This window comes from Sceloporus undulatus, chromosome 4 (genome assembly GCF_019175285.1).
Source record: "Sceloporus undulatus isolate JIND9_A2432 ecotype Alabama chromosome 4, SceUnd_v1.1, whole genome shotgun sequence".
NCBI lineage: Eukaryota > Metazoa > Chordata > Lepidosauria > Squamata > Phrynosomatidae > Sceloporus > Sceloporus undulatus.
This window is the reverse complement of record NC_056525.1, coordinates 232,417,502-232,489,590: the sequence shown is the minus strand read 5'-3', so window position 1 is coordinate 232,489,590 and position 72,089 is coordinate 232,417,502. Positions and strand designations below refer to the sequence as shown.

Sequence of the window (72,089 nt, the reverse complement as noted above, 5' to 3'; positions counted from 1 at the left end):
AGTAGTTGGGACATATACAAGTAGCAGAATTAAAATTATACCTTTAGATTACAATATCATACATGTACATCGTTACATGTGGTTCATGTCAACATTTGGTAAGATGTGATGTTTTAAAGAAAATCTAAAAAGAGTAATTTAAAAAAAAATTCTAAAAGGCAGATGTTAGAGGAGCAGTGGTGTCACCCACCTGAAGGTGTTACCTGATGTGGTCCATATCCCACAAAACTTCTACTGATGACCCTGCTCCTATTTACCCAAACCATTTCTTGCTGCAGTATCTCAGTGCTTCCTGGGCTTGTATTAATACACCAAAAGGCATCCACGAGGCCTCCTGTTTTCCTACCACCACTTTTTCCCCAGATATCTGCCAGTGTGCTGATGGCAATTAAGGCTAGGGTTGTATTTGAAGATGGAGTTACAGATCTGGGCTGTGTGCTAAAGAGAAAGCTGGATTAAGGTGGAAAGGAGCCAGGACCAATTCCCCAAATAGGGCCTGTTTGTCCAATGTCCACATTTGCAAGCTCCCCTGTTGTAGGGCAGGCTTTGCATGGGATCAGATTAAGCTGGGCAGCACTACTAGGCCAAGAGGAGTCTCCTTAAGACTTGAGTTTAACACTTTGAGGTTCAATAAAGGAATCAGTTCTGGGCCTCTCCCTGCCCTTGGCTCAGCTGGCATGACTGAAATCAGAGAGCATGACAATAAAACATTCACTCATTCTGCAGCTGAGCGGTAATGCAAGCAACACTTGAGGGCCTCTTGCCTTTTCTATCTTTTAATGCATCACAGGACATGAAAGGTAAATGGGTTGATGGAGGCACCTTGCAACTAAGGGTTCTAGTACATCTGTTCCAACTGCTCCATTGTTGTTGTTAACTACCCTCGAGTTAGCCCCAACTCATGGTGACCATGAAGATGAGACATCTCCCAACTCCCCACCTGTCCTCAACTGCTCTGCTCAGATCCTATAAATTCAGACCCGTGACCTCCCTAATTGAGGTGTTTATCCCATGAACAAATAAGCCGGCTTACCTTTTCCGGCTTGAATTCAGGATATGGGATGCTCCCGGATGTTATCAGACCTAAATCACCACCTATCTACATGGGAGACCACTGCCTGAATGCATCCCAGGTTGAAGCCTCGCTCAGCCAGAACTTTTTTGAACTTGGGGAGCTTCCAGCTTCAAAAATTGGTTGGCTGAGCGAGGCTTCAACCCGGGATGCATCCAGGTGGTGGCATACCACATTGATAGGTAGCAATTTAGGTATGATAACATCACGGGGTATCATGGATCCTGAATTCAAGCCAGAAGAGGTAAGCTGGTTTATTTGTTAATGGGATAAACTCCTGAGTCTATCCATTTGGTGTGTGGTATTCCTCTCTTATTTCTGCCCTATATATTCCCTAAGCATAGTTAATAATAATAATAATAATAATAATTTATTTATATACTGCTTTTCCAAAAGATCAAAGCGGTTTATATAGAATTAAAACCAATTACAAACATATAATAAAATAGATAAAAACCAATGTACAATATACAGATATAAAAACAATCATTAAATAGGGTTATTAAATCATTAAATAAATTATTGTCTTTTCTAGTGAGTCATGCCTTCTCATGATGCGGCCAAAGTACAACAGCCTCTGTTTCATCATCTTGGCTTCCAGAGGGAGTTCAGGCTTGTTCTGTTCTAGGACCCATTTGTTTATCTTTTTTGTTGTCCACAGTATCCCCAGCACTCCTCTCCAACAATACATCTCAAATAAATTGATGTTCTTCCTATCAGCTTCCTTCACTGTCCAGCTTTCACATCCATACATGGTGATGGGGAATAAACATTTCACAGATGAAAGCAGGAGCACATGTAGCCAAATAACATCAGAGTGTAGTCAAGATAGAAAAACTTAATGTTGAGGAATTAGGAGAGCTTGCAGCAGTTTGCTTCTGCCTGAGCCTACTGGGGAGGTCAAGAATACACTCCCTCTTATCATCTCCATCCCTCCTTCTCCACAAGTTAAGTATAAACTATTTTTAAAAACTTTTAATTCAGTTTACACCAAATGAAGTAAGCTGAGGACAAAGGGGGAAAGTAGGAGGAGAGAAAAAAATGGGGCATTTTAAAAACAGTTGGATAACAGAGGATTAATAGTACTGTCCCTGACAAATTGGGGCAGTTGAAGTTTATGCTTGTTGCTGTGTGTTGTTAATAGCCACAATGTCGACTGTGACATATAATGACCCAACGAATGAGAGACCTCCAAGTCACTCTATTATCAACAGGCCTTGCAGACTCAGGGTTGGGATTCCAAGATTGAGTTTATTCATCTGGTATTCAATCTTCCCCCTTTCTTTCTGCCTTCTACTTTACCAAACATTATTGTCTTTTCTAGTGAGTCATTTCATCTCATGATATTGTCAAAGTACAATAGTCTCAGTTTAATGATCATGGCTTCTAAGAAGAGTTCAGACTTGATCTAGTTGAGGACTCATTTATTCGTCATTTTTGCAATTCATGATATCCATAAAACTACATTTCCAGCACAACATTTCAGATGACTTGATTTTCTTTCTATCAGCTTTTTTGAACTACCCATGCATGGAAACTGGAAATGTGATGACGCGGACAATCCTGACTTTAGCATTCAATGAGCTATCTTGACATTTCAGGATCTTGTCTATTTTCTTCATAACTAGTTCCTTCATAGTTGCCTTTCTCCATAAAAGCATAAAGAAAACCATGCTGAATTAGTCAAAAGGCCTATCTAATCAGCGTATCTTCTCAAGTTGGCCAACCAATTTTTTTTTTTATTCTAACAGGTTTTAAAGAACAGTATGGATTTTAAAAAAAAGAAAAGAAAGATTTTAAGGCTGTTCTGTACTGTTTTAACTGTACTGTTTTTAAACTTTAAACTTGTTAACTTTTTAATTGCATGTTTTCAATTGTTTCAGTGTTGATAATTATTTAATTCTATTGCAATATTGGATTTTTGTATGTTTTGTATGTTTTACACAATTATTTTGATTTGTAAACTGCTTTGAGTCCTGGTTCGGGGGAACAGGTGGGTATCAATAAAGAAACCACTACACCAACACCATCAGAGGTATACTAGAAGGCCATAGGTAGACCATAAGGGCATCAAAATTAGCTTCCATTTATTTCAATTGGATGTACTTATTCCTGAATAAATGTGGCTAGGATTGCACCATAATCCCTCTTTAAAGCTATCTAGGCTAACCTAATATAACACATGGATCAAATTGACAGGAATATTATGCAACCTCATTCCAGTGAAGACTTAAGTCTGCCCCTAGAACAGATGCTTGGACATGATAGATCTCAAGGACTTTTTCCTGCACTATGGTTCCATAATATCAAAAACTTTTTATGGGATGAAATCAGTGCCAGCCATTCCACTTCCCTTCCGTGCCATTCCATCCCAACGAGGGTAGCCTTGCCTGCCATGATAAATAATCCAGGGCAAAAGAAAATAATATCTTGGATCCTAAAATGAAAAGAAAAGCACACTCCTTGGCTGTTAGTGGATATGACTTGGCTCAGCTATCAATCTATCATAAAATCAAGAACTCCAAACAAACAAGGAGAGAATTTCAGCTGAACAATGGTCATGTCATCATGGTCTTTGGATGAGCATAGGGTAAAGAATGAAATAGACTTTGGGTTGAGTGTCTGCAGCAGGGCTTCTAAAATGACACCATATTGAGCCATGCATTTTCAGTAAGCAAAAACATGTTGCCCACTCCTTAGTCCACATTTGGGAGAGGAGTTTATAACTCTTGGACTCATAGGTTTCTATCCCTTTTTTCCTCCAGTATGAAGAAAGCAAGTACTTCAAACTCTGTTGTAAGCCACCCGGATTCCCAGTGATTGGGCGGCATATAAATAAATCCTATTAGTACAATGCAAACCTTGGTCCTCTGGGCCTTCAGGATTTGAACTCCCTGAAGCCACAGCCATCGTGGCCCATGGCCATAGATTTTAGGGTCTTAGTAGACCACCAGCTTAACATGAGTCAACAATGTGATGTGGCAGTTTAAAAAGCTAACACAATTCTAGGCTATACCAACAGTAGTGTCCCAAACAATGAAGTATTACTGCCACTGCTTTGGTCATTTGAAATACTGTATCCAGTTGTGGGCATCACAATTCAAGAAGGATATTGACAAGGTAGAGGATGTCCAGAAAAGGGCAACCAAGACGATCAAAGGTGTGGAAACCAAGCCTTATAAGGAATGGCTTAGGTAGCTGGGTATTTTTAGGCTGGAAAAGAGAAGACTGAGACCCACCTTTAAATATCAGAAGGGGTGTCATGTTGAAGATGGAGCGAATTTATATTCTGCCACTCCAGAGACTAGAACATGAACCAATGGATTCAAATGCTAAGAAAAGAGATTCCACTTAAATGTTTAGAAGAACGTACTCACTGTAAGAGCTATTTAACATTGGAGCTGACTGCCTCAAAGGGTAGTGGACTCTTCTTTGGAGATCTTTAAACAAAAGTTGGATGGGCATTTTTTCAAGGATGCTTCAGCTGTGTATTCCTGTGTAGCAACGGTTTGGTCTAGATACCCAGTACAGTCCCTTCCAAATCTAAGGAGTTTATCACATGGGAGAGAAGTGCCCAAATCCTGTGGATAAATGGGGGTTAAAACCAGGAATATCCCGCAAAAGCTGGATTGTTTTCAGATGATGTCTCCTGATGTCGCTATTATCCTGGACTTAACCTGTTAATTAAAGTGTGTGATTTGTCCGTTTTTGGCCATTTTTTACTTTCAGGAAAATCCTGAAAGTAAAAAGAGGTGCATTTTGACCACTTTAATCATGGGTTAAGTCCAGGATAATGGCAATGTCGAGGGATGTCATCTGTAAACAATCTCACTTTTGCAAAATATTCCTGGATTTATTCCTCGTTTATTCATGGGATTTGGTCACTTTGCCTTCCATGTGATAAACTCCTAAGATTTTATCATTTTTGGAGCTGAGATCTCAAACACCTGGAGCACAAAGGTTTCTGCTGTACTAACCTATTTACAGAGCACAGAAATTGTCAAGGAGTCGTCCTGGAGTTTATGTGTGGCCCGTGAAGTTTGCCAGTGCCTTGAGACTCAAATTGCCATGTCTCTGGACAACTCCAGGAGTAGCAATTTGCTTTTTAAATATTTTTCAAAGGATCCCTCCAATATGTATTATTTTTGTTATTTTAAATACATTCTTCAAGACTTCTTCCCCCTTCTATATTTTTGTTTTTGACTTCTGGCAGTGCATGTAGCTTTTCGAGGCTCCCACTGTCAGAATGGTTGGACTTATTTATACCTGCATATGTCAGTAACAGTGTTCTGGCCCATATCTGCAAAATATTTTTTTACGCTTTGTAAGAAACATTCACATTTTCTATCTCTCCCACTATATCTGACCACTGGGCATGGTCATTGTGTGATGGTTTTCCTCCTCCTTCTATCACTACTCCTTGTTCTAATCTCCCCTGCCTTCTCCTCCTCCTCTTCATTCACCTGCATTTCCTCAAGCTTGTTGCTACTCCCCTCAGGGACACACATTATAAAATTTTGGCAACATAATTTACAGCATTTGTAATCTGAAATGGGGGATGATTTTGTTTGTGTTTTGTCCCATCACATCTCTTTTGACAAAGGACGCTGTTGACGGCCGTCCTCCATAACGTGACATATAAAAAAATCATCACTGTAATAATTTGAGACCTTCATTTCCACCATTCTAAAACAATCATATATTTGTTCCTGATTTATTCAATTCCTGCTCTTCCTCCTTACCCCCTTTGGCTTCCCCTGTATTGAATTTCAGATTGTAAGATCCTTGTGGCATGGACTTGGTCCCTTGTACCCTATAAAGGACCATTATTAGTGCTATACAGACAAATTTGGGGAGGAGGGTGATGGTGAGGATGATGTAGTCTATGAAACTGTTGTGGTATCAGCAGCAAAAACCATTTCTTTGCACAGTGAAGCAATAATTGATTTATTTAAAATTGGTTAGGAAAGTGGTATTAATTATTATGCTTTTGTTGTGTGACTTCAAGTTGCTTCTGACTTACGGCAACCCTAAGACAAACCTATCATGTGGTTTTCTAGGCCTGAGAGTATGTGACTTGGCTAGGGTTGCCATAAGTCTGGACCGCCAAACCGGGACAAATGTAGGACAAATGTAGGATAAACTTTTCAAATGTAGGGCACATTTTTAAAAAATGGAGGACACATGGAAAAAAATTGATGTTTTTTTTTTTAAATGTTAATATAAATACATGTTTCTTAGGCATGATCAAATTGGAGGACATTTGGGCATTATTCCTAGACAGATGACAGAAATGTACTTTCCTTTTCTGGCCAACCCCCCTCCCCCCCATTCCAAACAGCACATTTGGGCATTGAACATGGCTTTACTTAACATGGCAATCTCTTGCATATTTCAGAGGCTTATTCCATAACCAAACTCTTTGGGTTTCACACTGAACATGCTATGCATACTGAATATGTCAAGGTGGTTTAACAAGAAGTGGGTTTGCCCTTGGATTCAACTGTTCTTCTCAGAAGTGTGTACTTGGTCAAGGGACTTTGGGTTTTTCTTCACTGCGCATGAGTTTGTAAAAATCAGAGCAACTTACATTGGTCGAGCCTCAGAACCTGACTCATATCATCATCATCACTATCCTCTTCCTCCTCCTCCTCCTCTTCTTCCTCCTTGTCCTTCCTCCCTCCCTCCTTCCTTCCTCCCCCTTCCTCCTTCCTTCCTCCCTCCTTCCTCCTTCCTTCCTTCTTACCTCCTTCCTCCCCTTCCCTCCTTCCTCCTTCCTTCCCCCCTCCCTCCTTCCTTCCCCCCTCCTCCTCCCTTCCTTGTTCCCTCCTTCCTCCCCCTTCCTCCTTCCTTCCTTCCTTTTCCTCCCTTCCTCCCCTTTCCTCCTTCCTCCTTCTTTCCTCCCTCCTCCCTCCTTCCCGCCCGTCCTCCTCTGCCTCCCAGCCCAGGCCCAAGCGGAGGAGGAGGTGGGTGGCTGCCTTGGCGCGCTCCCCCCCACCCACGCACCAAGGCAGGCAGCCACCCACCTCTGCCTCAGCCTCCTCCTCTGCCTCCGCCTTCGGGCCCAAGGAAGTGCCCAGCATGGAGGCGCGCCAGGTGGAGGAGGCGGTGGTTGGCTGCCTGCTAGTGCCTGCTGCCTTGGCGCGGCCTGCAACAGAGGAGGAGGAGGAGGAGGAGGTGTGCGGCGTGGGTACGCCGGGACAATAAGGGCTATTTGACAGTGGAACACACTCCCTCAGAGTGTGATGGAGTCTCCTTCCTTGGAGGCCTTTAAGCAGAGTCTGGATGGCCATCTGTCGGCGATGCTTTGATTGAGATTTTCTGCATAGCAGGGGGTTAACTGGATGGCCCTTGTGGTCTCTTCCAACTCTATGATTCTATGATTCTAAGGTCACCCAGTGGGTTTCCATGGCCAAGCAATAAATCGAACCCTGATCTCCAGAGTTGTAGTCCAGCACTCAAACCACTACACCAAGCTGGCTTAGTTATGATGCTTACAATTAGTTTATTGATAAGGCAAGTGGTTGTGTTCTGTTATTGGTAAGTTGGAGTAATCACTGGGCTTCTTCTCCATACTTTGTTATTTATTGAAATAAGTGTTAATTTTTCTGGAACCATCAACCACCAAAAAGACCGTATAATGTTGTGGAGAACATTAAATGAAGATCATAATGAAACGACACCTTCTTTGTTAAAAGGCTTTCCTTTCCTTTCCTTTCCTTTCCTTTGGCTATTCTGGTGCAAATAAATTGCTACTTTCAGCTATCGCACTCCTGAATGTTTGGGATTCAAAGTCAATAAATGAAGGCACTCTAGTTTCTCCAGGCAAAACACTCTTTGACTATTCTGCAGAACCGCTGAGATAACTAGAAACTATTTTAAACAAAAGATGCTCCAATCTAAGCATTTGGCTGCCATTTTCATTTGAAAGAGGTTGTAATTGGAGGAGACATAATCTGGTGGCTAAAGGAAGGAAAAAGAAATGTGGATTTCTTTGGACTGTCAGCAGCTCATGAAGAATAACATTAGCTATGCAACTCTATGAAGCCCTGCTCCAGATCCACTGCACATATTGACTGTATTTCCCCTTTCAAAGGAGTGATGGCAATTTTAAAGACACACAGGTTAGCCCTACTGCCACCATAAGCACTTTTTTTTTGCATGTGGAAGCAAGGTAGTTCCAAAATATTTTGTAGTCTGAGGCAAAGAACAAGATGGTGCTTCTCCCATTCCATATACAAGAGCTGAATGAAGTGGCTTTTTCCAACACTGATGATGGAACAGGATCTTATAACATTCTTTAAGGCAACATGGCAAGTCATATGGTTGAGCTGGGTAGGCACAGAGTGGCATACTTCTCTCTCCTTCAACACTTCATGCCCACCTCCCAGCATCTGCTGCCTGAGATAATTGCTTCACTTTGCCTAATGATAGGGATGGACCTAGTGGGAATGGACTATATCCATGTACCAACATTGATCTATAGATATTTTCTGTGTGAAAGGGAATCCTGGCTTCCAATATCCACTTTTACATGGGATTCTGTTGGTGACATAAATTAGCATACATAACTTTATACGTGCAGCTGCATTTTTTTAGAATGTTGTGCAAAGGTTGTATCTTGATTACAGCACAACTGTTGCACAACAGAGAGCCAGTGTGACGTAGTGGTTTGAGTGCTGGTCTCAGGGAGACCAGGGTTTGAATCCCCACTCAGCCATGGAAACCCATTGGGTTACTTTGGACAAGTTATATTCTCTCAGCCTCAGAGGAAGACAAGAAACCCACCCCATGAATTAATTCTGCCAAGAAAACCCCATAGTCACCATAGCTTGAGAAATGAGTCACCATAGCATCAGAAATAGCTTGAAGGCACACAACAACAAACAACAGTTACAGAACCAGTTGCATTTTTCAAAGCATTGTGTAAATTGATTCCCTTACACTACTGAAGCCTATTGACACTGTGCAATGGAAGTGTGTATCACTTTGATATAAGCTACAAGACTGAAGAACAGTGTGATCTAATATACAGAAAGTATAGTGTGACCATAATAAATTATAATAATACTAAAATTTAATTTTTATCCTGCCTCTCCCACAGGATCGAGCTATGCTGGCACAAGCCCTTCTATTGTTTCTTGGTTCCTATGTCCATACATCAGCACACATGTAGAGCCCTTTTTCATGGCGACCAAACATATAAACTTGTGGAGGTACAATCACTGACTATACTGGGTACAGATCTAGTCCTGCTCCCATGACACATTTTCTTTGACCACTTAGGGGGAGTTCATCTGAACTCTGATAGTGTCATATTATACATATTATACATATTATACTGTATACATACAGTAGTGCTTTGCAATGAGGACACTTTTCCTGTTTGTTGGCAAATCAAATAACAAAAAACTGCTTCATAAATATTGGCTACTGTAATCTCTTCCGCATGTTAGAGAAAGTGGAAGATCTGTCTCCTCCTTCACAAGGCAAAGAGAATGGAGTGCACTGGGAGATCCATAGGCATAAAATGTCCCCAGTTTGTATGATGTGAGATTCCCTCTGCTATTTTCTGTGGGAAAGATTACATGAATTGGGCAACAAATGTATAGACCACACCACATATTGTGCAGAGTTGTATTGTGGAGAGCAGGATACTGTGTCTGCTACTCCAGCACTAGATTTTTTTTCCTTGATGGTGTTTCTAAGATTTGTCAAAACCCATTCAAATAAAAAACACCAACATGAACAAACATGAATACCTCCCCCACACAAGACATGCATATATACCTAATTATGTATGTATTTTTATTTCATTCTTATTCAGCCTTTCTCCCAGAAGGTGACCCAAGGTGACTCGTACAAATACCAGCCAGTGTTTCGTATCACCTGCCTAGTTTAGTATACTGGGGCCCATTTCGCACGGGTGTAAAGTACGTCCCCAGGACGTACTAGGGTTAGGAAAGGGCATCCTTTATGCACACCCCTAACCCTAGTACGTCCTGGGGATGTACAAAATGGCGGCGCCCGTTCTACACGGGTGCTGCCATCTTGAAGTCACGGACGTGTAGCGTCCGCACATCCCGCAACAGAAGTGATGTCGCTAGTGCACCATTGACCACTTGTGGCACCACTTCCAGGGTGCAAAAAGCAGCCGCTTTTTGCGGCTTCTTTTTGTTGCGTCCGGGAACTGCGCGGTTTGACTGCTGCAGTTCCCAGATGCAACAACCGGCAGCGCTGGCAGACCGCCGTTTTCAGGCGGTCTGTAACGCGCCTAAGTATACTTAACTAAACCCTCCTGGCTTGATCCCTACCAAACTGTTCCGAAACATAATTCACCTGTACTCCAGTCACCGGCAGAATGGATCTCCTTCTCCTCATGCAGTTGATGCCCATTACTTCTTCTTCTTCTTGGCTTTACTTTGCGAACAAAGATTCAGGAAGGACCCATCTGTGGTTTCTACAAGTGTGTTGATGACGTTGGATATATCCTTCGAGCCTGTGCAATGGATTTTTCTGATGGAGCGCAGTATGCACAGAACTGGCCTGACCCTTTAAACCAGAGGTTTGACTGCTGGGGCCTTGACAAGCATGGACGGTGGCAGCAAGGCTGGAAATTGCATTGACACAGACAACTAATTCTACTCAGGGTATCCCTGGCTGGTGATCCAATTCCCTATGGCTGAACAAATGGGGACTCCCTTGGTTGCACACTTACCTGAGCAAGGCCAATGGAGGATAGACTTCCAAGGGTTATACATTTATGAAGCAAACAAGAAACCAATGGACCCAAACTGTATAGGCCATAACAAGACCTTTCAATCGTGCCTTGAGGCAGATCAGTAGTCAGCAAAGCTATTGTAACGGTTGGTGTTAACAGTGAAACTGTTTTAAGAGTTTAGCCAAGTTTCGGCTAACCTGAAGTCAGCTCAAGTTAGCAGCCCGTTAGCTAAATATGCAGCTGTCCTAGATGTATTTGCATCTTGATAAACCTCAGCAGCTCTATTAGTTTAGCCCTGTGGAATTGCACCTGAAAAAAAAAAAGTGAAGTCACATATTGGCCCCAGGCCAACCAACCAACATGAATCTCCAGGAGCAATGAACATTTCCCTTCCGCACATTGCTGAGCTGGCCTACAGCAAAGCCACATGAAATGGGTGTGAAACTGACACTGGCATTAATTCAAACAATTATTCCCCCACCCCCACCCCAAAGCACGAAAGCAATAATTTCTGTCAGCCCCTCTGAGGATAAATTGTGTCATTTCTCTTGCTAGCTATTGCCATTTGAATCACATTTAAATTTCTTTTTCCTTCCCCCAGCTAATAATTATTTGAGGATTGAGGATTTCCCTAGGAAATTTCACTCACTTATCAAGCTTTCCACAAAATTACTCATGTCTGAGTATAAACTTCCAGATTCACCTCAAAAATTCACTTCAGGTGAAATTCATTAGTTAAGTCTGATTTCAGTTTTGCCCAAGGTATAGAGAATGTCTATCCTGCAAATCTTAATTTTCAGATTCATTGTGGTGATGAGATGATGCTGGCATGGAGGACAAGACCTGGCAGATTCCACCAAGCTGATCAGTCTTTCAGCACATCCCTCATAGAATCATAGAGTTGGAAGAGACTCAAGGGCCATCCAGTCCAACCCCCTGCCATACAGAAATACACAATCAAAGCACCCCTGACAGATGGCCATCCAGCCTTTGTTTAAAAACCCTAAAGAAGGAGACTCCACCACAGTCCAAGGCAACATATCCCACTGTTGAACAGCTCTTACAGTCAGGAAGTTTTTCCTAATGTTTAGGTGGAATCACATTTCCTGAAGTTTCAATCTGTTGCTCCATGTCCTAGTCTCTGGAGCAGCAGAAAACAAGCTTGCTCCATCCTAAATATGACACCCCTTCAAATATTTAAACATGGCTATCAGAAAACAAGCTTGCTCCATCCTCAATATGACACCCCTTCAAATATTTAAACATGGCTATTATGCCACCTCTTAACCTTCTTTTCTCCAGGCAAAACCCAGCTCCCTAAGCCTCTCCTCATAGGTCATGGTTTCCAGATCTTTCACCATTTTGATTGCCCTCTTCTGGACACCCTCCAGTTTGCCAGTATCTTTCTTGAACTGTGGTGCCCAGAACTGGACACAATAATCCAGGTGAGATCAGACCAAAGCAGAATAGAGTGGTACTAATACTTCCCTCGATTTAGACACTACACTCCTATTAATGCAGCCTAGGACCATATTAGCGTTTTCAAACTGCTGCACCACACTGATGACTCATGATTTGCTTGTGATCTACTAGATTCCTAGTTCCTTTTTGCTTGTAATACTGTCAAGCCAGGTGTCACCCATTCTATATCAGTGCCTTTCATTTTTTCTGCTTAAATCCAATATCTTACATTTTTCCCTCTTGAAATTTATTTTGTTAGTTCTGGCCCAGCTTTCTATTCTGTTAAGGTCATTTTGAACTTAAGGGCATAGCAGACTGCAGGTGCCTTCCAAGCATTTTCCCAGCTAAGGATGGAGAGCTTTCTCACCAGAACAGCAGTTCTGAGGGATGGAATTCTCTGTTGCTGGAGACTGGGGTAGTGATGCAACCAGCCCACTCCCACCAGCAAGAAGTATTGCATCAAACAGAAGCAAGGTCCATCCTCCTCCCTCCCGTGAGCAGCAGTGTTCAAATGAGTTATGATAAGATACTGTAGCGGTTCCTGTTTCTTGTTGATGCACCATCTCTTGTTGGTGGGAGGAGGCTAGATGTATCATCCTTCAGTGCCCTTCTTACCAGTGCCATAGAACTACATCACTTGGTGTGACTGGCTGGATTTTAAGGTGGCTGTTGGGGGTCAGATCAGGAGACATAGCAATGACATTGTGGCTACTTGTCTACTGAAGGATCTCAGCCAATATCTTCAAGGTATTCAAGGGATAGAGACTTTCACCAGTGTTGTGCTCCCGACAAGACCTCTAGTTCTGTGGTAAGAGACAGATGGAAGTGTTATAATGCAACCCAAGAAACAAAGTAAGTGGTTTCCCATGTGTTGTGGATAGGGAAATGCCAAACACACACATAGTGTCCTGCATAGGCCAAGGCATTTTGCTTCCTGAGAAGAAGGTGAGGATGGTGCCCCCCCACCACACCACATGTGGAGAACATGATGGGAAGGAGACAGTAACCTCCATAGAAATGTAGATCCTTGATTATTTTGTATTTATATAAGAAGACAAAAAATTAAAGTAGCCTTCTCTCTCCTGTGAGAGAAAATGAATATTCCTTTATAGTGTTCTCCTTGTATTTTAACATCCTGAAGTCTTGCACTGGAATTCATGTACAGAGAAAAACATGTGTGGGATGTTTGTGGAGTTTTTGTACAAAAACTTGTTTTCTATTTACAATGTTTGTTTCCTGCACAGGAAACGTTTTTTTATGCACAGAAAACCCATCTTCTGTACGCAAAACTCATCTTTTTCTGCAGCTCTTCCCAACTCCTACATAATAACAGAATAATTCATGTGATACTTAATGATTGTTGATGTGTGCATTCAAGTCATTTCTAACTTATGGTGGCCCTATCATGGGATTTTATTGGCAAGAATTTTTCAGAGAGTATTTATCTTTGCCTTCCTCTGGGGCTGAGAAAGTGGGACTTGCCCAAAGTCATCCAGTGGGTTTCCATGGCTGAGTGGAGATTTGAAACTTGATCTCCAACACTCAGACCACTACGCTACATAATCCTAGCTCTCTGGGACATTAAATCAAATAAAAATTGTGCAAAATTTTCATTGATCTATTTTTATTCTTGAAATTTTTCAACCCAGGAATGCATAATTACAAATATTCTTAGGAAAGGTCCTTCTTTGGTATGGTGCTTGGTTTATGGATTTCTTTCCCCAGAAAGGTTTGTGTGACATGTATATTAATGTCTTTTCAGCACCATGGAAATACCTGTTTTCAGTACCACGTATCAGTTAGCAGCTTAGCTGCTGCTTTCTGTACTAATTGATACATCAGACATTCTTAAAGGGTAGCCCTATGTTGAGTATATTGCAACAGTCAAGTTACAGAGTAACCAAGGATGACTGCTGCCAAGTCAGGCTGCCTAAGGAAAGATCTTAGGTGGTGCTCTAAATGGAATTATGAAAAAGTATTCCCCAACATTACTATTACTTGCAAGTACAGGTCCAGCACAAGTTCAAGGTATATTCCCAGATTAGTGCTCCACTGGCATATCTGGGTGGTCTGTTGGGTTATTTCTTGCAGTTTCATCCAAACCCTTATTTGCTGCACCTTCCTGTGAATTGCAAGTAATTGATTGCACCCAAAGTCTATCATTTCAAATCATGCTTCTATTCAGCTTGTTCACAACTTTCAAGAAGACCGGCTGCTTGCAGTTTTTGTATGTTTTTTTTCTTCCTTCCATCTCTTTGCCAAAGTTTGTTATACTACAGGCAACTCATCAAAGGAAATAGTTGGAGAGATGCTGTGGAGAAAACCACAAGGGTCACACTATAACATTTAAGCCTTTGGAACAGTCAATATTTTTTTAGATCCTAGCAATAGGAAATATTTTAATTCTTGCTTTTTGACTTCCCTGGATTTGTTTCTTCATAACACTCCACCCTTCTCCCATCTGCTAACAGTTGCCAGCAATCTACAGCAGCAATTGTAGCTAAGTCCAGCTCATAAGAAGAAGCTATTCATCAGTCCTCTAAGCCATGGTGGATGGGACAAGCTGGCTGCACAGCTGCCCCTACCTGAAGCACTGATGTCACTAAAGAATGCATGATTTTTCTCCTTGCAGACTGTGAGCAGTGGATAGATCAGTCCTTGGATGAGGCTGTGTGTACTTGGTAATGTCAAATGTCAAAATGTTGCAACAAGATAACCCCAAATTCCTCACCAAGACAAGCCAACATCTGTGATTGGTACTGTAAAGTATAACATAATACATGTTTTTGGCTCCAGACTCTAATGGCATAAGTGATAAGATTCCTTCATTTAGATAGCTGGAAAAAATATGGAGGGAAACTTGGAATTGTTCTAAAGGTTGGAGGGTTTGGGTTTTTTTGGGGGTGGGGGATTTATTATCTGTTTTTCTTCTATGGTGTTCCAAGTTACACAGTCATTGCCAGCTCCTATTCAAGCATTGAAGAGATACAAGCATACAGAACATAATGCAGCAACTGTATTTTATAGAAATTCATCAAGTTACAATAAGCATGGAAAGAATATTTCAAAACAAAAATTAAAAATTGCTAAAAGACATGTTTTCTGAGTGTTGAGAAAACCTGATGAGAAGAATCCTGTTGTTTAGGGCTTGCCATTCCAAGACTTATTCTGCATAAAATTTGCATGGGGTTGTTTCGTGCAGAGAGTATCATTTTCCATGGAGGAAAACCCATTTTCTGTGCAGAAAACATTAATACTGAATAGAAATCTTATTTCATCTACAGAAAATGCTATAATTGAGGAGTTGTTTTGAGCAAAATTGATACATGAGTGATTTGCAAAGAAAATAACTTTTCTGCACAGGAAACAGCAATTTCTCTGAAAAAAACTACTTCTAAGCAGGAATATTATTTTATATACATAAAATGCTATTTCCTGTGCAGAACAGGCTATTTTCTGTGCAAAACATCTACAAGTGAATTTTGCATGGTATATGTCCCAAATTGCAAATAGGCTTTGAAAGTTGTGTAGTTTTCAAAAACCTTATTGTAGGGGGAAGAAAATTGCTAGTTTCTTGCTGCTCCTTCTGAAAAAAAAAGTTAATAAAGACTCAAGTTTCTTTACAGTTGCTGCCTTGTGTGACTTCCTATCATGGAAGGCTGCATTAGAATCTCCCATTGATCAGCAACCAATGGCTTAAACATCAAGAGTGTGATGGATTGACTTTAGATTTTATTGCAGACTTTAAAGGAACAATATATGTTGGTGAAACTATTCAACATTTTTTTTCTTATTTTGGAGATAAGGTCCTGAACTTTGAAGTACCTTTGAAGTTGGAATAAAAGTCAAAGTGGATACCTCTGACATAATCCACCAACTGTTCCTGCAAGAGGGGTTACATTAGCCCCTCCTGTACACAAATTTACTATGGGGCTGCACCACTACCTCTTCCACATAAAACTGGTGGCTGCCACAAAGATTGTTCCCACTGCCAGAGTTGCCAACAAAATTCACCAGCAACTGTATTAGTACTCTGTGGTGAATAGCAACGTGTGCAACATGTGAGACTGAGTGACTGTTTCCCTTCTTGGAGGAGGAAATGGATCCTTTTGATGGCAGCATTAATTTTGGGGCCAAGTTTGTGTCAGTGATTGTGGTAGCCCCACTGATTTCAGCAGTAGCAGTGACAGGGACAAAATGCAGCCCTTGAGCCACGTGTTTCCATCTCAGTTTGACACCATGCCCTGAAATTTTGATTTATGTTGTCTGAATAATAGCGTTTGTGCCAACTACATTGGATCAGCAGAATTAATTTTGACTTATCACATTATCATTGATCCAAAGGGTTTCCTCTAGTTGGAATTAATAAAAAGCAAGAGTGAGAATTCTGCAGCCCACCAGATGTTGTTGAATTGCAATTCCCAGCATTCCTCACCATCAGCTGCACTGCCTAGGATTGTTGGATGTGGCAGCTCAACAAGCTCTGTAGGGCTGCCCAATTGCCATCTCTGAAAAAGATTTAGCATGGTAAGGTCATATTACTAGAGTAGAATGAGCATCCTTGTGGTGCCTCCGAAAAGGTCTTCGATCTGTTCTGAATGTTCTAGGAGCATGTTTGGAAACCACATGAATGCATAAAAGACATCCAACATAGAAAACATGTAAGATATAAAATAATATGTGTGAACGTATTCCATATGAGTGCTTGTGAAATGCTCGCTAACACTACATTTTCTTTCTACTATTTCCCCAACTCCTACCTAGGGCAGGTGAAGGAGGAAAAGATGAAGACTGACTTTGAGCTGCCTAGTGATGTGTCTTTTCTGAACAAAGAATGGATATTCTGAGGCTACAGGTGTCAATAACTCTGGTAGGAATGTTGTGATATTGGCTTACATGTCTGCTGGGTTCCCCATAAGCAAAGGGGTCAGGCAAGGCTGCATCCTATCACCTTACTCATCCACAGGGTCGCCATGAGTTGGAACCAACTCGAGGGCAGCTAAAAACAACAACAACAACAACAACAACAACAAACTGGACACATACTTCACAGCCTTATGGGCTAGAAACTTGATAAAGAAAGGTGGTCTAATACTCTTAGGAAGATGACTTCTTTACTCCAGACCAGTTTCTACAAGCATGTGTTGTGATAAAGCTACAACGGAATATATATAACCTTGTTGCAAGGTTGCAGCTGTGTCTTCAGCACCAAGTTTTCTTTCACGGAAACAATTTGCAGTGACTGAAATCTTTTTCTCAAAAATGAAAATTCTAGGTTGGCTTTGAGGGGAAGACAAATGGACAGAAGCCAGCAAGCATCCCATCAGCAATCTGCTCATTGATCTTTCTGGAAACAGCCACAGATGCATGGAAAGATGTTTCACTCTGTTGTAAAGTTTTCCGTGATTATATCTCCATGGAAAACATTCCCATATATTCCCAGGGGCACATAGGAAGGGGTTATATCACAAAGAATCCTAACGGTGCATGCGGATGTTGGTCCAGATCCAGCTCTCACTGTGCTTTGGGGCATGAAACCACTCCTGGTTGCCCAGATGGGGATTTACCTACTGGTTCCCCAGATGTTTTCATCAAATTTAGAAGTAACTACATTAGAATCACACATGTGAAGTATGGTATCTCTCAGTTTTAGTCTGCATTGGTTTTGAGATCCTTAGAGGGCTGCTTACTTTTGATCCCACAATTATCCCAAGCAGAAGAAGGACAGAAAAATTCTCTTCCACACACCCTGACTAGAACCTGAACAGGCCATCTTCACCGTATCCAGATGCTGGCTCTTAAGGTGGGCTGAAATAGCATTTACATAGTTTTACAGTAAGATTGTGTGTTCTTACAGCTGTAACTTCAGTACTGAATGACAGCCTAAGAGCCTTGTCACATGAGAAAGAAAGTTGAAACAAAGCAGGGCAGAAGCGGCTTTCTCCTTGCCTCTTTGCATGGTGTAGCACTATTATTTTTCTTTCTTGAGGGAGAGAGTTGTAAAAGTGTGCCTTTTGCCAAACAGATTCTCTAGCACAACAAAAGACAATCTTTTGGGAAGAGAATGGAAGTGCTTTGATGGCATGCAGAGCAAAAAGGAAAAAGCCACTTGTATCCTGTTCTGTTTCATCTTTCTTTTCTAATGTGATATGGTTCTACATTTCTAAATGAAGGAACCGACCCCAAACTAATGGGGTGAGTGTGGGGAGAATGTAAAATTGAAAGAAGAGAGGGGCCTGACTAAAGCCAAAACATGTAAGATGCACACTTGTTGTGTGCCTTCAAGTAATTTCCATCTTATGGTAACCTGAAGGAAAACCTGATATGAGGGTTTCTTGACAAGATTTGTTCAGATAGGATTTGCCAATTATTGCCTCCCTCTGAGACTGAAAGAGTGTGACTTATCCAGCGTCACCCAGTGGATTTCCATAATAGAGCAGGGATTTGAACCTTGGTCTCCAGAGTCATGTGTGTGTGTGTATGTGTGTGTGCACGCACACACACACATGCACACATACACCATTGCTTCTCTTCATTCCCCAGTTCAATAGATTATTATTTATTTTAACCAAAATGGCTATTTATCCTAATGCACTCATGGATGTACCTCCAGAAGAATTGAATAAATTTAAGCCTATGAAAATTTATGAAAACTCACTTGTTCTGGACTCCCTCTTACAAATGCAAAGGGTGCAAGTCTACTCTAACAGAGCAAAGAACTTTAGCTGAAGAATTTTGCTTTCACAGTTAATTAGAAAGTTTTAATCTACCACCAAAGCTCTGAATCAAGCAAAAGAACTGTTTATATCCAATGACATTCATTAATAGACTTACTTTTTTGTGTCTAGAATGTTTGCATTACATCATCAGCAGTTTTGGGAATGGCCAGTATAAATAACAGGATGGTCATTGTTGGTACCTTCTGCTCTGAACTCAAAACAAGCTGTGGGCCAAAAGAGACATGATTCCATCCATGCAGCCACCAATTATGTGAGTGGCTATTTAAAAGATTTAATAGTATTTGGAGGACTGTATCCCCCAAATCCCTGTCATATGAGCCTACCCTGTGTTTTGAGATGCTTTGTGAAGGGCCTTTGTCCCACCACCTTCACAGATATTTCCAGTGTGAGCATAGGAGAGGGTCTTTTTGATGACTGTTCCCAAGATGTGGAAGTCCTTTCTGGGATAGCAAGGGGAGTGCCAGTCAAACCCATCTTTCCTCAGACAGGTTAATATATTATTAATATTAACATTAATGTTTCAATAGGCCTTTGAGGACTAATTGCGCAAAGGGACTGGGCCTTGCAAGATCATGTTACTGTCTAGCTGTGTTTTATTTATTTGCTGTTTTAATACATGTTTTTAATTGGCTTTATATTGTGACTATTGTTGTTATGTGCCTTCAAGTTGTTTCTGACTTATGGTGACCCTAAGGTGAACTTATCATGGGGTTTTCTTAGCAAGATTTATTCAGAGGAGGTTTGTCATTGCCATCCTCTAGTTTAATGATATTAAATGTTTCTTTTAACTGTTGCAAACTGCCTTGAGTCTCAGGCTGGGGAAAAAGTGGGATATGAATAGCGAGCTAGTGTGGCATAATAGTTTGAGTATTGGACTGCAACTCTGGAGACCAGGGTTCGATTCCTAGCTTTGAAAATGAAACCCACTGGATGACCTTGGGCAAGTCACAGTCTCTCAGCCTCAAGGGAAGGCAATGGCAAACCTCTTCTGAACAATTATTGCGTAGAAAACCCGATGGCAGGTTTATTTTAGGGTCTACATAAGTTGGAAACTATTTGAAGGCACACAATAGCAACAATGGAGGAAGAGGAGGAGGAGGAGGAGGAGGGGATCCAGATCCAGACTGATGGGGGAGACTCAGAGTATGAAGAGATTTTTTTTGCACTCATCTCCATCCCCAACATGACCAATAGTGTCTGGAATATTCTGAGAGCTGTTGTCCAAGAAAGTGACCACATATTTAGTATTCACATTGGAAATGCTTCTGTTGACTTATGTTGGTGAATGGTTTTAAAAAGGAAATCATAAGTGCATTTCCTTGAGCTCAGACGAAGGAGGGGCAGCTCCCTCTGAGGTCCTAGTTGGGACTTGGATCAAGACCCTACATGACCAAGCATAGTGAAGAGTTTTGCACGTGAGATTTTGCTATGGCTTCCCTGTTACCACCCCAGGATTCACGGTGGCTCTGGAATATAGTCACACAGCCATCCTGTTGCTGGTGGAAAGTGTGAAGGAACTGGAGAAGCAGCTGGCTGGATTTCCAAATTCAGAAGCGAACTGAGGACACTTCCCACCTATGCTTTTTTCTTTTAATTGTATCTTGTTTTATTGCTGTAATCCGCTTGGATTCCTCAAGATTAAGCGGAATATTAATATTAATAATTATAATCATTATTATTATTATGATTATTAGGATCTTAATAATAATAATAGAGTTCTCAGTGAAAAGGATTACAGTCATAGGAATTTATCACACTGGGGAAATCCTGTGCAGAAACGGGGGTTTAAATTGGAAAAAACCCACAAAAGTGGGTTGATTTTCACACAACATTCTTGTTAAAGTGGTGTTAACTCAAACAAAAAATAGACAGAAAGCAGACAAAAGCAGCTCCTGTTTACTTTCAGAAAATCCTGAAGGAAAAACAGAGTGGCTTTTGTCTACTTTCTGTTCGGATTAACACTCCTTTAACAATGATGTGTGTGAAAATTAACCCACTTTTGTGGTTTTTTTCCAGCTTTTATATCCTGTTTTTGCATGGGTTTCCCCCCATGTGATAAACTCCATAGTAATAGAATTGGAAGGGGCTGCAAGGACCATCTGGGCAAATCCCCAGCCAGGCATGTATACAAACCGAAAGCTCTCCAAAAAAGATGGCCATCCAACCTGTTTAAAGATTTCCAAAGATGGAGAGTCAACCACAACTGAGGTAGACTATTCCACTGTCAAACAGATTTTCCTGTAAAGAGGTCTTCCTAATTGTCTAGGTAGAATTTCTTTTCTTGTAATTTGAATCCATTGGTTCATGTTGTCATCTCTGTAGCAGCAGGATACAGGATGGTTCCATCTGTTCCATGACATCGCTTCAGGTATTTAATAATGACCATCTTAATTACAATTCAGTTTTTCCTTCTCTGGGCTAAATATGCACAGCTCCCTAAGTTGCTTCCCTGATTTCCTCTGCTCTCCACCAGCATAGGAATGGCTGGGCTGTGTATGTGGAATTACAACACAGCAGTGTGTGTGTGGGAGGGGGAGCTTTGCATATTATGGAGGGAAGAAGGCAAACAACAACACAAACAACAACAAATATAATACCAACATCTGTAACAACCAAAAAAAAAAAAAGACATCTACCAGTCTAAGTTCACCTTACACCCATAAATGTCTTTAGCAGTTGTTGCATATACCACTACATGCAACAACCACCAAGCTATTTTGGACAATAGTTCCCAGAATATCCCAGTCACTATTGATCATGTTGGGAAGGTAGTGCAAAATAACTCTTCCATGCTCTGAGTGTCCCCATCCCAAATTCTGGATCTGAATTCAGACTATAGCAGAAGGCAAAGGGTTCAAGCCCTCCTCTCCTGCTTCCCAAGATTTTAATCCAGATTGCTCCCCAATGCATGTCGCCTTATTTAAAAACACTCACACAAATTTTTGAATTGTGCAAATCATGCCCAGTCTGACCCTTAACAGAGATCTAACATCACAGACGCAACTTTAACGTCTCTCCCAGCACAGCAGCAAGTCTTCAAGGTCTGATAATTTCAGATATACTTGTTTATCCCTCGATGGGTATAATCGTTAAATGAACATTGCACATATGAAGAAGCCATTATAGGCGTAAAACTCAACAGGAGATTTACAACACAGTAACACACTTCTTCAGACAGTGCTCTTCAAGTGATTGTCTTAACAATGAGCAGTCAGTGAAGGATGGTGGTAATAATAATAACAATAATATCAAGTAAAATATCGAACAGTTTTGAACCTGAAAATTAAGGAGAAAATGCAGAACATATTTTAAAGAATGTTTTATTTTGTCTCTCCCTCCACCCCTCTATTTCAACTCTCTCTGTTGTATCTTCACTCTTTTTTTTACAGTCTCCTATCAACGACAGAGAATGTGTATCACGAAGTGTCAGCTAAGGTTAGAGCTCCATCTAATGTTGTTAAATGGGAAGAACATATTACTGATTTAATACTCAACCATCCTCCCAGATCCTGTAAAGTTCCTTTTGAAAAGTGCTTTGTTATCATTCCAAGGCACCCAAAGCAGTCAGTTCTTGTTATAGTTACAGTTTTAGAAGTACACTTGTCTCTCCAAATTGCTGGGGTTAGGGGCACTGGACCCTCGTGAATGTTGAAAAACCACAAATAACAAAAACACTATTTTGTTTTGTTTGTTTTTTATTTATATACAGCTATTCCAAAGATCATAGCGGTGAACAGCAAGTAAGCTAATTAGCAAGTAAGCTAATTTGCCCCCAACAATCTGAACACCTCTCTAGGAATCTCTAGGTCCTGCATTGTCTGCCAGACATTGACCATAGAACTGCACTGGAGGAGCTACAAAGGCCTAGTGGCGTGTTCTCTCTAGGAAGATCTAGGTCCTTGAGTGTGACTTTTGGTTAAAGTTGACCATAGAGTTACATTGGAGGACCTAGATATTCTTAGAGAACACATATTAATAAAATCTGTGAATAATCAAATCCGCAAGAAGCAAAGGTGCAAATGTGGAGGGATGAGTGTGCTTCTGTGTTTTTGTGCTGTGCAAAAATAATGGCTGGACTGATACATCAGCAATTTAGTTAAGGATACTTTATTAAATAACCTCTCCTGGCCTGACCTTCACTCCACTCACCCAAACCAGAGGGGAAACATCGTTCATCCAGCAGAATGTCCTCATGCTCTAAAAAAATAGAAGGAAGATTTGTGCACTGTTTTAAAACATATAAATTCCAAAAAGCAAACTTGATCTTGCCATTTTATATAAGGGACACTATTTTACTATGCCACTATATTTCATGGGCCTTGAGCATCCATGGATTTGGGTATCCATGGGGGGGGGGGGTGGTCCTGGAACCAAAACCCAGCAGATACCAAGGGCCCACTGCATTGTCTACTATGCTGTTCAGCATCTCAGGTAAAGGTTTTCACTAATTTGGGGTTGTGCTCAGTGGAGCAGTGAATCCACTCTGGGTTCTAGCTTTAACTTAAGGAGCTGTCCAGGATGCTGTACCTATTTAGAAATAAGATTAAGCAGCTTGGACAACTCCTTTAACATGCAGTTTAAGACTGCATCTACATTGCACGATTAATGCAGTTTGACACCACTTTAACTATCATGGGTCCATTCTATTGAACCCGGGGATTTGTTATTTGTTGTGGCACCAGAGCTCTGATAGAGAAGGCTAAATATCTCACAAAACTACAAATCCCTGATTGCCATAGCACTGAGCCATGGCAGTTAAAAGTGTTACCAAACTGCATTAATTCTGCAGTGTTGATGCAGCCTAAAACTCTGAGCAGATCTACCACCCCACTGATAGGGAAATCATGTACTGCCCCTGCTTGTTATTCATGGGCTGACGGTGCAATATTTTTAAACCAGAGAGAGAAGCTCGTCATGATGACTACAGATGAGCTCCTGTAAGAAAAGGAGTCTGACCCTGCATACCAGTTGCTGGGCACCAGAACTGGGAAAATGTTCTTCTGTTAATGCCCCATTTCTAGGCTCCCATTCAAATATTTCATTGGCCTCTCTGGAAAACAAACTGAAACAACATTCTTTCTCATTTGCATCAGCTAAATTTGGTGGGAGAGGGTCATATTGTACCTTTTTAACCACATAGCTCTTGAAAGATGTCATTATTATGTATGTTCAATTAGATTCCCAATTTAAAGTAACCCTGTCCTAGGATTTTCCTGGCAAGCCTGATTCAGAGGTTTGCCATTGCCTTCCTCTGTGGCTGAGAGCGTATGACTTGCCCAAGGTCATCTTCTGGGTTTCCAGAACTGAGCGAGGATTCAAACCCTGGTCTCTTGTAGTCCTAGTCCAACACCCAAAGCACTGTACCACACTGGCTCTCTCTTAAAGTACTTTTAAAAGATGAAGAGCCCTCACCCAAAAAACAGTTGACAAACCCAAATTATCATCACTAACATGATTGAATAGGATGGCATTTGATATTTTAAGTACTGAGAGTCCTGGGACAAATATGTTCCAGTTTTTCCCACATCTGACGGTTGCTGGGTTTTAAAAATTCTTGTTCTTTCCATTCTGTATATCAAGAACTTTCTGAATGTTGGTAAATTCTGATTTAAAACCCCCAAACTGAAACAAAATTCATAGGATGGTTGGGGGGGAAATCCTAAACTGGTCTTTCTGCATTGAAGAGTACACTTAAAAGGTGCAAATGCATTTATTTCATGGACACAGATGATCAGCGTATGAAAAGCTCAAGAGGTTCTTGAAATGGAATGTATGTGAATAAAGCTTTGGGCTAGATAGACCTTGTTCTGACCCTGCAAGTGATTTCTTAAGTACTTAAGAACCTATGTTTGCACTTATAACACTTGAGGTGAAGTATGATTTTACAAATAGAGTAAGAGAAAATAAATGCAAATCCTTGCTTTAAGTTTAAAACATAACTGGCAGACCATAGGGACTCGACAGTTTAATTAGAATATATTTGTGTTTGTATGTGTGTGAGAGAGAACACAAGATCAAAATTTACTACTCTGTTTGAATCACTCTCTTTTCTGTTTTTGGTAACTTTTGCTTAGGTTCCTGCAATGTGCAGATCTGTACCTTTGATGAAACTTTTAATCTTTCAGTTTGACCTCCTAATTGTTTCTTTTTTAAAAAATCACTTGTTCACACAGCCTACTTTTGATATTGACCATGAATTCATCAGTAACTTCAGTAACTACCATTTAGGTCACTTTAATGTTGGCCAGAACATAAATTTTTAATAGGGAGAGCAGAGAACGTTCATGTTATACAAAACAAAAGCAATGTCAGCATTTTGAATTCTGCAATATATACTGCTGGACAGAAAATTGGAAAAGTCATTCATCAAAGTTTGGATATGCACAAAGAATAAATATGCAAATTGGAGAAAATAAATGACAGTCTAATGCCAGGGCATTGGCAATATTGTAGTGGCATTAATGACTGTAATGCATGAATGATAAACCAGTACAAGACATATAGAGAAAATCATTGCTTTTTGGAACTACACATCCCAACACACAGCCAATTGCTGGTGGATTATGAGCTGTCATTCAAAAAAGTTACTTGTCCAAGTTACATGTATGTATATGTTCAATGTGAGAAAATCAAGTGTCCCTTTTTACAAGCATTTTTACTTCTAGAGTTTGGAAATAATACGTTTTTGGACCACAACACCCAGAATCCTCTAGCTAGCATGGCCATACATTCATGCAAAGAGAACTTGCTTGAGCCCTGGCTTTGCTTCTGCCCCGTGCTTTTAAATTTCCAAGTTTAAAGACTGCTAAAAATCACCAGCCTTCCCATCTTATTAGCACAAATACTTTGAAGTACAAGTACTTTGGAAGCAGGACTATGAAGCAGAGGAATATTCATCACAGAGGTTTTAGTAACTGATTTTTTTGCACTCCTAACCCCAAAATGAAATGCTTCTGCAACTAATCTATTCCTGCCAAAGGACAAGACAGTTAAAATGGTAATTCCTTCTTCCTTCTGGGTGTCTGATTTAGCTGCAAACACATTTTTAATTTTCAGGCAGGAGAGTTAGTGACTACTCACTCTTGCTCTCCTTTGCCTCCACCCCCTTTTTACTAGTATGGATTTAAGGCACATGCCTAGGATATTTTAAAAACAATTTTGGAGTTAGAAGGGTGAGATGGTAAACTGAAAATAATAATCTTGGATGGGCTGTAGTTCCCCATGTGGGTGACCTTTAGCCTCTCTGTATTTCTTTCCTGCTTTATGCAAGAGAAGGAGGTGGGAGGGAACCTTGGACCTAAAAACTATTTCAGTCCCCATAAACCAGATCCATGAAAATAATTGGGACTGGGTATTCACCACTTATACAAGTTCCAAAATAATATTTAGCTCACAATCTTTTACTTAGCCGCCCTAGCTATCCAGTTTTTAAGAACTGCTGATGGCTACAGTCTACAGACCTCTTGAATTCTGTACCTATCCATGGATCTTGGTGGAGTGCCATGTGAAACACAACTTGTTCACATTTTTCATAATACAGTAATTGATCAGGTGGTGCAAAAGCTTTTGGTATCATGATGGTCTAAGAAACAGACAGTGCATCCCTGGTCATATAATTACAAGTAAGTCTCACCCATTTCAGTGGTTCTTTCTCCTGGACACATGTGCTTAATATTTCAGCCTTAAATAGCTTTGGTAAAAATAGCTTTTTGTAGCCTGCTGGAATTTATTGTTTAGATAGTTCTCTTCTCTGTTTCATATTTTTGGCATTTTCATGGGCAAATCATTTTAGTCTGAGAAGAGACCACTTGAGATAAGATTTAAAAACATTATTTGCAAAGATACCTGTATATGTACATGACTAAAAACAAAAGAGCTGTCCTCTGATTTCCATGGCATGCTCAGGTTTTGTATAGCTTGATCTCAAAAGTTAGGTAAAGTATTTTTGAACTGAGAGTCCAGTGTAGAGTCATCCCATCAATTTCAGCTATAAAGTTATTGCTGCTATATTTAAGCTGCTCACTGTGTAACTGGGCCCCTGCCTTTTTTAATCCAGGAAATTATCAAATGCCGAGTGGCCACCAATAATCATGTTCAATATTGGTCCCATTTTCCCTAGAAGTACCAGACATTCTTCACAGTGTCCTGCATGTGTCGATTCAAGGAGGTCTGGACAATATGATGCTGCCTTTTAATATCAAAATTTCACTCCAAATGAAGTTGGAATCCCTCATATCTTGCCTGGATTTAGCATCCCTCTTAATACGAGTCTCCAATTTTTTTAACAATACAGTAATTTTGATTTGAGATGGGACTTACAATGCAACAAAGTGAGACATTACAAGAAATCAGATCCATTTGCATGTTCTTTCAAGAACTTGCACTAGAAGAAAATACAAATGCAACAGTGACCTGTGAGCACTTGATTCAAGAACCTGGAGGCTCAACTATAAAATAGTGCAAACATTTATCATCATAGGAAGCAAATCCACACAACAGTTAGCCACAAATATACATTTTCACACTCAAAACAAATGTATCAGATGTGTTCTATAATATAAATACATTTGCTATAATGATATCTACCAACATAAGAAGCTATAGGCTTTTAAATAGCTAAAGTTGTTTCAGACAAGGACAGGAAAATATACTATAAATTAGCAATTATGAGTTAAAAGATATTGGCACAGAAAGAAAAAAATATATCTGCAAAAACTTGCTTTCAAAACTTGGGATTCTAGATTATTGCAATAAGACTTGTACAGCAACAGCGCACATAAGATTTGTGTTAATGCAGCACCCACTGAGTTGGGCAGGGGATCCATTTTGTGAACTGAAAATCGTATGGGTTATGGAACTAAGCAATGTCTTTCTTGAATAAAACACAGGGTAATCATTTAAAAGTGGGCTTTAAATATGTTGGCTCAGTCTAGAAGTGTAACAAAAAAAGAAGAATAGCTTAACATAAAATTTTCAATCCAGGACACATTTTTCAGGTTAGTGCTCTTACAGAAATCAAATTGGTAAAACTTGTGTTTTGTGAGTTATGAGATTCATGACTTAAAGTAATTGCCTTGTTTAAATGGTTTCATCTCTAATACAGATATTCTCAGTTGTTTTAAACCAAGAAATAATAAGAATACAAATCAATTTACAAAGGTACACTTCTGATCTCTGCCAATGGTACAGGCTCTGCTATAATCACTCATTAGGGCTATTATAATAACCTTTTCCCTAAAGTGCTTTGAGCTTTACAGGTGAAGCCCTCTACCACAGCTAGACTCCTGTATGTAGTGAATGAACGTTAAGCACTTCCCCTCTCCCAAAATTACCTTTTAAAAAAGGGAAGCCAAAAGATTACACTAAGATAGTTAGTACAAAACCTGATGGCCCAGCCTGCATAGACATAAAGAGCAAACGTGTCAGGAAATGGACATATTCACCAAATGCTGCTACTGAACAATCTCTAGTCATTTCAATAGATTGACATGGGAGTCAAGGAGGAGGCACGTGGTAAGGCTGCCAGGATTTTGGAAATCCAAAGTCTCAGGCTCATGGTGATCATAGCTAAACAGAAACATCAAATTTGTGAGACACTAGTAAAGGTGTGTGGAGCGGGGGGTAACAAGAGGGGACAGATTCACACAAGAATGTTGATAACAAGCCTGGCAACTCATGTTCCATGCAAGTTCTGTTGAAATGAATGGAGATTGCTCAGTATCTCATCCTGAAGGGTTGCAGTTGAGCATTTTATAGCTGCCTTCCTGTGTTTGCATGTGTGTTCATTGTGCAACACATCTGCATGGATTTCTTAATTTATACTGCAAGCATTAGTTTAGCACCAAAAGTCCAGTTGTCTGCTAATGATATCCCTCACTCAGCTTTATTATAATACTAACTGTAGTAGAGGATAATGTTCCTAGTAGTTCAATCAAAATAAGGAACTAAGAACTAATGAAATAAATAAACTGAAGGTGAGCAAAAATATTCAGCACAGCATTTTTTCCAGCCCCAAATTATGTGAATTTTGTTTTAAATGGAGAGAGTAAGGGGAGAAAGGGCAGATGCCAGAGAAAGAGGGAAATGCTGATAGCAGCAATGGTTCACACGTGTGTTTTCTCTTTAACAAATTGCTCTGCTTATGCATTATTAGGTAATGGAACTGCTAATTGGGGTTATGATGCCTTGCCATGTTCTTCACATGAAATGAGGCTTTAGCTGTACCATGGGCAAGAAGGGGGAAGATGGCAGCTGCACATGATAATGAGCAATTTTTGCTTTTTAAAAATCTTGCACACAAAGGTCACTGCTGCTCTCACCATGTCTGTCAAGGTAAACCTCTTTCATGGTCCAAAAACTGTAAGGATTTCTCCTGGCTCCAAAGAAAATGGCCAAAACATTTTACTGTTGCTCCATTTTTGCAAGCTGGAAACGAGGCCATGAAAGCAGAGTGGCACATTCAACACAGCTTGAAAATAAACATGTTTTTCTGCTGTCAAAAAAGGTAGAAATTATGACATGGACTTTTATTTTTTTGCATATCTACATTTTTAGAAAAATATAAATGTATTCCAATCATCCTTTGGAACGCCACTCTCATTTGATAAGCACACTGAACACCGTTTGATCATCTGAACAGGAACACAAAGCAGATGGGACGCTTTTGAGCTCTCTGCCTCTTGCTGTCTCTCTCCTAGTGCTATAACTTCCATCTTCTTAAAGCGAGGGCTGTGCTGCACCCATAACACACTGTTGTTGCAAAAGCAAAAATCTGCAAGGCAGAGGAGGAAAAGAAAAAAGAAAAACAAAGTGAGTTTAACATCAAATTGGGCTATTTATACATTTTTACTATGCCATGGTTCTCATAGCATTCTAATAACATATCCATGTCTCCAAGGGATAGTCCTGTGCTTGGTTTCATTTAGATCAGAGGTGGGAATTCTCCAGCCCTCCTGGTGTTGCTGGACTGCACTTCTCATCAGCCCTAGCCAATGTAGCCAGAGGGAAAGAATGCTAACTGTTGAAGCCCAAGAACATTTGGATCATCCTAATTTAGATGAAACAGAGTACATGCTAGAGACCTAGACATTTGCTTTCTTCCAAAACATACAAGGAGTGGAGGCAAACAACTGGCATCCCTGTAAGATGGAGTGGGCAATTTCCAGAGATCTGGGGGCTCCAGATACCTTTCCTAGGATCACAGAGGGCTATGCCTCATGCCCCAAATATATCTCTTTTGTCTTGACTTTAAAAGGCCCCTTGTTATTTCTAGGTGGACTAGAAAAAATATTTTGCCACAGTTCACTCCCTCCTCCTGTTTTAGACTGAGACAGACTCCCCCCCACAAAAAAAGGAGAAATGTCAAAAAGTCACTTCCTTTTTTTTTTGGGGGGGGGGGAGCCCTTCCTATTTGGCAGACCATATCTCCATATATGAGCCGGCCCGGGCTCTGAGATCCTCAGGGGAGGCCCTTCTCTCCATCCCATCCCCATCACAAGCATGGTTGGTGGGGACATGAGAGAGGGCATTTTCTATTGCTGCCCCTAGACTGTGGTACTCCTTTTCCCATGGAGACCAGAATGGCCCCTTCCTTGATGGCCTTCTGCTGACAGGTGAAGACCTTCCTCTTCAGACAGGCATTTGAAACAGAAAGCTTCTAAAGAATGGGCTGGGATGTTATATTGTTTTAAGGTGTTTTAAATATTTTATCTTTTTAAACTATTTGATATTTTAACATGTAATTTGTTTTAATTAATTGAGTAATTTAATTTTTGATGAACTATTTTTGTATGATTTTAATTGTACTGTTTTTTAATACTGTAAGCTTGAGTTCCAGTCTTGGGAGAAGGGCAGGATGATGATGATGATGATGATAATTCCTGGGCCTCAAACAGCTCAAGATGTGGGTGAATGCACGGCCCTTTGTTGCTTCAGCCAGGCTAAGGGATAGACTGCATCTTTCCCTATGAGCACACTCAAACTTGGTGTGTGTGTGTGTGTGTGTGTGTGTGTGTGTGTGTGTGTGTGTCTTGATCCACTCCCTTCACAGGCATATTTGCAAGGAATGGAATTTTTTAGTCCGTTATACTGCTTGTATTCTTTGCTTTACATTAATGTTTTCAATGGTTTGAATTTTGGTGGTAGTTTAGTACTATTTTAATCATAACTTTTTGCATGTTTTAACCATGTGTGTTCTTATTTGTGATTTTCTCCATTTTGCAAGCTGCTCTGAGTCTCAGGTTGGATGATGATTGATGGCAACAGAGCCCCTGCACTATACAGGGTGTGATCAGTCTTTTAAAATCAAAACAAAATCTCTTGTGATTTATCATACTGTATTTCCTTCAGACAGGAATAGGGAGATCTGGGTTCCAATTCCTGCTCAGTTGTGCAGATCACTAAGTGACTTTAGGCCAATCATCATCTCTTATTTCTAGGACAAACTTGTGGGGGAGGATAATCTAAGAGAAGAAGAATCATGTTTGCCATGTAGTGCATGATGGAGAAATGGTAATAATACTGTAATATGAAAATAATAATGTAACCCTCAGCTTTCTCTGTCTCATTCATTTCTTCCAAAAACAAGTTTAAACAGACACATGACTGACTAAATTCAAAAAGCATGCTTAAGTAAGAATGGTTAGCATTGCAGCCTATGTGTTATTCTTATAAAAAGAAAACAGATCTCAGTTTCTCATTAGTACATGTGACCTGTGAGTCACAAGGTGCAAATGCAATGACTTAGTGCTTGGCATGACTATCCCAACACCAGTGACATATCATAGAATCATAGAATCATAGAGTTGGAAGAGACTGCAAGGGCCATCCAGTCCAACCCCCTGCCATGCAGGAAATCCAGATCAAAGCATCCCCGACAGATGGCCATCTAGCCTCCGTTTGAAGACCTCCAAGGAAGGAGACTCCACTACACTCCTAGGAAGTGTGTTCCACTGTCGAACAGCCCTTACTGTCAGGAAATTCCTCCTAATGTTGAGGTGGAATCTCTTTTCCTGCAGCTTGCATCCACTGCTCTGGGTCCTAGTCTCTGGAGCAGCAGAAAACAAGCTTGCTCCCTCCTCAATATGACATCCCTTCAAATATTTAAACAGGGCTATCATATCACCTCTTAACCTTCTTTTCTCCAGGCTAAACATACCCAGCTCCCTAAGGTGTTCCTCATTCTCCATTCTACAGATTTAGAGAAAGAATCTTGGGAATCAAAATCTAGTAATACAGGTTGAATCTTTCTTATCTGAAATGTTTGGGACCAGAAATTTTTCAGATTCTGTATTTTTTAATTTTAATTTTTTGGATCATCTAAGAAACTCCCCTCCTTTAAACCAGGGTGTCTACATTCTCTGGTGCTTACTCACCAATTCAAGCACAACACAAGAGGGCTAACCTTTTAGGACTCTCTGTTCTTCAGGAACAAGGGGAGGTAGACTGGAAGGTATAACCTCCCACTAGAATGGGGGAAGGACAGGTATTTTGGACAACAATTTCCAAAATTAGCTAAATGGCCGATGGCTGTTGGAGCACAAAAGATTTTGAGGGCCAATGATTCTCCATCCAGGTCTTCCCAAAGAAGGATATTTTGAAAGACTTCTGGTGAATGCAAGACCTTGGACCAAGTGATCTGTCTGGAGCTATCAAAAGTCCTTCCGTTTTAGCTTAATCCAATATATCAGGTTGCCTAAGCCATTGTCTGCCATCACTGTACCATGCCGACTTGTACTCATAACTAAGGCAAGACAGGAATACACCATCTTCCTAAAATTTAGAGATTTAGAGGCTCTTATTTCATCATCTTGCCTGCCTGAATTTTTTTTTGAAGCCTCACTGAGTACAGAATGTGCATATATGTAATACTTACAGCAGCAGATATGCTCAAGTTGTATTCGTGGTCATTTAGAATTGATTCATATATGGTGGGGTGGGAGATGTTGTGGAAGGTCAATTTAAATGGATAAGCATGCAAAGAGGTGGTGGCTGCTTGTAGAAGAAAGGTCCCAAAATAAAAGACAAAGACGGCTGCATGGTAAAGAAAATCCTGAAAAGAAATGAAGATACAGGGTTGGTTTGAGCTGAGTGAAAAAAAATCTGTATTTGGTATTTTACGGCAAAAGTGGGGAACACAGTGGCACTCTAAATGTTCTTGGACTGCAACTCCCATCAGCCCTAGCTGGAGCAGATAATGGTAAAGGATGGTGGAAACTGCAGTCCAGTAACATCTGGAGGGCCACATGTTCCACATCCTTGTTCTATAGGGCATAATAAATTGTCTATAATTATGGACACAGCTGTAAAAAGATTAAAGGCAACCTTTTCTGCAAATTCAGTGTGGAAAAGAAATGTGCATTATCTGTTTAAATTGACTGATATTTTAACTAACTATATTTGTTTAAGGAAGTATTTGTTATTTGCTTTTCTACCCACCAAGTACCATCAGATTTTCCCCATCTTTCAAATTATATAGGCAAGTAAGCTCACTTGATTAAATATGTATTTAAAATTGCACATGAAAACATTTTAGTCTCTATATAATATAATAATATAATAAAAGTTTATTTATATTTCCCGCCTCTCCCTATGGATCGACGTGGGCTTACAATAATAAAAATGGAACACCAATTTCCATATATAAAATACATCTTAAAATCAAGATAGCACATTAAAATCCATATATCAACATATCATTCACTTACTCAGAGTGGGATGTTCCTTCCCACTCTGAGTAAGTGAATGATATGTTGATATATGGATTTTAATTCTATTTTTGCATGCAAGAATAAAATAAACAAATATTGGCATTCTTACTATTTTATATGCCTCAGTGCAAGATGCAGAGCATGGAAAAAGTAACTAATTCCCACAGTCCCTCATCCACAGCCACTTCCCAGCACTGTCTGTGGAATTTGGGCAGTTGTGTTGTGAAAGAGTTACTTTTCTACGCTCTGATGAAATTGCTCAGAGATGCAGAGCACTGGCCAGGATCCTTGCAATATACAGGTCATACAAAATTTCCCCATGTCACACAAAAGGGTATTCTTGTAGACTAGCGAAAACATAAATCAAGAGAAGCAAACTAGTCTGTCGAGCAACTTCTAAAAACAGTCTGTTCCCAGCTCTTTGGCTCCACTGTGGCTTACACAGTGAAGCCAGGGTCCTTTGTAAGAACCACCACCCACAACTAAAACACAGAGCATAATACGCATATTGTAATAAATATGGACTAAGAGAACCACCATTCATGTTCTAGGCTGTCAAGCGCTCTACTGTACACCATCTTTGCCCAACTTTCTGGCACCTTCATGGATGAAGGAAGCATACACATCCTTATGAGTGGTACAGTGTGTGCAGAATTTAGGAGGCAGATTATCTCATTTCCTTTGCCCAGTTGCCCTGATTTGGAACTCCCTTGCTTCCTTGGCAACTCTTACAATGGAGTTCTCTGTCACCAGAAGAAGTGAAAACCCAAGACTTTGGTAATGAAGAGAGAAACTTCTCTTAGAGGGACACAAGTCAGAGTATTAAGCTCCCAGTTTATTACAACTTTGTAACATGTTGTTACTTAAAAACGGGAAAACCAAGAAACCACACATTTTAATGCATTGTAGAGAAATTAAATGGCAACTGCACCAGCGAGAACAGCTTGAGGACCTTTCAGTGGTACTGCTGGGCTGCCCCATCAGCACTGGCCCAGCCACATTTGGCTATTGTGGGAGAAAGGCAGGATAAAAAAGAAATAAAATAGTGTTAGTGTGGGTCCCAATGAGGACCCTACGAAACCATGGGCCAACCCTGGGAGCAGGATGCTGGTGCCCCTGTACTTCACTGCCATTCGATCCCTTATAACTCAGGTTATAAAGATGGAGCAGTTTGTTTTTTGCAGCTGCAGAGAATAGGACCCTGAGCAAAAGATTCCAACTACAGGAAAAGAGATTCCACCTCAACTTTAGGAAGTACTTCCTGACAGAGCTGTGGAATATGCTGCTGAGGAGTGTGGTGGGGTCTCCTTCTTTGAAGGTTTTTAAACAGAGGCTGGATGGACATCTGTTGGGGGTGCTTTGATTCTGTATGCCTGCATGGCAGGGGGGTTGGATTGGATGGTCCTTGATGGTATCCTCTAAGACAGCCTACCAACATACACAAGGCAGTAACTAAATCTTAACCTCATTTTTGTTCAAACAGATAATTTATATATTATGGATGAGTAACTTCAATGGTTTGGAGAGCCAATTTTCTGCTCTTCTAAAGGTCCATGAGTTGCACAGCTCTCCCAAAAATACAAAAGAGGCTTTTGGGATTTTTAAAAATAGTAGTACAAAATGGTACAAAAGGCCCTTAAAGTGAATCATTATTCCTTGAGGCTTTGGAAACTTTTTTTTTTTGCTGAAAATTCCTTGAGGGGTGGGAAATCCAGGGGTTCATCAACAGTCCTGGACTAGGCAAACTTTTTCTGTCCTGCCCTAGCTTGAGATTTTAGGCCATCACTGTTTTACATATATTGGCTCCTGCCTGAAGAGATTCATTCTACAGAAACATTAGTAGTCATGTTCTTTTTTTCCTAAACCTGCTTCACATCTCTGACCTCTCTTTGCAGAGTTTAAGAGCCCACCTTCCACTCCCTGTTCCTAATGTCCTTATCTCACTGGAAAGAGGTGACTAGAGTTGCTGGACTTTTTCCTTCATCAATGCATACAGACAACTATTTCTACCTCTGTCAAGGATACCAAATCTGCATTTCTTAAACCTACACAGCAATCAGAATTCAATTGGCACTTTTCTACATTTTGCAATACAGTTCATCAGTTAATGAATATATATATATACAGATCATGCTCAAAAAAGGCAAGTATGCACCAAATATAGTTCATTAAGTAAAATTTGCTAGCAAAACAAAACAAACCCTTATCCTAAAAAATATGCTCATTGTGGGTGACAGTCTGGATGTCAGTAGGGTGGTGAATCTAATCTGTGTTTTAAGGAACTACCCAAGCTGCTGAACTCTGTTCCCTCAAATAGATTCATCACCCAACATACATTCAGTGAGCTGGTAGATCTGATGTAGCAGAAAATGCAGATATTAGGAGAAATGTGGATTAAAACACACACACATCTTTGTGTGGAATTAAAAAACTAACATGGAAATGGGAGAGAAACTGAGCAGGATTGCATTTTACAGTATGGTGCTGATATGTGCTTCTTCTTCTTCTTCTTTTTTTTTTTGGAAAAGAGCTCTCAGCCTCCCTCAGCCATTGGGAGAGCTGTAGCTAGCCTCTGTCTCTTTCTTAATCAGACACACATGCACTTACTTTCAAGCTCTGAAAAGACTCTTCATGAGCAAATGCACCAGATTTTGGAATATTAGGTGCTGGAGAAAACCAAATTCCAGTATGTTCTATCTGTTGATTGACTGGAAGTCTCTAGGGGTGGACAGTGCTGGGAAAAGAGTGTTGATCTTTGTCTAATCCAGAAAAACAGTTCTACTGTTTTTAAGACAAGGCTTTAGCAACAAGCCACACTACAAGCAGGTCTGGGCTTGTGCTAGTCCATATCCATTCAGTGTCTTGTATCAGACAAAAGTCAGTAAACATTAGCTCTAGGTGACTGTTCTAAGGATAGCTGAGAAGTCTGCTTTGGTTTGTTTTTGAACTGGGGGGATGCATTCATTCATCTCAGTCTGCAGCTGTCTTCCTATTTTAATTTAAAACAAAAACAAAAAAATGGACACAAACCACCCTGAATGCAAAACCTACATTTTACCACTGAGATGCTGTAGGTTACATTTCAGAGGAAGGAACTGGCAAAACCACCTCTGAGTATTCTTTGCCTAAGAAAATCCTATGAAATTCACAGGTCACCATAAGTCAATATGTGACTTGAAGGCACACGGACATAGAAACACACAATTGGATTGCCGTAAGTATTTGTGACTTTCCAGATCAAGTCTCCTCTTACAATGCTTCCATTCCAAAAAAAGGGGGGTAGGCCATGGGTGCATGCAAAAAAGAGCATGCATGCACACAAACAAACTGCAGAGCAATATTTCAAGATTGATATGCCAGCACATACTTTATTCACAAGAAGCTGACAAGCTTATTCACAGTTAAAATTCATTTCCAGTGCCATTCCCCACCCACTGGTGTTACAACTTTAGATTTGGGTCTCTCCTCTCAGCAATCCCTCATGAGGCTTATATCATGTGTCAGGAATGTTGCTGGACTACAACTCCCATCAGCCTTTGTCAGCAGAGGAAAGGGCAAGGAATGATAATATGTTGACCACACCTGTCCTACACAGTTGCTCGATCTGCTTGCCATAGAGCTTGCTGCCAAAGCGTCTTAAAACCAGAAGACTTTTTATTTTTATTTTTATGAATTGGACCAGGGCTGCTTTAGCTACCTGATGTGAGGGACTGAAAGGGTCCCTCAAAACCACAAACCAAATTTGCACGCAGTCAGTCTTGATTCAAAAACAACCCCTTTTCCAAAAAAGAGACCCTATGAATGAGAGTCTCAACTGTCTCCTCAACCCTGATTTTCTTGGCTCAAGTCTATGAAAGCTCATTCTACCAACTTCTTTCTTTCAGTTAGTCTCAAAGGTGCTAACTGCCCTAGTGGTCTCACGACTTGATTACTGTAACATCCTCTTGGCTGGGCTTCCTCTTTCTCACCTCTGTCCTTTAAATTTCTATCCAGCATTCAGCTGCACACATTATCACATCCGCCCACCGCTCTGCCCATATCTCTCCTGTGTTGGCATCCCTTCACTGGCTCCCCCTCCCTTTCCGTATTCAGTATAAGCTCCTACTCTCCTCCATGGGCTGGCCCCTCCTTACTTATCAGACCTTATTTCTCCTGACCTTCCCACTAGGGCTCTCCGTTCTGGTAGTCAAGGTCTGCTGTCCCAGCCCAGGATTTCCTCTGCCCCTTCTCAAATTCGCCCCTTTTCGCTCGCTGCCCCTCACTCCTGGAACCTTCTTCCCCTGCGAGCAAGAGCCATCACTTCTTTAACCAGCTTCAAAACAGAGTTGAAGACCATCCTGTTCAGAGAAGCATTCCCAGGCATTGCATGATTGTCACTTGCTATTTGATGTTCTTTTGTTGCCTGTTTTATTGACTCATTTCCTGTATTGCTATGTATTTTATATGTATTATCCTATTATTTCTTAGATTGTATGCCATAGGCAGGTTTACTCTTTTATATTTATTATTTTATGTACAGCGCTGTGCAAATCTACAGCGCTATATAAATAAATAAATAAATAATACAAGATCCCATTGCATACTGATTTTCCAGACTAACATGGCTATCTCTTTGAATTCTTCCTTCAAGTTCATAATTATTCAACGGGATTTTGACTGCCATGCAAATGAAATTGTGTTCAAAATACTTTTTCTGGGATTTAATAATGTGTGTGAGATAGACTGTGGTCTAGTGGTAAAGTGTTGGACTAAGATTAAGAAGAACCTGGTTCAAGTCCCCATTGAGCCAAGAAACTCACCGGTGACTTTGGGTCAGTCATTCTCAGCCTGACCTACCTCACAAGACTGTTGTGAGGATAGAATGGGAAAAAGAGAGCTAGATAAACTGCCTTGAAATTGCAGAAGGCAAGGTTCCAGTGCAATCAATCAATTAATCAATCTAAAAAGACAGGCCACATAAAAGAGTGAAATTAGCAACATTTGCCCAGTAGATCAGCAGTTATCAACCCCTGATCCAAATTCCTACTGTCTCAAGCAGGCTTGCTCACAGTCAAAGCTTTTAAGACCTCCAGACCAGTTCCCAAATACCTTAGACAAAGCCTAGAAAAGTTAAACCTTACAGCTCCTAGAGTTCCCAGGCATGGTTATAGTCCAAAAGAATAACATTTCTAAGCTTCAAGCCAAGGGCATAAGCGTATTCACCACTCGTTGACTGAAGTATCATGTTACAACTTGCGTAAGCATGAATGAAACATCACAAATCAACACCCACAAACCAAATTTGCATGCAGTCAATCTTGATTCAGAAACATCACCTTTTCCAAAAAAGAAAGCATATGTTCAGCAGGGAGCCCTAATACAATTTGTCTAAGTTATGAATACACATACACGAACCATTTTTCTTTTAATAAAAGGGGAAATTTATCAAAGCCTGATGTTAGACTGGGGTATATACCGTATATACTTGACTATAAGTCGACCTCATGTATAGGTCAAGGGCAGGTTTTGGGGCCAAAATTATGGATTTTTAGATGACCCATGTCATATTAGTCAAGGGTAAAACTTAGCAGCATGTAACAACAAAAGCTGTAAAATCTGAAGTAAAAGAAAACGATGCTTAAGAACTCTAAAAATGTTGATAGCTATAACTGTTTGTGCACACCCTAAAGGCTGGATGGATGAGATAGTAGAGGGGGTTGATGCTTCTTTTAGGTGATCCAAGAAGAGATTAAGCTTTCACCTTTCACAATGGCATGGTTCCTTTTTTGATAAGAGTTAAAAGTACAGTACTTACATTGACCTGTGGAAGGTTTTTTGGGTCAATTTTTTGACTAAAATTTCTAGACTTTTACATGAGTATATACAGTATTTATCTCTCAGAGCTATATAAGCAAATTATTATTGAGCAATCATCTATACTTCAATTGATTCATTATGCAAACTTTCAAAGCTTCACTGGATTCTTCATCAGACAAAAATGTTAAAAACCATACAGGATAAAAATGAGGTTGATATCAGGCAGTTTTTCCAGATGTAACAGTACAGACAGACTCCTTGAGAAATCTGGTGTTTTTTGCCTAAGAAAGGAGTTGGTTTTTGCAAAGGACAAAGACAGGCTGGATCTCAAGAGAAGTTACTTTGCTGTTGTGAATAGAGTTGAATTTTTATTACCTGTCCCTTATTACAGTTTGGGTTTATACAGACTGCAAAATAAAAACAATTTGACATCACTTTATCTGCTTTAACTACTTTAACTTTAGTTTGGTGAGGCACCAGAGCTGTCTGACAGACCAGGCTGAATACCTCATGAAACTACAAACCCCAGGATTATGTAAGATAGAGTCATGGCAGGAAAAGTAATGTCAAACTGCTTTAATGCTGCAGTGTGGATTCAGGCTTTGCCTCTAGTCTTCACATGGCCAATAAGAGGAGTGGTCTCTCCCTGCATTGAAATTCCTCTATACCATCTTAACTGTTGACATCTCAGACAGAAAGTAGGCCTTGGCTCTATCATCACCATTTTACTCCTGTATAATTTTTAACACCTTTGCCTGCTGAAAAACTCAAAGTCTGCATATGCTTTGTAGTTGGTCCAATAAATGTATCGTTACTTGTGAATTTTGTTTTATTCTGCTGTACAGAATTTACAATTTTTTCAACAGTTTCAAACACAGCGACCCCTGAATATAAATTGATTCATTAGTTGATTAAATCTGAATGAGCCAGAACAAAATGTCAGTTCTGAATGGGGCTGGGATGATCAGCAAACATGTTGCAACAAGAGCTATGCTAGAGGCAGCACTCTCCCTTTACTTCCACAAAATGCTAGAATGCCAGATGGTGGTGCAATTTAGCAATTTCCCAGTCCTGTACCTAGGCCATTTCAAACAGAACATATGAAACCCTTTTTGCAGATATTTGTCCCTCTCACTTCATTGTTTCATTGTTTCATACTTGAAAAAAAACCATAAACAATTACAGTCAGCCCTTCTTATACACAGATATTTTATACACGGATTCAAGCATACATGGTTTGAAACTGTTCAAAAAATTGTAAATTTCAAATATCAAACCTTGATTTTCCATTTTTATAAGGGACACCATTTTGCTATGTCATTATATTTAATGGGACTTGAGCATACACGGATTTTGTTATACACGGGGGATCTTGGAACCACTGTACTTATGAACCTCTTCTTGGAGAACAGCCTCAGTCTGTGCAAAGCTGAGAGAGGAAGTTACTACAGCACAGCACCATAATAAAGCCCACATACAGCAGAGCAAATGACCCGAAAAATAAAACCAAAATAGCTTGCTCTGTTCCAATACCTTTAACAGCAGCTTCATATGCAGCAATTCGAAAATGAAACTTTTCACAACAGGAAGTGCATCTGCACAATTATAACAACTTCATACCATGTTAACTGTTGTAGTTCCATTTATTGAATCTGGCAATTTGCAGTTTGGTGACTTAGGTCCAAAAATACTGCAGAAACAATCCAGTTTGAGACCCTTTAACTGCTCTGGCTCAGTGCTAGGGAATCCTGGGAGCTGTAGTTTATTGTGGCACCAGAACTCTCTGACAGAGAAGACTAAATGTTTCACAAAACTACAGTTCCCTAGCACTGAGCCATAGCAGTTAAGGCAGTTTCAAAATGGATTATTTCTACAGTGTGTTTTGGACTTTAGGCTTCATCTGCACTGCAATAATAATTCAGTTTGACACTGCTTTAACTGCCATGGTGCAATGCTATGGAACTGTGGGATTTGCAGGTTTGTGAGATATATCCTTCTCTGTCAGAGAGCTCTGGTGCTACAACCAAGTACAATTCCCAGAACTGCACAGCACTGAGCTATGACAGTTAAAGTGGAGTCAAACTGAATTATTTCTGCAGTGCAGATGCAACCTCACTTAAGAATTCTCCATTGACAGACACTAGAACACCCTCACAGGGAATTCTAAGCATCTCATTAAACTACAGATCCCAGGATTCTTCACAATGGACATAGGATAACTTAAATGACATGAAACTGATAGAATAAGTTTCTATAATCTCCAGTGCAGACCATCATGTGGCTATTAAAGGCACAAAATGGAGTTAAAATATGGCAAGATGCATCTTGGAGGGCTTGTCTGTTTTAACTTGGGGTTGTTGAAAGAGCAGAATAGCATTTGTTAAGCATTACAAAATCAAGATTCTATCCAGAGATTTAAAATATTAAATTTAAATATATGTATCCTCATTCACTGAAAATCTGGGTTTTCTCATAAGTGGCTTTTAAATGCTTACCAAACGGTTCCAATCAATAGAAATTCTCTCTCTGTAACTGAAGAGAAACACGCAGAGGAAGGCAATTGAGGAGAAACATGCCGTCACAGACACAAACATCACCCATCCTTGTAGCAGTGGTAAGGGGACTTTGGTTGCAGCTACTAAAATCCAAACTATTGCTCCAAAAAGCTGTAGAAGAACATAAAAAGGGGGGAGGGAAATGAGTTTGTTTAAAATTGAAAATATATTAAGTCTATGTGTAAAGTATAGTAAAAAAGAAAAAAAGAAAAGAAAACAACAACAATTCTACCACAATTCTAGCACAAACCTTCTGGGATTTATTTGGAACATTAGCATTTGCCAGCTGCTCAGTTCTTTACCCATGATAAAAAAGAAAGCTTACAAGCAACATTTTATAAGCAATGATGCTATCTGTAACATGGTAATTTTCATTTAATGATGTTACTAACATTGTTAATTTTTAAAAAAAATAGTAACATATACTGGTAACATTGCATCTTCTGGGGTGTGATGTTTACTTAAGTTGTAGGAGCAGTAGTATGCTTTTAAAACATTTCCAACTTATGGTGACTTTAAGGTGAACCTATCACAGGGTTTACTGGGGCTAAGAGTGTGTGATTTGCTTAAGGTCACCCAGTGGGTTTCCATGGCCAAGTGTGTAATTGAACCATGATTTAGAGTCATAGTCCAATTCTCAATGCACTACATCATTCTGTAGTTACTTTCACTATATATTTTTGTGGGTCATTTTAGCAAGTTCAGTGACCCTGGGATTTGTATTCAAAGATATAGCTGTGTTAGTCTGGAAAATCAGTATGCAAAGGAATCTTGTAGCATCTTTGAGACTAGCTGAAAGGAAGAAACTGGTCACAAGAATTTTCATAAAATTGAGTCTACTTTCTCAGCTGCATGGGAAAACAGACTCAAATCTACAAAAATTCATGTTACTAATTACTTTCATTAAAGGTGCTTCAAGATCACTTTGCACACTGATTTTCCAGACGAACGTGGTTATGTCTTTGAATTCTGGACAAACATGTAGTTTATTTTTTTATGTTGCAATGTTCCCCTATGAACCAGTGTGGAGGACTGGTGTGAGTAAGGGATTAGAACTATAGCAGACCTGAGTTCAAATTCCCACTCAGCCTTGGGAAAATCATACTCTTGCTATCTTAAGAGAAAGGCAATAAAAAAAAATGCCTCTGAAGAAACTTTGCCAAGAAAACTCTATGATATTAACCAGAGAGTCTGTGGACATCGAGCAGGCAATTCCATAATCACAAAAAGTCAACATGTGTTTCAGAAAAACAAGTCATGCCAGAAAAATCTGATCTCTTTTTTTTTTTGGATAAAATTACCAGCTTGGTAAAGGGAATGCTGTGGATATAGTATATCTTGATTTCATTAAGGCCTTTGACAAGGTTTCCCATGACATTCTTGCAAACAAGCTTGTAAAATGCGGGCTAGACAAGGTAATTGTTACATGGATTTGTAATTGGTTTCTCTGACAGAACCCAAAGGGTGCTCAACAATGGCTCCTTTTCATCCTGGAGAGAAGTGACCAGTGGGGTCCCACAGGGCTCTGTCCTGGGCCCAGTGTTATTCAATGACTTGGATGACAGAATTGGGGACATAATTATCAAATTTGAAGATGACACCAAATTAGAAGGAGTAGCAGCTTGTTTTCTGCTGCTCCAGAGAACAAGACCCGGAACAATGGATGCAAGCTCCAGGAAAAGCAATTCCACCTCAACATTAGAAGGAACTTTCTGGCAGTAAGAGCTGTGGTGCAGTCTCCCTCCTTGGAAGTCTTTAAACAGAGGCTGGATGGCCATCTGTCGGGGATGCTTTGATAAGGAGTTCCTACATGACTGGGGGTTGGAGTGGATGGCCCTTGTGGTCTTTTCCAACTGTATGATTCTATGATTCTATATAGTCATCATATGACAGAGTCAACTTGAAGATACATAACAACATGCTCTCCATTTCAGCAGTTGGACCAACAGTCTAATCAGAGTAGCATGAGGTAGTGGAATTTTGTTGGTTTGTGGGGGTGTTAGCGTGAAGGAAAAGGGTCCATGGCCCTTTAATACACAGATGGCAGCAAATAATTCAGTAGTTGAAGTCTTTAGTATCTATTTCTCTGCACAGCAGGAAGCAAAATCATGTTATGCACTTCTGTTTGCCATACAGTTGTTTATAATATAAGGTTCTTGCCAAGGAAAATAAAATTAATATTACATGTGGCTCTTTTCTACTGCCTTTAGTTTGTTCTAAAGAATTAGGTAGATGTGCTTCCTCTTTCATTTTATCTTCAGGGCAGGAATGCTTTGTCTTCATCTCAATCTCACTTACCTAGAATAACCTTTACTACACTCAAAGCAGTTTATGTTTTAGTAAATAGGCATAGAATTCCTCTGTAATTTCATATGTTACATTGCGGTAAATAGAGGTGGGAAGCATGAGGCCCTCCAAGTGTTGTTAAACAACAACTCTCAGCACTCCTCACCTTTAGCTTTGTTAAAAGGGATACTGGGAATTGCAGTTCACTGACATCCAAAGGACCTCATAATTCGCACCCTTGCTTTTTTAGTGAAAGAGAAGTAACATCCCTTGCATTAGAACAGGTCTAAGGAGCCTTTGGTCTTCAGAGGTTTTGGACTACAAGGCCTTTATATTTTCTCTGCCCTGTCCCGGATCTGTCCCTTCTCTCTTGCTGCTCCTCATTCCTGGAACCTTCTTCCTCTGCATGCATGGCTCATCACTTCCCTAACCAGCTTTAAGGCTGAGCTGAAAACCATATTGTTTAGGGAAGCGTTCTCAGGGAATTTGTGATTATCATCTGGCTGTCTGATAATGTTTGATGTGATGTGATTTGCTTTTATATTTGATGTTTTTAATTTGTCTTTTCTTTTCTACATGGTAATTTTATCTATTCCTTTATTTAATTGTTATTATCTTAGAGTGTACGCCTTGGGCAGGCCTTTTATTATACTCCTTATTTTACCAACTCGTACAAGCGCTTGTGTATAATGACGCACTCGAGGAAAAAAAAAAAAAATAAAGTTTAATAATAAATAATAATAATTTATATAAATACAATTGTCTCTCTGTGTCCACAGATTCTTGTTGGAAGATTTTTGCATTGTCTTTCCCTCTCCTTAGATAGATAGGGATTTCCTGCATGCAAACTCTCTCTCTTTCTCTCATTCAGACTAACCATATGATTTAGTTACAGGCATTCTATCAAAGATTTTCTACTGAACTGTTGGTCCTCCATCTTCTTCTTTTCCCAACTTTCCTTGTAAAGATGGTGAGATAATGATTTCTTTTTACCTGAACTATTCACTGACTAGATTAGGATATAGCTTTTATGTATATAAAGATTAAATCCATTAGTAAACTTTTGTTTTAAACTACAAGCTATATGTTTGTTGTTTTTTAAGTTAGTCTCAGTTCTTAGGAAAACATAGTTAGACAAAGGCACATTTCTGCTACTCTGCTAATTTAAAGCTAGATCCTAACAGGCTTGGCTTTGACATTTTTGATAATTAATATTTTTATTTCCTTATCAAAGGTTGAATCCTTAGGAGAAGTAAATTATCCTACAATTCTGCTTCAACAGATTCAACCAACCACGGTTCAAAAATATTCCCCCCCCTCTCTCTCTCACACACACACGATTCCAAAAAGCTAATCTTGATTTTTCCATTTTATATAAGGGACTCAATTTTACTCTGCCATTGCATATAATGGGACTTGAACATCCATGGATTTTGATATCCACGAAAGATCCTGGAATGAAACTCCAGCAGATACTAAGAACCCACTCTCTTGTTGCAGCAGCTTCACTGGTTGCCAGTTTCTTTGCAGGGACAATTCAAAGTGCTGGTTATCACCTACACAGGCAGGTCATCTGAAGGGATGCATTCTTACAAACGAGCCTGTCTGTGTCTGGAGACCTTCTCTCTGTCTCATGACCCTCACAGATACATCTGGTGGAAACACAGGCCTTCTTGGTGGTTGTTCCCAAGCCACGGAACTCCCATCACAGAAAGATTATTCTGGTGCCTTCCTTTCTATCTTTCTGTAGACAGGTGTAAACTTTCTTGTTTTGGCACAACTTCAAAGACTGATGGCTCAAGGAAAACAAACTTTGCATAATTACTGTATTGTTTATTTACTGTTTTCTTTTTAATGGTTATGCTTTGATCTGGCTTTAATTTTATTGATAGTTTGATTACATTTCTAACTTTTATATGAAATTTTTTGGCTATATTTATTTTAACTGCTGTAAGCCACTTTGAGTCCCAAACTGGGGGGAAAGTGGGAAATATATAAATGTAAAAAATCAATGAGGTGTAGTGGTTTGTGCATTGGGCCACAACTCTGGAGATAACAGTTCAAATTCCCACTGAGCCACAGAAACCTTGGACAAATAACACTTTTTCAGCCTCAGAGGATGGCCAAAGTGTCCCCCTCTGAAGAAATCTTTCCAAGAAAGCTCCATGATAGGTTCGCTTTAGGGTTGCCATAAGTTGGGAATGACTTGAGGACACACAACAAAAAACATTATTATTTAGATGGCTAAATGCTTCCTAGCTCTGCATTAGAGCAGGGATGGGCAAAACATAGCCTTTCAGATCTTGCTGGACATCAGCACCCATAATTCCCTTGGCTATGATGGTGTGGGTTTCAAGGCAACTGAAGTCTAAGAGTCTTAGAGAGCTGCTAATGCCACCTGCATTAGAAGCAAGGTTTATAAATACAGAAGTGATTTTTATGGGAATGAACAGGGTGGAGGTCACATTACAAGTTTTATCAGTTTCCTTTTCAAAAGTCTCTCTTCCTGCTTTGGAGGTGTGTGCTCCAAAAACAAGTAAACATAACATAAGATTGTTTAAACAAAAAACACAGAAAAAGCACATTGGCAAATATGGGGCATGCTATACTTGTACCATAAAGTCCACATCAGATGACACAACTACTTCCAGCATGGGCAGATGCTGGATACAACTGCCAGTATCATGTAATAAATGGTTAGGAAACAGACTGAAATAATGCTTTCAATGCCATTTGCCTCAAAAAGAGACAGAAAGAAAGAGATTGAGGCTGCAAGGCTCTCCTTTAACTAGGAGAAAACCCCAGTAAAATCAATGTGTCTCACTTATAAGAAAACATGTGTAAAATTGTGCTGTAATTCTAATCCCATTTTACATCCCACTGAAGTCAGTGACAAACAGCTATTAATTAATTTTTTTAATGAAATTGACACAAGAATTCAGGGGGAAACGGTTTCAATAATTAATTTCACTGATGTCCCAGTATGTTCACTTTGGAATAGTTCCCACTGAATTCAATGGGTTTAGTCCTAAATAGACATGCATTGGGTTACAGCCTTATGGCTAATAATCTGTGAAGTGCCACAGGGTTCCATTTTATCTCCGATACAACTTAATATCAGTATGAAGGAATTTTGAAATTGGGTACCACTAATATACTCACAACTGTTTGTTCTACCTCTCTTTGTCATCAAAATCAACTGGGGCTATGCTGGACCAGTGCCAGAATGTTGTAATGGGCTGGATAATGGGCCAATAAACTGAAGCTGAATGTTGATAAGAGGGAAGCTCTCAGGCCCAGGAACTGGTTAAGCAGTCTGTTCTGGATGGGGTTGGACTTCCCATGAGGGAGCAGGTAGGTAGCTTGAGAGACTATGCCTGGATCCATCTTCATCACCAGCTTGGTATATGTACCAACTATGGCCTTATCTGGGCAAAGATAACTATGCTACAATAACTCATGCACTGGAAATCTCCCTCATCCAAAATTCCAAAATATCCCCAAATCCAAAACTGTCCTCATTGCTTTCTGATGGTTCAGTGTAAACTTTGTTTCATGCTTGTTGTTGTTGTTGTTGTGTACCTTCAAGTCATTTCTCACTTATGGCAACCCTAAGGCAAACCTATCACATGATTTTCTTGGCAAGTTTCTTCAGATGAAGAATCCAGAGATACAGAATCTGTGAATGCCGAGGGCTGACAGTAAAAACATATCCATTCACTAAAGTCTTGGAGTCCTAAATGATTTACTCCCAGATGTTTTACATACATGATTTTAAATTGTTTCAACCTTCTTGACCTGTTTTTAATATGTCAACTTGTTTAATATGTTTTAAATCTATTTAAATTATTTTATTGTTTTAAAATGTCATCTGATATACTGATAATACCTGTTTGCTTCCTGGATATCTTCTGCTAAAAGGCTTGACATAAATATTTAATTAAAAATCAATACTAATTAAAAAAACTCCTCAAAAATATGCCAGAGGATGGTAGAACTTGCAGCCCTCCAGATATGTTGTAAGACCCCAACTCCAACTCAGCAAGCATGGCCAATCAGCAAGGATGATGAGAGCTGGAGTCTGACAACCTCTGGACAACCACAAGTCCCTTACCATGCTTTGAACCTTTGAGTATGTTTTTGAAAAAAAGACTTTGGGGTTTTCATAAGAAGATCTTATATGTTTTATTGTTTTGTCAGGGCGAAATGAAGAATCAAAATGACACATTTTGATGTGAGTGAAATGGCATCAAAATTATCATTTTTGGATTGAGTCACCCCTGCTAACAAGTATTCTATTTATTTGTTTGTTTATTTTTTAAAAAAGCATGTGGTATACATTATAACATTCTCACCTTGTCCCTTGTACAAAACAGGCCTGCTTAAAAAAAACTGAAACAAAACAAAACAATGTTTCAAATGGGAGTACCCTCTTGGAAACTTGATAGGACTAATTTAAAGATTTATTATGGGAAAGGAATTATCTTGAGGAGCTATTTAGCTTTCATGCAAACTATGGATTCCAATATAGGTTCCACATCATTCAACAGGCATTTCACTTGATTATGTATGCACTACCTTGCCATCTTTTTTAAGTGGAGAAAATCAGCAGTCTTAATTATGGATCCTAATCCTTATAGTACTATGATTGTGTTTTAACTAACTTGTTTGCATCCTGTGGAATCCTGAGATTTGAAGTTTAGTGAGAGCTATATAGAAATCTAGATTTCCAATACCTTGGCTCAAATATGGACCAGAATGGTGATTGCAGTCAGGAAATCAGAAGACTAGGAATGAGAAGAGCAGCTATGAAAGAACTAGATAAGATCCTAAAGTGCAAAAATATACAATTGAACATTAAGGTTAGAATAATCCAAGCCACTGTATTCCCCCATCACCATGTAAAGATGTGAGAGCTGGACAGAGAAGAAAGCAGAACGGAAGAAAATCAATTCATTTGAGATGTGGTGATGGAGGATACTGTGCTGAGGATACCATGGATGGCAAAAAAGACAAACAAATGGTCCTAGAACAGATCAAGCATGAACTCTCATTGGATGCCAAGGTGATAAAAATGAGGCTATCGTACTTTGGACACATCATGAGAAGGCACAGTTCATTAGATGACAATGATGCTAGGAAAGGTGGAGGACAGTAGAAAGAGAGGCAGACCATACACGAGATGGATATACTCAATCAGGGAGATCACAGGTATAAATTTACAAGACCTGAGCAGAGCAATGGAAGATGGGTGGTCTTGGAGATGTCTTATCTATGGGGGTCACCAAGGGTTGGGTTCAACTCAAAGACAGTAAACAACAACAACAATATAGAATTCTCAGCCAGAGAGCTTTACTCCAGACAACAAATCCCAGGATTATACAGGATGGAATCATGACAGTTAAAGTGCAGTCATAACATTATAATTGTGCAATGTTAAGAAGTAAGCTCTGAGATAAGAGTAGTCAGTTTCAATATCCTGGGGAAAGGAAACAGGGCATACTTTGTGGTACTAATTTTTGCTCGATTTTGCTGTTCTTGTTGTTTCTTCATGCTCCTTGAAATCTGCATACTTTTTTTCAAAGAAGGTTCGAAAGAGAATATCCAAAAAAATACATGCCCCTGTTACCAAGGAAACAGAATCAACAAGATCCCAGTCATGCCGTGATAGAAATGACTAGAAAAAGCCAGGGAACATTAGCTTGGTTGTCTCAGCAACCGGGGCATGCCCCCACCCTCCTACGCCAGGAGGGCAATGCCGCTTTGTTAGCCCTCCATCATCAGGGTGTACTGCCAAATCATATTGGCTACACAGAGTTGGAGAATCATCATGTTCATTAAGTGCTCCCTGATTGGTTGGGTTTATGTAGCAATGGAGAAAGAAACAGCATTGAAGAACAACAGGGAAGAGGAAGAAACACGGAAAGAGAAAGCCAACTTGGGCTTCATCTGCACTACAGAAATAATCTGGTTTGACAGCACTTTAACTGCCATGGCTCAATGCCATGGAATGCTGGGATTTGTGGTTTTGGAAGATATCATGCCCTCTCTGTTAGAGAGCTCTGGTGCTACAACAAACCACGCTTTGCAGAATTCCATAACACTGAGCCATGGAAATTAAAATGGTGTCAAACCAGATTATTTCTGCAGTGCAGATGCAACCAGAGAGGCATTTAAACTGGATGTTTTAAAAGCTCCCCTCCCCTTAACTGTGAGCATATTTGTAGGCAATTTCCATTAAAGTGTCACTTTTTCTCTAAGCTGCTCAGAATTCAAAGGGTTCCCAAGCAGTCTCCCATTCAGGTTCTGATGAGACTCAGAGAAGTTTCAGTTTCATCAAAATTAAACCACAAACTGGAGTCATTAAAACTGTTCATTGGTTGTTTTGCTCTTCAGACATTTCAAGTTTTGGACTGCATCTGCACAGCAGAAATAATGCACACTACACACCACTTTAGCTGTCATGGCTCAAACCTATGGAATTCTGAAATTTGCAGTTTGTTGTGGTCCCAGTGCTCTCAAAGGAAGAAGGCTAAATCCCAGAATTCCACAGCATTGAGCCATGGCAGTTAAAGCACTGTCAACTTGCATTATTTCTGTGGGGCAGATTAGACATTGGCTTTTCTTATAGCTTGTTGGATGGAGGATTCAGGGATTCTGCAGTCCTCCAAAGTAACTCAAGTTCTCTTCTAATGGTTCCAGTGCACAAAAGACATACAATGTTCCAATTTAAGAATCTTGGACAGACAACAAGTATCTTTACAGCTTTAGTTTTTTGTGAGTTTTTCGGGCTTTCTGACGTTTCGCCAGCATCTGCTAGAACATGGCCACATGGCTCGAAAAACCCACAAAAAACTATGGATGGCGGCCATGAAAGCCTTCATCTTTATAGTTGTCCTCAGATTCAGTAGGGTTGTTAGTGCCAATGGTCAGAGTCAATATCAAGTCATATTTAGGAAAGAGGTCAAGTAAGCAGGGGTACTAGAAGTGTAGTGGTTAGGACTAGGATTTGGGGGGGGGGAATCCAGGTTCTAGTCATCACTGAGCAATGAAACTCATTGACTGGACTTGAGTTAGTCAGCTTATCTGACCTGATCCACCCCACATGATTGGGAGAAGGTGGAGAGCCATATACACCAACTTGAGGTCAGTGGAGGAAAAGTGGAACATAAATGTAACCATTGAGCAAATAGTTAAATTGAAGAGGGTTCTTGTATGAGTTTTGTTGTTGTTATTTGCCATCACATTAGCTTTGACTTATAGCAAACCTCCAAGTCTCCCAGTTATTGACAGCACTGCTCAGGTCCTGCAAGCCCAAAGCCCTGGCTTCCTTACTGAGTCAATCCACCGGTGCTGTGATTTTCCTCTTTTCCTACTGCCTTGCACTTTACTGAGGGATGCCATATCATCATATGTTCACAGTACAATCACTTCAGTTTAATCATTTTGCTTCTAAGAAGAGTTCAAACGTGACTTGCCCTAGGGCCCATTTCTGTCTTTTTTGACACTTCAGGGAATCTGTCAAACTCTCCTCCAGCATCACATTTTTAAATGAGTTGACCTCCCTGTTAGCTTTCTTTTCTGCCCTGCTTTTGCAACCCGTACATAGAAAGTTGAAATACTATGGCATGGATGACTCTGACTTTTGTATTCATTGATATGTCTTCCAACTTGAGAACCTTTTCTAGCTCGTTCATAGCTGCACTTTCAAGTCTCAGCCTGATTTATGACTGAACCAAAGTATAGAAAACCTTTGCCTATTTTAGTTCTTAATCATCCGCTTATAAGTTCCATAAATCTGACATAAATCTGCTGACATGCCCACAGTTATTATAGGTGCAGGAGTGCTGTCTTCATTTTGTATCTAGCTACCCTAGTTAGTTTCTCAACATCCTCCACTTACATGCATATGAAGTGCATTGATTTTCTGCCCTCTAAGTACCTGAACTTTGTTGTGTGTTTGCTTCTCACTTCAATATTTGCAGTCCTACTAACCAAACAAGAAGATAATTTATTTTCTATCTCATGGAGGAAACACTGCCTTGAACTTAATGAGCACAAGTGTTTTCCATATCATCCAATCTTGTCCTGATTTGGCTAGAACAGTTCCAATTAATCTTCTGTCATGCCTCTTTTTCAGCTGCTTTTAAAATGTCCTAGTTTCTCTCTCCTCTTCCCACCTTCCTCCTTTGTCCCTGGCTAACTTCAAATGCTGCCAAACAAGTTCAAAGGGTATAAGGGGTTTGCATTAAATTAAATCAGTGGATAGAGGGAGGAGAGGAGGAGTGGAATTTTAGCCTTCCCAAAAGGCTCAGGCAAAGGCAAACTGCTGCAGCCTTTCCTAGCTTCTATGTTCTTCCTAATTAATAATTTTTGCCATCCTAAGGTACACTGCTGTTGTTTGACCACATGTGTCTTGTTTTTCATCTGTGAAATGTTGGAAGATATGCCACCCCAGAAAGTTCTAGCCAATTTTATGTACTTCATAATCTTATGCTTGTGTACTAAGGGGCTCACCAGACCGCCCTGAAAGGGCAGGCTGGAGGCACCCATTTTTCCTCCGGAGGGACGCCGCAGCAGCCAAACCATGCAGCGTCCTTCCGCACCAAAAAGAACCTAGAAAAACCAGGTTCTTTTTGGTGAGCGTGGATGACATTATTAGTGTGGCACTGGAGCACTGTGGTGTGTCAATGATGCAAGCATGGCACCTGGACATGTGGATGCTGTGCCATGCTTACATCATGGATGCACACCCTGTGTGGGTGGGGCCACATTGCCATGGCACCACCAGCATGAACTAGGGCCCCAGAGCATGCAGTTGCTGTGTGCTCCAGAACCCTAGAATCGGAGCCGGCCCACCATTTTTGGCCCGTTTGTACTGGGCCAAAGTCTCATTTTACTCACTGGGGCTTATTGCTGGTAATTTGCATAGGGTTTGCCAATTTAACTTGTTAAGCAGATGATCTTGTTTAGCACTTCTTGCCTATATGCAAAGGAGTCCAAACAGAAACCACTCACTTTCATAACTACTTCTTTGTACCTTGATGGCCCCATCTCTAAGACAGTATCATCCTCTGAGACAAAAAAAAGCATATATGGATGTATGATATCAATTACTCCAATGTACTATCAATACTGTAATTAGATGCAAAAAACTATGTTACATTTTTAAAAGCCAATCAGTTTGCATGCAGACAAGGAAATTGTAAAAAGGGAACCATGATGTAAACAGTTTTTGAAACTGTGGTCCTGACTCTTCTCCAACTTACTAGTACGTAAAGGGCTGCCTACTTACTCTGAAGGCACAAAATCCTGTCAGCTCTTGGAAACTAAGTAGGGTCAGGTCTGGTTAGTACTTGGATTGGCATGTCATTGGCAAGCCATCTCTTGAATATTCCCTGATGAAGGGCACTGGGCTATCATGCAGCAACAGGGGACTTGAAGGAACAGATGCACAAGCTGAAAACAGCTGCAGTTAACCAAAACACCATGCAAGATTGTTAAACAGACAGTTGGAAGGCAAATTTGCATTCACCACTGTGTTAATTGCACATTTTAAATCAGGATCAAGGAACGTTGTTTTCAGACAAAGGTTGACAAGTACCTTTGGGCTAATTTACTAGGGGCTACATGCTTGTGGTAGATTGAACCAAAGCTACCAAAGGGTGAGGCTTGTGCCCAGAGTAGGAGGACCATCCTTTTTCTCATTCTGTCCAATGAACTGTACTTGGCAGAGGTTTGAACATGATCATTTGCAGAGAAATGATCATTTGCAGGGGCTGTAGTGTGCCCACCGGAAAATCAGCAGTGCAGAAATGATGCAATTTGATACTGCTTTATTTGCCATGGTTCAGTGCTATGGAATCCAGTGATTTGTAGTTTTGTGAGACATTTAGCCTTCTCTATCAGAGAACTCTGGTGCCACAACAAACTACAAATCTCAGAATTAAAGCTGTGCCAAACTGCAGTATTCCTTCAGTGCAGATGCAGCCCACCTTTGCTCTGGATTAACCAACTTTATGTGCTACTAGAAAGCTTCCATCAGTTAGCTTTTCTGGTGCTTGTCTTTACAGCAGTTAAAGATATGAGGAGAAGGGACTGGGGTGGATACATCCTGCTGGTACCTCTGCTGAATAAATGTGAAATAATGAAATTTAAAGAAAAGAATGGACTATTCAGAAGAAGAATCAAGGCAGGAAGGAATGGAAAATGTTATAACCAGGAGAGATGTTTCAGTGATGTAGATGTGTTTAAGAAAGATGTAGGCGGTATCTCTGGAACAGGCCTCCTTAGGAAAAAAAAGAAAGAAAAATGTAGGATGGGATGGTAATCATGTAAATCCTAACAGCGAGACTTGGGTAAAAGATTCAGTTACAAATATATTGGAGGGGCTACCAGTCAGATACTATTTCTTTGTGTTTCTTTGATTTACTTAATTTGTATCCCAACTTTCTCCCAATATGGGGCCTATGGTGGCTCACGATTAAAACAATGGATGCTACATACGTTTAAATGAAACAGTTAAATAAACAACCATACCACTGGGCTTAATGGATCATTTTTGAAATTGATAATTCTAGTGAGGAGAGAAAATGCAGGGGCCAACTTCCTCCAAACATTTAATTTCCTTTTAACTTTTGTCAATTAATGTTTTTGTTGGATCTTCTAAAAATTATTGTATGCCGCCTTGGATCCCATTTTGGGAGAAAGGCAGGATATAAGTGCAATAAATAAATAAAATAAAAATAAATCTGGTACAGTATATTCCAAATGTGTTAACCTCAGTGTCCATCATCCTCAGTTGGTATTGCCTCAGGGGTGGAAGGCATTTGTAGCACAGAATGAACCCAATGGACACTTTTAACTTTTAACCAATTTTGTGGCCCTCCAGATGTTGCTGACAATCTCCCAGAATCCTTAACCATTGAATAGTATGATCAGACTAATGGGAGTTGCAGTTGACAAACATCAGGAGGGATGCATATTTTCCCTCCCCTGGATTAGGAACTTAAAGTAGAATTTAATGACGCTGAGTAGAATATTGTAGTATATTAGTATTATATTTATAGTAGGCTGAGCACTATACAGTATTGTAGTATATCAGTGTATTATTTTAGCATTTTATGGTGTTGTGTTTTAGTGTCTGTTTTTGATTATATATGTTTGTTGTTCCACCCTTTGGTGGAAGCGTGTTATAAATGTTATTATTACTGAGAGAAGTGGTTTCATTGAAAAAGCAGGTAAAAAAAGGAACTGTCTTAACAAATGGAATTTATATATTAGTTACATCATATCCTGCCTTTCTTTGATGAACTCAAGACAACAGACATAGCTCACCTCTTCTGTCTTTTATCCTCACATCAACCCTATGGACCCATCTGCACTGGAGAAATAATGCAGTTTGACACCACTTTTATGGCTCAATGCTATGGAATTCTGGAGACGGCAGTTTGTTGTGACATCAGAGCTCTCTGACAGAGAAAGGCTAAATATCTCACAAAATTACAGTTCTCAGAAACCCCAGCACTGAGCCACGGCAGTTAAAGTGGTGAAAAACCACATTATTTCTGCAGTGTGGATACAGCCTATAAGGCAGGGTTAGGCCGAGAGTGTGTGTGTTTGCGACTAGGCCATGGCTACCTGCTAAGGGTATATCCACACTGCAGAAATAAAGCAGTCTGGCACCACTTTAACTGCCATGACTCAACACTATGGAACGCTGGAATTCGTAGTTTTGTGAGATATTTAATCTCCTCTGTCAGAAAGCTCTGGTGCCACAACAAACTACAAATCCCAGGAGGGGATTGAGCCATGATAGTTGAAGCAGTGTCAAACTGCTTTATTTCTGCAGTGTGGCAGCAGCCTTCCTTCCTTCACTGAGAAATTCTTGTCAAGGAAACCCTATGATAGGTTTGCCTTAGGGTCATCCTAAGTTGGAAATGACTTGAAAGCACATAACAACAAGGACTAAACCATGGAGGCTCTCTATGAATATTCCACTGTTAAATACAGTATGTAGAGAGAGATCTTGTAGCACCTTTGAGACTAACTGAAAGAAAGAAGTTGGCAGCATAATCCCTCTGCATACTGATTCTACAGACAAACATGGCTATATCTTTGAATTCTTTACTGTTAAGACAATTATTTTTTATAACATTGGCAACTTATGCATCAGGTCATGCAACCACCATTTGAGGGAGAAACGGAACAACTCCTAAGCATATGACTGAGAATAAAGCAATTAAAAAAGCAACAACTAAGAAGAGCTGGAGCTAGGAGAGAGAGAAAGTAAGAATTTGGGTCTGTTGTATGTTTTTCTCTTGTGCATAACAGCTCTGGGTGACACACACAAATCCAACAGATGTACCTTTCTGCCTGGAATCAGGATTTTCTTCTGAAAAAGTACATTGTAACTCAGGGCCGAAACACACAGCAGACACAATCCAGTTTGAGACAGGCTCTATGCTAGGCAACTGTAGTTTTGTGAGACATTTACCCTTCTCTGTTGGAGAGATCTGGTGCCACAATAAACTATAATTCTCAGGAACCCCTAACACTAAATCAGGGCAGTTAAAGTGGTCTTAAACTGGATTATTTCTGCTGTGTGTTTTGGATCTCAGTCTTCCACCTTAAAATTCAAAGTGCATGTATATGTGTGTGATACACACACACACACACACACACACACATACACTCCTCCATCCACATTTGCTGGGGTTAGGGGCATAGGACTGCCGTGACAGTGGGAAAACTGTAAATAACAAAAACACGAAGGAGTTTATCAGACTGGGACTAATTTCAGCATTAAAGAGAAATAAAAGCACATTTAAAGCATCCCACAAAGAAAGTGAAAATGGCGAGCAATTGCTCAAATGATTATCACATTCAATTGTGCAAATAAACTGATATCGGAAATGCATTGTTGCTGAAATCCTGAAAGTAAAAAAATGTGCGTTAATGAATCTATGACCTGTTACAGACAGCCAAAATAAAGCTGCTTCGAGTCACAGTGGAGGTATGGTGTTTCAATGGTGCATGCGTCCTAAGAGTCCAGAAGTCGCACCAAAGCCACGCTCCAGCCCTAAGGACTGGAGCGTGGCTTTGGTGTGGTTTCTGGACTCTTAGGACGCATGCATCATTGAAACACCATACCTCCACTGTGAATTGAAGCAGCTTTATTTTGGCTGTCTGTAACAGGCCTTTGTGACCACTTTAATGGTGGGTTTTGTGTGACGTTGTGTGAAATCATTTCATGTAATTATGAGAGTTTTCCAGGATATTCATGTGATAAACTCCTTCGTGTGATAAACTCCTATGTTTTTTACCTGAGAGAACACCTCTCTAGGTCCTCCAGCACAACGCTGTGGTCAACATCTGCCAGACATTGACCACAGAATTGCACTGGAGGAGCTACAAAGGCCTAGTGGAGTGTTCTTTCTAGGAATCGCTAGGTACTTCAGTGTGACTTTTGGTTAAATTTGACCACAGAGTTGCACTGGAGGACCTAGAGATTCCTAGAGAGAACATATTGATCAAATCCGTGAATAATCAAATCCTCAAAAGTCAAAGCCACAAATGTTGATGGACGAGTGTGTGTGTGTGTGTGTGTGTGCATATAGACACACTCCATCGAGAAGAGTCAGCCTGTGCTGCAATAGTTTGATCATCTGAAGACTATGCTAGAGACCAGGGTTCGAATCCTTGCTCGGCCGTGAAAACCTATTGGATGACCTTGGTCAACAAGTCACACTCTCTCAGCCTCAGAGGAAAGTAAGACAACCCCCCTCTGAAGAAATCTTGCCAAGAAAGCCCCATGATAGGTTTGACTCAGGGTCACCATAAGTCAGAACGGACCTGAAGGCACACAACAAGAAGAACAACAACCCAACCAGGTACTTTAGAGTTGCAAGGTGTCTGCACCGTGTGACAGTGACAGGTGGGGATGAGGGAGGAAAAAGGATCAGCAGTGATTTTCTTGCATCCATAAAAATAGTTGAATTACAGCACGTGGGTAAGAGAAAAGAATTGAATTATGACACTTGGACAATCAGAAAGAAAGTAGCCACTTGTTTTTAAAAAGTTTCATCATGCCAAGTATATTCCTCCTGGAAAACAATATCAGAAGGGTCTGTCTGCCAAGCCCTTCAGGCGATGCAGTTTGTAAAGCGCCTCCAAACCCCAAAGGGTGCATCTACACAGTAGAGATAATGCAGTTTGACACCACTTTTACCTGCCCTGGCTCCATCCAAACAGAATCCTGGGATTTGCAAAGGGGCACCTGCATTCTTTGGCAGAGAAGTTGAAGGACCCTGCAAAACTACAAATCCCAGGGCTCCATAGGCTGGAGTGAGTGCACTTAAAGTGGTGTTAAGGCGCATTATTTCTACAGTGCAGATGCACCCACCGAAGCGCTCTCTGGAGGAGGCACACCAACTAGTAAAAGAAAAAGAAAAACTCTCTGACGACCCACTTGTTGCACATTTGGCATGCTCCCTCCTCCCACCCACACATCTGCACTGTATAAGTAATCCACTTTGACACCGCTTTTACCTACCCGGGCTCAGTGCTATGGAATTCTGGGAAGTGTCACTGGCTGTGGCACATGAGTGGAGCTTTAAGGTGGTGAAATGGTTGGAGCCTTGGACTACAACTCTGGGTTCAAATCCCTGCAGCCATGTGAATCCACTGGGTAACATTAGGCAAGGAGTCACACTCTCTCAGCCTCTGGGTTCGAATCCCTGTGGCAATGGCAACCCACTGGGCGACCTTAGCAAGGAGTCACACTCTCTCAGCCCTGGACTATGACCCTGGGTTCAAATCTCTGCTTGGCCATGGGGACCACTGGGTGAGTCCAGGTCTGAGAGAGTCACACTCTCTCAGCCCTGGACTAGGACTCTGGCTTGGAATCACACTTTGGACCGGGGGTCATACTCTCTCAGCCTCGGGGGAGGGCAAGGCCACCCCCAATTCAGGAGAACAAAAAGCGGAGCAGTCAACTGGGCAGTGAAAGCGGGATGGAGCCGGATTGCTCCTGCAGTGCGGACGCAGCCCCCTCTCAGTCTTGGTGACTTACGATCTCTAGGCAGATGAAGGCCCCGGAGTAAGTGCGGAGGATCTCCAGGCCGGAGGGGAGGGTGATGCGCGGGGGAGGGTAGTAGGCGGTGGCGGTCGGGGGAGGCGGCATGGAGCCCCCGCCTCGAGCAGCGGCTGGGAGCATGGCTCTGGAGCCCCAGGAGAAGGAGGAGAAGCCCCCGGAGCAGAGCGGAGGAACAGCCGCAGGTGCCTGGCCCGGCTGCTGCCTCTTCTTGGGAAGGGCCCTCTGTCCTGGCTGCTCCGCCTGCCTCGTCTGCCGCCACCTGCTCCAGGCGCCTGCCCTGCTTCCTCCAACAGCCCCAGCAGCGCCTCCTCTCCTCTCTCCTCTCTTCTCCCGGACTGGAGGGAGGGAGCCCCACCTGGAGATCCAGGAAGAGGAGGGGTTTCACTTGCCTGCTTTGGTGCCCTCAGTCGCTTTTCCCTTTTCCATGCCACACACATTCCCAATACCCTCCATTTTGAGCAGGACTAAGAAGCATGGCTTTGCATTGATAAGAGTGCTTTTAGTTTTTATTTTGTAATAATGCCCTATATTTAATTGCCATGGTTCCATCATACAGAATCCTGAGAGTTGTAGTTTAGTGAAGCACCAGCACTCTTGGCAGGGAAGGCTTGTAAAACTACAAATTCCAGGGTTCCATAGGCTGGAGCTACAGCACTTAAAGTGGTGTCAAATGGTGTTATTTCTACAGTGTAGATGCACCCTTGCCTACAAGTTGAGGCTTTGGGACAAGCACCCCAATTCACTTCTCAGTGCTAGGCACTCAAAGGCTGCATCCACACTGGAAAAATAACCCAGTTTGGCACCACTTTAACTGCCCTGGCTCAGGGCTATGGTATTCTGGGAGTTGGAGTTTGTTGTGGGCCCAGAGTCACAGGCCTACATTTTTGTCTCAAGATGTTCTGCTGTCAGTTAAGATGGTCTAGTGCAGTGATTCCCAAACTTTGGTCCTCCAGGTTCTTGGACTTCAACTCCCAGAAGCCACAGTCAGCTTGGTCAACAGTCAGGAATTCTGGGAACTGAAGTCCAAAACATCTGGAGGGCCAAAGTTTGAGAACTGCTGGTCAAGTGGGATCTCAATGTAGTCAGAGGTCACTTCTTGGCCACATTGGGAGCAGGGGCAAAAGACAATAAAAGACAATAACACTTGTATGAAAAATAACTTCCCTTGAGATGCATGTTGTCCAGTGGAGAAGTCTGCCACAAGTCAAAGCCCACTTGATGGCAGTTAACAACAACCTAGATAAAATAATCTTCCTTGCAGGCTTATAATGCAGAAAGACAGACAAAAAAAGGGAAATGGGGGACTGCAAAGGGAGAGAAAGACTCAGCTGTAGGTTTTTGCAAAGGCGTGAGGTTTGTCAGTTTAGTGGAGTCGTGGGGAGTGGCGAAACCTGAAATCTTGGGGAGCTGGATGACACTTGGGGAGTGGTGAAACCTGAAGGAGCTGGCTTCTCCCAAGAAGAAGTGTCCTCTCCAGTATGTAAATCCAATATTTGCACATGCACCATCAATAAGACTTACTGGTTCGGTTGCTCTGCTTGTTTGTATGTTTCGGCTCTAGTTTAACTGGAGTGAGGAAATAGTGAAGATGTGGGCAGAACAGCCAGCCATGAGTCTGAATATATTTAATGTGAAGTTGAAGGCATTCATGGCTGGCCACCATACTTTTTTGTGAGTTTTTTCGGGCTAAGAGGTTGTGTTCTAGAAGAGCTTTTTCTGACGTTTCACCAGCAGCTGAGGCTTCCCCTCAACCAACAGTATATATACCCCACACTGTCTTCCATGCCAGCATTCTCTGAAGATGCCAGTCACATCCCTTTAAAATGCTGGAGCTCAATGGAAGAAATGGTGTGAATGGGCCAAGGTTGAGTGCAAGGTGAAAAGAGAGGCTTTGGGGTTTTTAAAAATTATTTCTTTAAAATTTTCTTTAAAAACATCACATCTTGCCAAATTTTCACTTTAACCACATGAAACTGTGAATGTGTGAATATATTTAGGCTGTGCATATGATACCATAATTTAAAGGTACAATTTTAACTTTGCCTGTTGTTTAATGTCAGCTATTGCTATTACATTCAGTAATATATGGGAATTGTAATGTATGAGTAACATTAGTACAAAAAACATCACTAAGCATTTTGTATGGTGTGGTATGAGAGGAGGTCAGTGGGGTGTGTGTGTGTGACACCATGTGTTACCACACCAGGTCACACCAACCATCCCTGGTGACTCCACTGTCTCTAGATGTGGCTGGATTGCACTTCCCAGCAGTCCTAGTCAGCATAACCAAGAATGAGCAATGCCATCTCCAGCCTCCCAGGCTTCTTTGATTTCAATAAATCCTGCAGTCCTACAGACTGAGTAAAGAATTGGAATTATAGTTGCCAGACACTTCCAGGAATGTGCTTCCACTTGTAAATGTAGTGTGCAAGGAGTGCATGAATTATTTTAAGGAAAGAGTGCCTTTTTTCCCCTTCCTTCCACAGACACGATGACAAAGTTGCCATGGAGCATGAGAGATGCAAACATCTGAAATGTATTTGTGCAGCCTATGGGCTGCTTGTTGGTCTGCTAGAAAGCAAGCCCTTTCACTGCCCTTTAACCAGGGTGGAAACACAAAATTTTAACCTCTTATTTATTGTTCATTGTTATCTATTTGCACTATTTATTTTAAGGATTTATATCCTACCTTTCTCCCACATTGGGATTCAAGGCAGTTAACTTCTTAAGATCGCTGTTGTTCTTGTTCTTGCCCCCCCCCCCCCCCCCAAATTGTCTTCTACTAGGCAGGCTGGCAGAAAAGGGGCAAAATTGAAAGATGGGCATAGCTTTTTCCACAGCCACCATAAATAACATCTGGACTGAGAAAGGAAGAATGGAGAGTAGCACTGATCCTCTGCTAGTGCAAATTACCCGCTTTTAGTCCATACATCAAATAATCTATCCAAGGTGCTCCTCTCTACCCCCAAAATAGTTCTGCTTCTTATACCCTGTCTTTCTCCCACAAAGGGATTCAAGGCAGCTTCTTGGATAGCTTCTTTAAAATTCAGATTAAAGCCTGGAATGGATTTAACACCCCACTGAAATGGAAGACACCAGATGCCACTGTTTAAATGCAATGTGGATGTATCTTATATTGGAGTGCTTCAATTAATGAATTAGATGTGTTTCTAGGCATTATGTCTTTAACAGAAAATTCAGTACCAGAGGCAGAAATGACATGCTAAGGATAGGCTCCTATGCTGAAATTTTAAATACCCTAAAGGCATCAGATCCCATCTAATTTTGGAATCTAAGTGGGGTTGGCCCTGGTTAGTACTTGGATGAGAGGCAACCAACGAAGACCAGGTGCTCTAGGCTATATTTCAGAGGGAGGAACTGGAAAAACACCTCTGAGTATTCCTTACCTAAGAAAATCCTATAAAATTCATGGCGTCACCAGAAGTTGACCAGCAGCTTGAAGGTGCACACACTCACACACATTACACCACAAAAAAGAACAGCTCAACATGAGTCCCAGTCTGGGGAAAACAGTGGGATATATATATATATACTGTATTTTCTGGCTTATAAGACTACTTTTTAACCCAGGAAAATCTTCTCAAAAGTCGGGGGTCGTCTTATACATTTATATATAATGTTTCAGCAGCTTTTAAAATTCCAAATGTACAGTATTATACAAGAGAAATGAAATAGCCATGTCAGGCAATCCTTCCATAAGCACACAAAAGCAATCTGAGCTTTCTAGAGGTGACTCAAAAGCATCCAAAATGCACCCAGAAATCCTTTATTTTCTTTCACAACCTCCAATTTTGTTATGATTTCTATTTTCGCACGTGTGTGTGAAAATAAAGTAAGGATAGTCCAAGCCATTGTATTGCTCATCACCATGCAGACACGCATGAGATGAACAGCAGAGAAAGCAGATAAGAGGAAAATAAATTCATTTGAGATGTGGTGCTGGAGAAGAGTTCTATGGATATTGTGGACAGCCAGAAAATCCAACAAATGGGTACTAGAGCAAATGAGGACTGAGCTCTCCCTGGAAACCAAGATAAGCAAACTGAGGCTGTTGTACTTTGGCCACATCGTGAGAAGCCATGACTCACTAGAAAAGACAATAATGTTGGGAAAAGTGGAGGGTAGAAGAAAGAGAGGAAGGATGCATACTAGATGGAGAGACTTTGTAAAAAGAAGTTTCACTCTCAGAAGCTTTGTTAACTGAGGTTTGTTGCTGCTGTGTACCTTCAAGTACAGTAACTTCTGACGTATGGCAAACTTATCATTGGGTTTTCTTAGTGAAATTTATTCAGAGAAAGTTCACATTGCCTTCCCCTGAGGCTGAGAGTATGTGACTTTCTGAAGGTGGATTTCATGACCCAAACTGTGAATTGAACCATGGTCAACAGAGTCAATTAAGATTTTCAGACACAGCATGATAAAAGGGCCATTATTCCAGGAATAACCAGACAATAAACAGCAAGAAAGCATTTTCGTGATTTTCCTGTGAATGATTTGTTGTGTTTATTACCTTGTTATGGGATAATGGCACTTTAATTGCTTTTTAATGTGATGTTGTGTGAAAACCTTTATCGCAATTGCGCGATATTCCCAGGATATTCCTGGGATAATGGCCATTTAATTGCAACTTTGTGAGAAAATCTTAATTGTGAATGCACAATTTTCTTTTTCTTTTTTTAAAAAATTTATCTTTATTGAGATTTATTTCCATTTGTACATATGTTAACTCTTAATATTGGAAACTGGTAATAAATAAAGGAAGAAATATCAGTTAAGTTCTTGCAGTGATAACAAAACAAGGTGATACATAATACAATTGGATTATTGATTCCCTGTTATTGCATTCAATTCCTTGCCTAATTTTCATATATCCAAAGTCAAAAATTATTACATTTTGTGGAATATCAGACATTTCCAGAATAACCTTGATAGTTTATCTATCTATCTTTATGTTAATATCAACCATTTTATTTCTTGTATTTCTCTTTTCATCTAGGTATCTTAACTACCCAAAGTCCTTTATATCTTTTGTCTATTCTAACTTTTAAATAATGTTGCTTCTTATAGCAATTCTTCATTTATATTACATTCCATAAACCAGTATTTTTCTATTGGATCCCAATCCCTTAATTTCTTTTCCTTATTTTTCTGCAATTTTCACGGTTTAATCCCCGTTTATACTTCCAATTGTGATAAAGTCCATAGTCTAGCACTCAAACCACTATGCCACACTGGCTCTGTACATCTGTATTTATTTGTCACTTTCAAAATGAAGTGACTGTCTGTGATTTATTTGAAAATCCTGGGGATTTTAAGGTGTTTAAATAGAAAAAAAATACTTGTGAATAAAATGCCTGTTCTTTGGTCTTGTTAGGAACTCTTTTGGGTTTCAGAGGCCTCCCATAGATTTCTCTCTTCTTCTTTTTTACTCAGTGCTCACACACCCTAGTAGGTGTGGCTATAATGAGCATCTATGACTGTATATCAGGTTTCATGATCCTTTTAAAAAAATTATCCAACCTACACCCTACCGTACCAAACCAGCACAGTACTTTCTTGTTTGACTACATAGCAGTATCTGGCCTGCAGAGTAATGTAAGCAAGACGGATATTGCAATATACACACCTGAAAGAAACAAATGATCGTACAAATGATATAACACAGGGTTGATTCTGAACCAGGATGTGAACTGAAAACAAACTGGTTTCTACTGTAGGAGGGATGCTTGTGTTATTAGCAATGAAATAATGTCAACATTTGAAGGCAGAGTTAAAGGAGCTTGTTTCAGAACAGAAGTCTTTAGTACAGAAGTGTGTAGAGAAAATATTTTGCTTTGGTCTAGTGATGGCCAAAAATGTGAGATGATAGCGTATTACTAGGTAAGGTGCAATTTACATTTCTCGAATGAAAGGTATCAGTGTGTAGGGATGGAAGAGCCTTTTTAATCTGCATTTTAAAACAAATAACCTATTTTTTTCATTTATAAAAATATCTTTATCCCATCTGGTACCATAGTACAGTATCTCAAATAAAACTAAACAGTTTAAACAAACCCATATTTCCAGGAATAACCTGAAGACTGGAAACACTGTTATCCTTTGTATTACCAGTGATGCAGTTCTTGTCCTTAAATCTGCATTCAAAAATGCATATTTTAAGGAAAACTGTACACAAATATGAATGTTGGGAGAAACTGTATGCATTTCTTTTGGTATTTTTAATGCCACCAGATGGAACAGATTCATGATTCAGTGCTTGTGACACTAAGAGGAAGTAGATGGATTCAGGTCAGATAAAAAGAAGGTGTTCTTCACACCAAACCTAGCTGAACTGGAATTCACTGCCACAAGATGTATGTATGGCTGCCAACTTAGATAACGTTAAAAAGAGGACTGGATATATTCCTGCATCATTCTAGTGTCAGAGGCAGTATGTGTCTATGTGTCACTGACTGGGGGATATGATCTAGAAAATACTGGTTTGAGTTTTGGATTACGACTCTGGAGACCAGAATTTAGTTCCCTGCTCAGCCATGAGTCCCATTGGGTGATCTTGGGCATGACACATGCTCTCAGCTTCAGGGGAAGGCAGTGGCAAACCTCCTCTGAACAAAGCATGTAAGCTTCCTGAGGTTGAGAGCATGTGACTTGCCCGAGATCACCTGTTGAGTTTCATGGCTGAGTGGGGAATCGAACCCAAGTTTCCAGAGTCACGGTCCAACATTCAAACACTATGGCACACTTGCTTAGGGTTAATGTAAATTGGAAATGACTTGAAGGCACACAACAATTACAGTGTCCTGCTACTTGACTTATATGATTGGGACAAGTGGTAGTTCACAGTGAGAACAATGTTCCCAAGATGGACCTTTGGTCTGATCCAGCATAGTTGTTATGATTCATCTATCCATATTAGTCCTAATAGGGAGGTTAGGTGTAGTCAACACAGGCAAAGGAATGAGGTGGTTGAGTTTGTAAATAGCAGACTGGCTTGTACCATTTCAGGTACAGTCACACGGTATGTGTCACATTTTGAAGTGTTCTCCTTTGCTTAAAAGATAGCACAACAGGAAACAAGCTGAGCTTGAACATCTCTCCCTGATTGATTTGACAGGCAATATTTATTTTTCCATGAGAGAGAGAGAGAGCATTTAAAAATAGAGCTGCTATCTACCGTCTGAAATTATATAGTCCATTTTGCCATGTCATACATAGTTCTTGTCACCTCATTCTGTTCAGTCCTGTTCTACATCATTGTGATTAAAGCATAATAGTCTCCACCTGGAGGCTCTAAAAAACATTTCTGTACAGACGTAACAGGAGTTGTCTCCCTTAGGAATCATGTTTGGGGCACTGCTAAAGTCATGAAGAAACAGAAAGCTATGCAGCATAGGGCCAGATCTACTGGCAGAATGGCCATACACAAAAGAAGATAGAGTTCCTCTAATAGTTGTGCAGAAGAAGGAATTTCAAAAGTGTTACTTGTCATGTAAACAACAGAGATTCAAAATACAGAAAGAATAAGGATCAGATTCAGGCTAGAAAATACCAGCTGCACAAGATCCCTGTCATAATGCCCTTCCTTCTATGCAAATCTTAAAGGTGCAACAACCCCATCCTCTTTTGCAACTGGCCACCCTGTCCATTGAGCTTTCCCCCTCTGTACATGCCTCTCTGAAGGAAACTGTTGTTATGCACTCTCAAGGTGGCCCTGACTAAGGTGGCAATCTTATAATAGGGGTTTCTAGGCAAGATTTGTTTAGAGTGGGTTTGCCATTGCCTTCCTCTAAGGCTGAAAAAGTATGATCTGTCCATAGTCACATAACTAGTTTCCATGGTTAGGGGAAGATTTGAACAGTTGTCACACTGGATCCTAATCCAATACTCACAAACTACTCTACTGCTGATAGAAATGCAGGTGGATTTATTCACAATACTTTTCTGTCTTTTAATCACATTTAGCAGTTTCAGGATTTGAGAATTTTTTTTGGCAGGAGTAGAAGTTTTTTTGCAGTCTAATGGAATACAGTTTCATCCTCCCACATTGCCAGCAGTAACACTTGTTGCATCAAGTTCAAAGTCTTTTTTGAAACACACACACACACACACAAATAGAGGTGAGGAATGTCATCAGACAGGTTCCTTTTGTAGGTGGCAGGGAGCTGTTTTATGATGTTCAAGTAGCACACAGCAATTGTGGGTCTGTCCCAACTGGGAACACATGTCCTTTGGACATTAAGATATGAGTCTTGTGCAGCTGGTATGTCCCATACAATCTGGTCCTTAATGTTTCTGTGTTTTGCCTCCCTGTTGTTTATTTTAATTAAAAATTAATAAATATATTGGCCACTGATATTCAACAGAGTTCAGAACATAAAACTGAATTGTAATAATAGTCATTTACTCCATGCTAGCCTTTTCTGTGGTTTGAGATGTCTGGTTGATTAAGCAATAAACATTTAATGGTTGCCCAATATTACCACTGAGATTTTGTGCAGTGAAAAATAATAGTTAGATTCAATTTGATCTCAATGTGAACTCTATTTTTCCTGCACGTATCTGAAGAATATTGTGTCATTTTATTCTTTTAGGAGGATGTATGTGCAACGAAGCAGCTTTGCTCATCTTTTCTTGGCCTGAAACTAATTTCTTGCTGCTTGGACAATAAGTAAACAACAGCAGCAACATTTCTCCCAAGGATCTGTAGATTAGAATGGACAACAAAGTCAATCATTTGATATTGTGGTGCAAAATGCCAATGGCATTGTAGATTTTATCAAAAGAATTCCACTTCTAACACTTAGAATTTGGGAAATTGCTTTGCTCAGTTCTGTTTCATACACACATTACTAGAAGAATGTGTGAAAAGTGTAAGAGGAGACAGGCAATAAAAGCTGATACCCAAATGGCTTCAAACTGACTTCTGTCTAGAATGAAACAGCTAAAATCAATAAAACATGTTGGTCATGTACTTCATTTATATTGATTTCATTATACAGTGTACCCACATTATATGCGGCTTTGAGTGTACACGCTCAAGCCGTGAGGAGTGTGCAGGGCTCAAGGGGCGGCACGTTCCATTCAGATTAATGGGTGCGCGCCCATGGGGCATGCACACAGCCGCAGCGCCGTGAGCACAAGTTCCATTTAAATGAATCGGGCTCCAGCATAGGCGGAATTCAACTTATGTGGGGGAGGGGGGTCCGGAATGGATCTCCCATGTAAGGCAAGGGTCCACTGTACTTAATAATGAATTTATTTGTTTGTTATTACAGTGCATCCGCGCCATACACGGGTGCACTATACATGGCTTCCTGCCGTGCAACAATCTAAACAATCATGCGCGCACCCCATTCTTTCCTATGGGGTGCAAGCATAGTCGCATTTTCCCTTACACGGGGGGTGGGGGGTGGGGTCCAGAATGGATCCCCCACATAAGGAGAGGACCCACTGTATTTGACATCTTTAGCCTACGGTAACCCTATGAAGAGAGAGCAAGAGCCCAAGCTCGACTCAGGCTTGCATCCTTCCAAGGTCGCTAAAATGAGTACCCAGACTGTTGGGGGCAAATTAGCTTACTTGCTAATTAGCTTACTTGCTGTTCACCGCTATGATCTTTGGAATAGCGGTATATAAATAAAACAAATTATTATTATTATTATTATTATTATTATTATTATTATTATTATGATCAATTACCCAGCTGAGATCTGAGGTTTTTTTCACTGAGCTTATACACTTGTAATTTGGTTTTCCTCTTTTCCTACTGCTTCTACCTTGCTAAGCATCATTGTCTTTTCAGATGAGACATGTCCAAAGTATGACATATGTCCAAAGTATGACAGATTCAGTTTAGTCATCTGTGCTTTTACTGAAAATTCAGTCTTGATTTTGCTCTATGGCCCATTCATTTGTTGTTTTAGCAGTCCATGATATCTACTGTATATACCTTTTCTCCAGCATCACATTTGAAATGATATTTTGTTGAAACTCCAGTAACATGAACATGAAGCATAATTTATGTCTGTGATCTTCTCATAAGCCAAACCTTTGGAGGTGCCTGTTATCAAGTTTATCCAAAATAAATACATTAAAAAATAAAATAAAAATTGAATGTGGGCCATGAAACATTCAAATCACCACTGAATCAATAGATAGATGGAATACTGTAGGCATAGTTATGTTTATATCATTGTGGGATACATAATACAGATACATATGATTGCCCTGGTCCTGGAAAGGAGATATCCATGCGTATATCATGCATATATCTGTATGTTTCCTCAGTAATTTCACTGAGAGCTAAATGTACATTGTAGTATGTAGGCAGATGTGAAATATGGAAGCCCATGTGCAATGTAGACATATGTCTTCACACTGTAATGCTCATCCAAACCTTGTAGAAATTGGTACATGGGATATGTGATGCATATTCCTGTTCAGGGCTAGGTGACTCCTGTTTAAAGTGCTGAAGCCTTATGTGATTTAGGACATGGGTACCAAATAAAAGGAAGGTTTCATTTATATCAATCTGTATGTTGCAATCAACTGGCAGTGATTTACTTAAAAGTGCCACACACTGTCAGTGGCAACCAGGGAGATAAACTTTTTGCCTATAGAAATCAAATCCCCCAGATCCATGGTTCTGTGAAAAGGCTGATCATGCGAAATCATCTGGTTTCTTCCATTGTGACAATCCAAGCCACATCAGTAAATGCTATTTCACAGAAGCATTTCTGTACAGAGCAAGAACAGCACAAGCCTTGGCAAGACAGCCCAGCTCATCCATCTGGTTTTCAAGGACATTATGTACACTGGGATCCAATTCCAGGACTCAGCTGTGAACTCTTCTGTCATGGAAGCATTGCTTGTCTGTGTGCGCTTTCATGCACTGATATAGACACCTTTATGAAAACCCAGTTCGAGTGGCAGATATATAATCTCAAAGATGACTCTCAAAAAGTTTATAAGGTGTAGCGTTGGATGTTTTCAATATTAAACTGCAATAAAAGCTGTGCTTTTGTTATGTTCAGGTTATTTGCTTTAGGCCTCATGATTGCTATAGTAACATTATCAATGTAGGTCACCAGTTTCTTCCCTTTCTTTTTTTTAAAGCCAAAGAATTTCTGCCTTTGGCATGCTTTCCTAATACAGTGGAATTCTATTCATTCTTTATCATAACAGTAAGTTTGTGTACAGAAGCACAGATAAAGGTATTCCTGAAGAACAATCAGATGCTGTCCTAAAATTGAGGTGGAATTGCCAGCATTACTATCTGCCCTCTCTCTTGCAAAGTCCCTGCATGTGCCAAAGCATGTGCTGTACATGGATGACATGAGGAGAGGTTTGAAAAATTACTTTTTTGGACTGGGTCTTCCCTCATGAAGACACTCCATGGTTGAATGTGGGCTTTGGCCCTGTGTGATGTGGACAGAGTTACACGGTGGGGAGGGAGTGGAAACTGGTGTAAATGTTCCATGTAGATATGCCCTGGGACAGAGGGCCAAAGTAAACATTATATTAAATTTATACTGTCTTTCTTTCTATTTAGCACACTTATAATACTAATATTGATTTATAGGACATGTTGTCCCATATCAGGACTCAGTGTGTCTTACAAAAGTTAGAATGGTGACAGCAAATGGATCAAGTCTGCTACACTTGGCTAGTGGAGGTTTAAACCCAGAGCTTGGGGGTAATGAACCAGCATAGTTATCTTCTGTAAACTGCTTGGAGGTGGAATGGAATTACATTCAAAAATAATGTAAGGGGGGAAAAACAAAGTTGCCCCATTAGTACATGCAGCCCTCCTTATCCACAGTCTGAAAATATGCAATATATACCTATACGGTTGGCCTGCCATATCTACGGATTTTTTATGCATGGGTTCAATCATCCATGGCTTGAAAATATTAAAAAAATATATAAATTTCATTAAGCAAAGCTTTATTTTGCTGTTTTATCAGGGACAGTATTTTACTATGCCATTGTATTTAATGGTACATCAGCATCCACAGATTTTGGTATCCTCATGGGTGGGGTGGGGGTCCTGGAACCAAACCCCAGTGGATACCAAGGGTCCACTCTCTCTCTCTCTGTCTCTCTCTCTGTCTCTCTCTCTCTGTGTCTGTGTTCCAAAAAGCAAATCTTGATTTTTCCATTTTATATAAGGGACACCATTTTACTACACCATTTTATTTAATGGGACTTGAACATCCATGGATTTTGGTATCCACTGAAGAGGGTGGGTTTCCTGGAACCCAACCCAGAGAACAATAAGGGCCCACTGTATAATCAGTAATATCTGGTAATAACTTTTAAAAGTTACTTTGCTCCTGGGCTGGGAGGGCTGAACCACACAATTTCTACCTCCTTTGGAGTTCTGTGGGAAAGCAGCTTTGACTGACTAGAAGCGATGTCACATCATTTTTACTGTCATGTTAAGGATGGCATGACTTTATCACTTGGAGATCTGAGTGGGGCTGACAGTTCTCTGCCTTAGGCAAAGAAGAACATGGCACCTGCCACCTCCATTCTGTGGACAGAAACTACTTGGATTGACAGATGAATCTTCCTTCACTGCTTGCGATTGAATTACTCTTCCATTGTTAAAGGACAAGTTCTCCATACCT

At 40.4% G+C, this 72,089-nt stretch overlaps 1 protein-coding gene across 1 annotated transcript; it reads right to left on the bottom strand.

Annotated features, from left to right (window-relative positions):
• Positions 1 to 25,212: 25,212 nt before the first annotated feature.
• Positions 25,213 to 59,779, bottom strand: MAL2 (mal, T cell differentiation protein 2). The gene is made up of 4 exons (XM_042464689.1): positions 59,413 to 59,779; positions 41,994 to 42,164; positions 32,868 to 33,044; positions 25,213 to 29,765 (listed from the first exon to the last, which is right to left on the bottom strand). The coding sequence occupies exons 1-4, from the start codon at positions 59,554 to 59,556 to the stop codon at positions 29,694 to 29,696; spliced, it is 564 nt and encodes a 187-aa protein (XP_042320623.1). The 5' UTR covers positions 59,557 to 59,779; the 3' UTR covers positions 25,213 to 29,693.
• Positions 59,780 to 72,089: the final 12,310 nt, after the last annotated feature.

Excerpts from the sequence above, each read along its gene's own strand:
- MAL2 (XM_042464689.1), bottom strand. The coding sequence starts at position 59,556 with ATGCTCCCAGCCGCTGCTCGAGGCGGGGGCTCCATGCCGCCTCCCCCG. Across the intron at positions 42,165-59,412 it reads CCTTCATCTGCCTAGAGATC|CTTTTTGGAGCAATAGTTTG; the intron begins GTAAGTCACCAA and ends GTTCTTCTACAG. Across the intron at positions 29,766-32,867 it reads ACTTGAGCATATCTGCTGCT|ATTTTTGCTTTTGCAACAAC; the intron begins GTAAGTATTACA and ends TCTGCCTTGCAG.